The 72,089-nt window shown below is 35.0% G+C and overlaps 1 non-coding gene across 1 annotated transcript; it reads right to left on the reverse strand.

The window, feature by feature from the left end:
- Positions 1-1,259: 1,259 nt before the first annotated feature.
- On the reverse strand, positions 1,260-1,391 carry LOC120243759. Its single transcript, XR_005531391.1, has one exon. It is a non-coding gene; the product is annotated as a small nucleolar RNA SNORA72 (small nucleolar RNA).
- Positions 1,392-72,089: the final 70,698 nt, after the last annotated feature.

Below are 72,089 nucleotides of genomic sequence, written 5' to 3' on the forward strand. Positions count from 1 at the left end.
TTTGGGACTCTGGCAAATAGTAAAGATAAGTAGTCATTTGGAAATATACTCAGAGCATTCTATATAACAAGGCTTAATCTTTACTGGAAAATAATTTACCTATTGTTGTCTGAGGTGAAGGAAAGGAATTTCCCCAAATATAGGTTTCACTATCCCTTCACCTAAGCAGGGAAAACAAAACAAAACAAAGCAAAACAAACTAAGAAACACCTGTGAAGGTCACACATAGGCAAGGAATGCAGGCTCATTAAAAGCCTTAGATTTAATCATAAGATTATAAAATGCATCCCTTCTTCCACTCTTTATCACCACAACAAAAAAGCTCGAAATCAATAATGTGGATTATAGCTGAGAGATCTACAATGCACTGACTCTCAGGCTGAGTTCTTAGGAACGCTCAGAGACAACCCAGAGAAACAAAATTCAAAAATAATACAGGAACTTGAAGCATCCATTACCACAGATCCGGGAAGCTCAAAGAACCAAACATGATAATGACCAAAAATTCTATACCTGGGCATATCACATTCAAATTGCAGAGAAACAAAGATAAAAATGAAATCTGGTAAGAAGCTAAAAATAATGGGGCGCCTGGGTGGCTCAGTCGGTTAAGAAGCTAAAAATAAAACCAATTTAACTACAGAGAAAAGTGACAAGAATTACATAGACTTCTTGTCATAAATCATGCAGTAAAAAGAGAGTAGAGTGAAATGATTTAAGTATTGAAAGAAAATCACCAAAAACCTTGAATTCTATAATCTTTTAAAAGTGAAGGAGATACAAGACTTTATCAAAAAATTTTTTTTAAATAAAATTCACTGACAACACAACTACCCTATAATAAATGTTTAATGAAATTTTGAGGATGAAGGAATTTAATATGTCTAAAACTTGAATTTACATGAAGAATGGAATAGCACCAAAGAAAAAATAGTTGATGGTAAAATATGTGTATTTTTTAATTCCTGTATTTTTTTAAATTTATCTCTTATTTTATCAAGGTAAAAAGTATAGAAGCATCACTTGCAAGTGGTCAACAATCATTATTGAATGCAACTAAAAGGAGTGCACTCTACTTTTTTTTCTAAAAAAGAAAACAATAGTTTCTAATTCATTCAATGGCAACTGGTAATCATTAAATTAGCAATGATTACCTTCAAAAGTTATTACACAAGCTGTGCTGTCATTTCTTAAGGATGATCAGGTACCTAAAGTCACAGATATTTCCCACATAAGATGCATCATATAAATCAGACTTGGTTTATCACAGGAATTGATAAAACCAGACCTAGGGAAAGAATTAGGTCAGAAGACATATGTATGGTCTTAATATAGTGAATGTTTAGCCCACCATGATTATTACAAAATCAGAACAGCAAGAATATTTGCAGTAACTTTTCCTATTCTTAATTGATCCAAAAATAAAACTGTTAGTATTATTACTAATAGTACTAATTTAATGATTATACTATAGGGATAAGTGAAATGAATTATAGCAAGGTTAAAAGGGATGGAAGAAGGAAGAACATGCTCTTTTTCATGTTACTTGCACTACATGGGAAGCAATATAGTGTTAGTTGAAGGGGGATTTGGGTTACTTCAAGGAAAATCACTATTTTTTTAAGGAACCCTAACTGATATGAAATACAGCAGATAAAATGGAATCATATAAAATGTTCAGTTAAAACCCAAGGAAGGATAAAGGGGAGGCAGGAAAAAAAAGACAATCATGACAAAAAGGAAACAGTTACAAAAAGGTAGATATTAAATGCAAATACATCAAGAATCCACTTTAAATATGAATGGTTCACATATGCTAATTAAAGACAGAGACTGTCAGAGTGAGCTATCAAGCCACAAATAATATGGATGAACTTTAAATTCTTATTCCTAAGTGAAAGAAGCCAGTTGGAAAGGGCTACATACTGTATGATTCCAATCATATGTATTATATTATAGGAAAGACAAGACTACAGAGACAGTATAATGATCAATGGCTGGCATAGGATGGGACAAGAGAAGAGTGTTGAACAGGTTAAGCACAAGGAATTTTTTTAAGGTAGTGAAACTGTACTGTATGAGACCAAGATGGTGGATATATGACTATATAGTAATCAAAACCCATTGAACTTTACAGTAGCACAAAGGTTAATCCTTAATATACACAGTTAAAAAATTGTTAATGTTATCAAGGGTTCCCAGGAGGTAATGCAGACAGTAACAAAAGATTCTAACTCTATTAAAATTGAATGAACAACAGCACTTGAAGAGGTGGTGGAAAAGATGCTGACCTAAATACCTTGAAGTAAGGAAAGCCTATAAAACACAATGGGGGAAAAAAGTACATAAGTCCTGTAGTCTAGTTGATAATGTTGTTTCTAGTAGTGGTATAGGTCTTCAATTCTGATACTATGTATGCACACTGGAAAGGAACAATTAGGTAAGTCAATAATAGATGGTATGAACCAGGTTTCTTATCACTGGAGTGGGAATTTACAAACAAGGAAGGGGACAAAGACAGAAAGATTCATGTGGTAACAGATTAGAGTTGGAGACCTCCATATCAACTCATGTTTAGCTTAATATAGATAGAGCTGGTTATACAGAGAAATACTTACACACATATGTGCATACACTAGCTACTATACACACATGCATATTCCTTTGTTCTCTCAGCTGAGAGAGCATAGATGTAATGACACTTCAGTAGCAATGAGTATACCTACTGTCCAAGTCTTGGTTTCAGATCCCTTTCATTGTTTGACAAAAGGAACCAGGGATATTTAAGAAATGGCCAATTATAGCCAAGGGCTAATATAGAAGAAAATTTATAGTATCTTACAATGAAAGGAAGGAAAGGTTACAATGATGGGGGTATGTCATAGAACACAGGAGCCAAATGAAAGAGTTCTCAATGGTGGAGATGAAAATGTCTGCAAAATAAATAAATAAATAAAATAGTTTTGGCTTATAATCCAAAGTATGATATTACTATCCATGGGTTCATGCTCATATAGTAAATGAATGTAAAATAAATGAGAGAAAATATATAAATAACCTCATTCCAAATAGTTGATGTAGATATTCTAAGGAGGAAAAATATATTTCTTCAAATCTTAATGTCGGATTTTCACAGTAACTTCTTTCTAAAGAGTGTATCGTACAGAAAGGGAAGAAAAGACTAATTTTATAGTAGAGAAACTCAACAAATAAAACCAGGTGAGCAAGTTGTTTAAGGCTGATATCAATAGTGGTAAATTATATGAGTAACAGGCATTCTTAATGGAACAAAATAAAAATGGCACTTTACCTCTGTGATCATCCTACCAAAAATATATAAGCTCAATTTAATCATGAAAATATGAAAATATGATTAAATACCTGTGCAGTACTCCTCAAAACCATCAACTTGATCAAAAACAAGGAAAGTATGAGAAATTGTCACAGCCAAGAGGAGTCTAAGAAAATATGATAACTAAAGGTAATGTAGTATCCTGAATGGGATCATGAGCAGAAATAAGACAAAATTAAGGAAATGTGAAAATTTTCAGTAAATAATAATGTATCAATAATGATCTGTTATTTGTAACAAATGCACCAAATTAATGTAAGAAGTCAATTATAGGAGAAAATGGCTGCAGAGTATGAGAATTCTATACTATCTTCATAATTTATTATCAGTCAAAAACTATTCTAAAGGACAAAATCTTAATGAGAAATAAAGGTCAAAAAATGGTGTATTTCCATGAATTTCAACATAAGGAAATACACTTGCCTTTCTAAGGATATAAGATAAATGGGAACTCAATACAGCAACACTGTTAAACGATTACTTTTGGTCATCAAAAAGGGTGGGTTTGAGTCCCTGCTCTAATACTGAATTATCTTCAATGAATTATCTTCAATGCTTATAAATATTGGGTGTATGTGACACTAATATAATCACAACACTTTTTTGAGTACTCAGAAGAATTATGTACTGAAACCTCGAAGGGAAGAAATGCTTTCCAAAACAAGGTTAGATTACTTAATTTGAAGTTATAAACAGATCCAAATAGAGGCTGGTGGTGTGAATATCAGTCAGTGTATGTGTTTGCATTGCTTGTATTTGTGTGTGATTGCTTGAATTTGTAGAAATCTGTGGTTGGAAAGCAATGGAAGCCTAGAAATAGAGCACAGAGCATCTGGTTTCAACAGTGTTTCCAGTTTAGTTCTGGGAAGATGATGATCTGAAATAAACTAGTATTTCTACTGTGGTCACAGGTAGAGTTGGATTCATGAAGCTATGTTAGTCAGGTCAGGGACAATAAAATCATCTATTTGATTTCTCTCCTGCTATAAAGTTTAGCAGTTTAACATCTGACTATATTTAGGATTTCCATGTACATTTACACAAAAACAATGCACTCACCAGGAAAAAAAAATGGCATACCTTCACATCTTTATTCTAAAAATCTCTCCTTTAAAATGTAATTAGATGTCTGATTGGTATGCATCTATTCTGAGCTCATTTAACCTAAATCATCCATGGGGTTGATCAACTTATGATGTCCCAGGGATTTTCCAAATAATACTCAACATTTCTGCATATATTTTTCTTCCAAATGCAACTTCCTTCTTCCATCACTCAAACATGTTTTAACTCATTTAGATCTGAGGTTAAACTATTTATACTGTGAATTTTAACATCAGTATGAGTTACTAAATCAGTATAATATTAGGAAGTGGAAACATTAGTATTAGTGTCACTTCATTTATAATAGTCACACCATGTCATGTGGCCAATTTCCCAATTTACTCAAGAATATTAACATAAAATCATAAGAAACAAACACAGATTCAAAGGCATTTGAGAAAGAAACCTGGCATGCTATTTTAGAGACACTTCTTTAATGTATTTTCTAGGCTCTTAGTCCATCGTTTTCAGTTTAAATACAGAGAATGGAAAGTGTTCAGTGGCATTTAGTTTCATGATGATTTTAATGGGAAGGAGGAAGGCTGGACAAAAACACTTAAGTCGTGATTCTCCCAAGGAGTCTAATACAATAGTGATGACACAGGTTTTACAGCCAGATGGATGTGAAATGGAACTCCAAAAATCCTTACTGCTTGCTGAAATTAAGGAAGTTTTCTACTTTCTCAAGGCCTCTTTCTGTTTCTTATTAGGTAGAGACAATAATTCTATCTACTTTCATAATGGTAGCTTATCACACAACTAGTTCTCTGTAACTTTTAATATTCATTGTAATTTATTTTGTTAGTATCATCATTAGTGTGATAGTTATTATTTTACTGTACTACAAACACAAAATCTGGTTCACTGATGGGGGGGGAGAAACTCTAATAAAATATCAAACTAGGATTCTAAGTAGTATTAATGCCATCCAAACAGACCGTGACCCAATACACTAATAATAATAATAGTAGTAGTAATAATAATAAATTTAAAAAGTCAGTTCCCCGGTTTTCATCTCTCTTTATACATGGGCCAAAAATGATATGAAGGACTGTAAATATATATATATATATATTTATAAATATACTTATAAATATATATATTTTTTCTTTAAGTATAAAAAATAATTTAAGTCATCATAAAGAAATGGACACAGTATTTCATACAAAAATCCAAAAGGTTTGGACATAAAGATGTAATAACTGTAATAACTACAGTGATTAATAATATTTTTACTCTGTCAAAATGACATTTAGTATATTGTATAGAAAGGGGACAAACTGTTGTAGTTCATTTGGTGCTATATGAGTAGTTCTGGCCTATGGATAATGAATAGAAATGACGTGCTACTTTGAAACTGTGGAATTTGACATCCTTCCCATCTCTCTCTCAATAACACTGGAGACTAAGTTATCCACAATAAATAATGGATTTCCTGGAATCTGGATTTTCCGAGATACAGGTTAAGTATACAGTATATTTATTAAATACTGTCTTTGGGATCAGTAATAACTGTGGAAAGGAGAGGAAGGAAACAAGACTGCGCAGAGGAACAAATTTAAGCTGTGATGCTGGGACCTGACTTGCCCTCTCTGGGAGCTAGAAAAATTTAAAAAGAAAGAAAAGAAATAAAAAGAAAAAGAAAAGAAAAGGGCCTATTTAACATTGAATATTACATCGAAGAGTCATGCTTTCACATAAATGCCTTAATCAGTCTTTAGATGTAAGGAGTCAGTCTCTGAAGGAAGATAGGGCCAGTGCATCATCATGTCCACCACATTCCAACATGCACAATTTTAAGATGGAAAAATGCTGCCAAAAGCAGCATTCAACTGTGTCATTAAGATTAAGCCACTGAGTTTCAGGTCTTGTCTACTGCTTTGCTAGTGTTAGTTTTCCTAATATAAGAATATATTAAAATGTATCTACCTCTATACGATATCTTCTGTATGAATTCTAATATGCACTGTACTATTTTAAAACCAAGTCAGTTTTATTTAGATCTATACTTGTACAGGCATATTAAGAAAATATCGTTATGGGAAAAAAAGAAAACCTGTTAGCATCTAATTTCATCATACTTAAAATCCAACATTTACAACTGAAACCTTTCATAGATATGTATTTTCCCGGATTAGAACTTTCATTGGTTTGTCAAGAGAAACTTACTGCTTAAAAAAATAATAAATTAAAATAAAAACATGGTCATAAAATGACCAATGGACATTCATTTTGGTTGTGTGAGTAGTAATGTAGCTTCAAGTTTAAACAATGTAAGGTTAAAAGACTAAGAACTTTTATGCATTTTACAAATAGCTGAAATAAATATTGAAATGCAAATCCAATCCAACCCGGTATTGTTATATGATTTTTAATTTGCAGTAGTCAGATGCTGGTCTCAGAGAGTTAAACGCTAAGCAAAAGTACTCTAGATGATTTTAAGATCAAATGGCCACATAGCCAGGATGTGCACTTTGAATAACATTTCCTCAGTGATGAGAAAAGAAATGTTGGGTGCAGTGACTTTTAAACAATGGCCGAATAAGGTTACAATAAAATAAATCAGAGAAGTGAGATGGTTTAATGGCTTTTTAATGAGCCTAATGTTTTCCGTTTTAATGAGCCCTCTTACATCAGCTTTAATTATTTTATGAGAATGAGAAATGATTGAGAAATGGCTAGCATTAATTCAATTTTCTGTTCAGTCTTCCCACAAGCCATTATGGCACAGTGACTAATGGGAGTCAACTTGGATAAGTGGGAACTTGTATAATAAGACAAGTCTAGGCTAAATTTAGGTAGACACTTGATATGTTAACTGGTGATAAGGTTATACTTCCTCATTTTGCAAAGAGTGCACACCAAATGTCCACAAAGTATTTTAACACTATAGCACAAGCAAAAATTAATTAGAGCAGTTTAAATGAAGTATAATTTGTCCTAATTAATTCAACAAAATTGTGTTAAAAATCTCCCAGCTTTTTATTAGTGATATGTTGAGATTAGAAATGTACAAAAATAACTGATTTTTGAAATATAAATCTTTGACATAACCTGTGCTTAAAACCATGTTAACCTTTTTTATATAATGAATATAAGGACATAATTTTCCTGCTACCTAAAAGTAATATTAAGCAAATTGTTTAGTTATGAACCAAATAAGACATGTCAGATCCCAAATCTATGTCAAATTGTCACAAGAAACAGGTGATAATAAAATATAAAATTAAATTAAAAAATGATGCTGTTTCTCTTACATATTATTCAATGTATTTTACAATGAGTAACAAAAAGCAACTCTTAAGTAAGGCTAAAAAATCATTTAAAAGAACACACAACACAATGCAATAAAAAACTGTGTGGCTCATCAAATTGACAGGAAAATTTAAGAATTAGACTAAAAAGCATGAGTAGAAACAAAGTGGTCACACAGCAAATACAATCGATATACAATTCATATCCAATCCACATTAGTCCACTGATGACACCCCCGCCATATAAACTTGAACTCTAACAGTTCTCCAGCAGGACCGGTGTTAAGCACTGCTGCTAGAACCACAAATATGGCCAGCCCTAGGAACTGAATATGCTCTTCTTAGTGCTGTTCTCAGAGCCTGAATAAATTCTCTGCCTTTGTCTCAATACCAAATCTTTACCAGGTGTAAAACTGGCCAAAATTCATTCTGAAGCCTGTTTCCTAGTTGCAAAAAAACCTGCAAAAATGAGTATGTTACATTTTAGCCTGTCTCATGGGAGCTGGATTCACCTCCCACAAAAATTTTCAAAGTAGAGACTACCCCCAAAGGTAGCCAAAGAGGTTTGGAAGTTTGGAAAGAAAATGACAGCTAGCTATAAATTATATATAAAATTAAAAAGAGGTATAAACAGTAAATATTGATAGTTAATAATTTTAAGAAGCAAGCCAGTAGCAGTTCTAGTTCACTCTAGAGAAATATAACTTTATCAGTTCAATTCAAATGGAGTGTACCAGAACCTCTATGTGGTAGGTGCCATATTTAGATCTCCATAGGAATATACAACAGAAGTAAAGAGAAAAGGGCTAAGGGAACTAACATTTTCTAAAGACACCAAGGTGATAAATATTTAGCTAATCTTTTTCTTGTTTTTTTTAAATGTTTTTATTTATTTCTAGGAGAGAGAGAGAGATAGCATGAGCAGGGGAGGGTCAGAGAGAGAGGGAGTCACAGACTGAAACAGGCTCCAGGCTCTGAGCTGGCAGTCAGCACAGAGCCCGACGCGGGGCTCGAACCCACGAACCATGAGATCATGACCTAAGCATAAGTCGGACGCTTAACCGACTAAGCCACCCAGGCGCCCCTAGCTAATCTTTTTCAACAGGAGCTGGCCTTCAAGGATTTAATGATCTTGTAGGGAGAAAAGAGAAGCAAGTTAATAAAGAATAAACTATATATGTAATATGTTCTAAACTCTCCTACTCATTAAAAAAAGCGAGAAAGAAAAGAAAAAGAGGAATGACTGTATCCAAGGCATGAGATATTATATTCATCTGGGGACACATTAGAAAAGTTTCCTCCGGCCAATAATAAAATATGACAAAAAATAAAGATATTAATATTATCTTTTTTCCAAATGTTCCTATGTATGCATACCTATCATTATATGTACAATAGTGTTTATCCTAGCCTATTAGGATTCATGGGTCCTTGAACAACACAGGTTTGAATTGTATGGGTCCATTCTTACGCAGATGTTTTACAATGCTGTGCTGTAAAATGTATTTTCTCTTTCCCCTCTTCCAGTTTTCTTAATAACATTTTCTTTTCTCTAGCTTACTATAGTTTTAAAAATACAGTATTAAATATATAGGACACACATAATAGGTGTTAACTAACTGTTATTGGTAAGGCTTCAGGTCAACAGTAGACTATTAGTGGTTAAGTTTTGGGAGAGTTAAAAGTTATACGCTGAGGGACGCCTGGGTGGCTTAGTCGGTTAAGCGTCCGACTTTCCCTTAGGTCATGATCTCGCAGTACGCTGGTTAGAGCCCCGCGTCGGGCTCTGTGCTGACTGCCAGCTCAGAGCCTGGAGCCTGTTTCAGAGTCTGTGTCTCCCTCTCTCTCTGACCCTCTCCTGCTCATGCTGTCTCTCTCTCCTAGAAATAAAAATATTTAAATAAAAAAAAACAGTAATAAAACAAAAAGTTATATGCAGAGTTGTGACTGAGTCGTGGGCCAGTAATCCCTGTGTTGTTCAAGGGTCAGTTGTACGTGGAATTGCAGCAACATAAGATAAGGAAGGAGAAAGGAAGAAAAAACAAGAAGGAAAAAACTCCAACAACATATTGAAGACAGAATATCTAAATATATCACTAATTAAGGAAACTGCAAGAGACAAAGAATGATAGTAGAGAATATATTGCACTGGAATTAAAGTGCTTATTCTCCAACAAGTAAGTCACACCAGAACTCACCAGATGAGACATTCCCTTCCATTCATCTCAAAAAACATTCCCGAATCTTCATGATTATTTTTATACTCAACTTCCTAAGGCAGATCACAAACTCTGCCTCTTATAACATCAAGGAAAAAGTATTGTTTCTACAACTTTTCCTCTAACCTTCCAAGAATTCCCTTCTATATTCAATCTTATTTACCCACATGTGTTTTGAATCCCATCCCCTCCTGTTTTCCCTAGGATTTATGATTCTAGGGATTTATGTGCCGTCTTCCACTGCTTCTTCCCTTTTGTCTATAAACAAACTTAAGCATCACATTCTCCACTCCCCTTCCACACTTCACTGCCTCCAGTTGCTACAAAATCTTTCTCCTGTCCAAGCCATTTACAACTCTTGAAAGAATCATTTTAACTTCTTCTATTCCTGTTTTCTCCACAGTTCTTGAAATCTGACTTCTGCTACCAAAAGATTTTTCAAGTATTTTTATTAATTCCACTAATAAGCTCCCAAATGTCAAGTTTAGTAGCAATCACTTAATATTCTTCTGATTGGGGTTATTTGCTAAATTTTGGAATTGTCCGTCACTCCCTTCTTCCTGAAATCTCTAGCTGCTTGGTTACTATGACGTTGAACTGTTGTGGATTTCCTCATACAGACCTCTGTCTGTTTTATTTCTTCACTGGCTCCTCTTCAGCTCCCTTTTTTGTTCAACATGGCCTTTTAAAAATTTGTACTGCCTATGCTTTTGTATTCCACATTATGCTCCTGACTCAAGATTCTCTTCCTGAATGACCCTTACATTATTCCATACATTCAACTATGTCCTTTATGCTCATAATGCCTTACTTACTAGCTTTAGTCCCAACCTTTCCCTCAAACTTCTTACATATACTCAATAACTGTTGCACATCTCTTTTTGATTGTTACAGAAATAACTCAATCCCAAAGATAGTACTTCCCATGTCCCTGCTATATCTTCCCCCATCTTGTATGCAGTGCCACCAATGAACATCCTATCACAAGTAATTTCTCTTTGTCCCCACATTCATTTCAGTCACTAAGTCCTACTGAGTTATCAATTTTCCTTCTCCATCCCTACTACCTTTGTTTTAATTCACTCCCTTATTACTTGTCACTTATTCTACAAAAAGACTTCTAAAAGTGACATCATGAAGTTTCATATACAGTTAAGCCTATCACTATGTACAGAAAATAGAACATATGGAACATACTAAGTGTAAAATATAAATTGTTTGTTGTGTAAAGATTGTTTTATATAAGCTTATTTTTTATAAATTTCTGATCTTATATTCATGTATTTAAAAAGATTAGCATTTATTTTAAAAATCTGCTCATGTTATTAAGAAAGTTTACAAATAACATTGTGAAAATTGAGATTAATGAACATTGGTATCCTGAAATATTTTAATATAAGTTTCTGCCAAAATTTTCAAGATTATATATGCTTGAGAAATGTTCAGTTAAATGAATTAGAGATTTATATATCATAGGACTTATCAAAGCTTTTATTATGTTAACATGTGCCAAGAATTTTAAGAGAAATGTATCATCCTTAGTATTCCATGAGCATTTTTTACCATAGAGCCCCTTTATTAGAGTGTAGCTATTAGCATACTTAGAATAATCTTTTTTTTCTATAAACAGAATTCTTTTTTTTTTTATGTTTTTTTATTTATTTCTAGGAGAGAGAGAGAGAGAGCGTGAGCAGGGGAGGGTCAGAGAGAGAGGGAGTCACAGACTGAAACAGGCTCCAGGCTCTGAGCTGGCAGTCAGCACAGAGCCCGACGCGGGGCTCGAACCCACGAACTGCGAGATCATGACCTAAGCGAAAGTCGGACGCTTAACCGACTAAGCCACCCAGGTGCCCCCATACTTAGAATAATCTTAATAATATTATTTGAAAATGCCATTCTAAAGTATTTACAGAAATAATAAACTACATTTAGGTATAAATAATGTGATATTTTTAAGTGACTTGAAACAAAACTGTTTTCATATTATTAGTTAATTTGCTGAAAATTACTTGCTAGTCATTTCTAAATATATTGATTTATACAAAGCAAATTAAGACACTTGGAGTACAGAGAAAAGATGAGTTTGAAATCATTTTATATGTTAAGTGTGATTCCCAATGGAGTCTATTTAAATCCTTATGAGATACTCATCCTTAATATCACTAAGAAATACAGGATTAGGCTGGAATAAATTAGTGAGGCGATTAATTAAACTAGAAATATTTATCATTATTAAAATGTGGTATCTCAGGAAATCTAAAAAAAACCTATCTTTTCAAACTCATGCTTAATCTGGACAAAATTTAATACCAACCTACAGCTCCATGTATAATGTAGACGCTATGGTTAGCAGAAAAATGTGATGGATTTTAGAGAAACACAAGTGTGGACTTCTGAATTCATGCTTAATCTTACTTCATCTTGAATCTTACAGGAACAAAATGATTATCTGGAACCTTTATGAATCTTGGAATGGAACAGAAAATGCTAACGTAACTGAATCTGGTTTGCATAATGTTGCAACATACATGTATATATTCATGCATACTAAATGATATTCTGAATATATGTTTCCATCATTTTTATGGAAAAGGAGAATAGTGACAAGGATGACTATCTGCACATAATTTCTCTGTACTCAGACCTTTCGTTTTAAGGATGATGAATTACTTTTTTTTTTCTTTTGGGATAAAAGTTCATCTCAGAAACACATGTCAAAAAGTACAGCATTAGGGAGACTCCAGGGACAAAATTCATTAAAAATCATCCAAATCGACTACCTACTAGACCAAAGAGCCCTAGTGGGAAGAAGGGAAGGCTGTGGAGATCACTCCTAATGACTAGAGGGAAGGGTAGTGGAGAGATCCATTGTGGCCCTCAGATGAATTCATACCTATGCCCTAAAAAAGCAAACTAGAGGCCAGTCCACCCTAGCTAAAGAAGTAGAAACTGACAAGAGAAAATTGACCACATAGCAGTCAATTAGGTGAATATATTTTCCTCTCTTCCTTACCTACCCAGCACATTGCCATAGGGAGGACTTGAAGAGAAAGAGGAGGCAAGTTTTAGAGACAAAAAATGCCTCCCTCTCTCCCTACCTTATAACACTTCTGCAGTAGGCAGGCCCTCAGCTCAAGTTTACAGGGGGAGAAGATGATAATTAAGGTGAAAGAAAGTGGACTTTAATCAGAGCGACTGAAAATTATTTGCCAGAGATGTGAATAAAACTGTTTTGACAGACTACGGTTGAAAGAAGTAACTGTAGTAAAACAAACCCCATGTTTCCACCCCCAATGAGTTGAGACTAGTCAATAAACCAGTTTTATGTCATTTTCATCTTACATTGTCCCTACACAAGTCAATTCCTTCTGGGGCTTAACCAGAGAAAGAACAATCTATTGCATCTCTGGGACAAAAATTGGCAGTGTCAGACTTTGCTGAGAGAAAATATGCCTGTCTTCAACACAGATTCATCCTAAGGAATTTTCAGGAGCAATTTTGACCATCAGTAACTTTTTTCCTGCATGCTTTACTATACAAGTCATTTGTAAAATTCAACTTCTCTATGTACTACAACACAGATGCCCAGCAAGTGGGCTGGTTTCATCATTGTTTCATTCATGAGGACAGAGGCTGGCTAAACTACAATTTCAGACTATTGCAGATGACCAATATTCTCAATTTTCCTGGAGTTGAAGAGTTTCTAAGATGTGGGACTTCCAGTATTTCAATTGGGAAAGTCCTGGACAAATCTAAAATAACTGGTATTATTAAGAGAATTATTTTTAATGTTTTTTTTTTTTTTTGAGAGAGAGGTAAAGAGAGAGAGAGAGACAGAGAGACAGAGATATCGAGAGAGAAAGGCAGAGAAAGGTGGAGTCACAGAATCTGAGCTGTCAGCACAGAGCAGAAATGGGGCTCAAACTCATATACTGCAGATCTTGACCTGTGCCTAAGTCGGATGCTTAGCAGACTGATTCACTTAGGCATCTCACAGCTTTATGTATTATTAAAAGTAGAAAGGGGATGCTTGGGTGGCTCAGTCAGCTAAGCGTCACTTCATCTTAGGTCATGATCTTGTTAGTGACCTCAAGCCTCACGTTGGGCTCCTTGCTGTCAAACTGTCAGCGCAGAGCCTGCTTCAGATACTGTCCCCTTCTCTCTCTGACCCTCTCCTGTTCGTGGGTACTCTCTCTCTCTCTCAAAAATAAATAAAACATGGGGCGCCTGGGTGGCTTAGTCTGTTAAGCGTCCGACTTTCGCTCAGGTCATGATCTCGCGGTTCGTGGGTTCGAGCCCCGCGTCGGGCTCTGTGCTGACTGCCAGCTCAGAGCCTGGAGCCTGTTTCAGTCTGTGACTCCCTCTCTCTCTGACCCTCCCCTGCTCATGCTATCTCTCTCTCTCTCTCCTAGAAATAAATAAAACATTTAAAAATAAATAAATAAATAAAACGTTTTTTAAAGTAAAAAAAAAGTAACAGCTTAATTTTTCCTATACTTAAGTGTATCGGTTTCTTATTGCTAATGCAACAAATTAACACAAGCCTTAAAACAACACAAATTTGTTATATTACCTCTCTAAATTCAGAAGTCCAAAATGTATCTTCCTAGGCTAAAATCAAAGTGTTGCCAGGGCTGTTGTTCCTCCTGGATGTTCTAAAAGAGAATCCATTCTTTTGGCTTTTTTAGCATCCAGCAACTGCTGCATTCCCTGGCTAATGGCTCCACCTGGCTCCAACTTCTGCTTCCATCATCATAACTTCTCTGACTGACTCTTTTCTCTTCACTTTACAAGGACACTTTTGATTACAGTAGGCCAACCTGGATAATCCAGGATAATCTCTCTTATCAAGATCCTCACTTAATTACATCTGTAAAATCTCATTTAACATGCATAGTAATATTTTCAGGTTCCAAAATTATGACATCTTTGGGGACCATTATTCCACCTATAACATTAGGCATTAAGGAAGTACTTTTAAAATGATTAATTTAATGCACACATACACACAAACTGAAGCCACACTAACTTCCAACAATCCAAAATTTCTACAGGACTTTAACACACTATAAACACTACATTTGATATAACTTTTTGGATGAATTCAATTTGACCCATATTTTGTCATGTGTCCTTAACTTTTTGTTAGATGTCTATACCTTCACCTTATAATGAAAGGTGAAGATACTGTCCTTGATCATCAAAATTTCAAAAGAATCAAGTTTATAACACTTTAGCATTTTACTTGCTTGAGACATAGAACTTCTACAAAACTTTCCCACAAAATGCTCACAACTGGAACCAGCTTAAAGCAGAATATCAGAGTACCTAGGTGGCTCAGTTCGTTAAGCCTCAAACTTTTGGTTTCGGCTCAGGCCATGATCTTATGGTTCATGATGCCCTGTGTTAGGCTCTGTGCTGACAGTGTGAAGCCTCTTTGGGATTCTCTCTATCTCTTCCTCTCCCTCTCTCTCCCTCCCCCATGCTCGCTCTATCCCCCTCTCAGAATAAGTAAATAAACTTAAAGAACAAAAAGAGAGAACTTCATTTGATTCAGTGTTTCCACTGTGAATATTTTCAAGTTTTAACTCTACCTATGTGATAAATTCTGGTTATATGTTAAAAACATGATATCTTTTGGGGTGCCTGGGTGACTCAGTCAGTTAGGCGTCTGATTTTGGCTCAGGTCATGAGCTCACTGTTTTGAGTTCAAGCCCCATATCAGGTTCTGTGCTGACAGCTCAGAGCCTAGAGCCTGCTTTGGATTATGTGCCTCCCACTCTCTCTGCCCCTCCCCCACTCACTCACACATACTCTCTCTCTCTAAAAAATAAACATGAAAAAAAAATTTAAACAAGATATCTTTTTAAGAGATGCAGTATCACTATTAAATTAAAGATATTCTTCTTCCTTCTTACCAGCAAATGATAATTAGTCAAATTTAACATCTTGTTCCTCTGACTCAACTTCACATTTAGCATTGGGGAGGAGAAAATGGCTATCTTAAGGTAGGGTGCACTACTACTGTAACTATTCTAAAATCCTGTACAAATTACAAGGCCTTTATTCCAAGGAAAAGAAATTGTTATACTTATGTCTCTTCTTTCCCCTTCGTTCATTCATTTATTCACTAAATGAACATTTACTGATCTCTTAATATATATGTGATGTCTCAAAGGAAAAAAAAAATCCTCTGAAGGCAAGAGTGAGTAATGATTAGAGCACAGGCTTTGAAAATAGGTTTGTTTTCAAATTCCTGATTAACTGAGCAAGTAAACCCTTACCTTCGGTCTAACCCTCCTAATTCTTACAACTGTAATGAGGTCTCAATTAGCTAATACATTGAGAAAAACTTAGCTCAGGGCATTACATATCACTTAATTCTCTGCAGAAACTAACACAGTACTAAGGAAATAATTCATAAACCAAAATCCTTATTGTTTCATTAAATTATATCATATTGTCATTGTATCTGCCATAAAGGATCCTAATGCAACTAAGCTTTTATTTAGATTTTCATATAAATCTCTCAACAATTTACTAATTACTGAAAGTAATTTGTAAACTGAGACAATCTGGCTTTTTAGAGATATGCCTTCTTACATTTTAATGTTATCAAATATCTCAATATTTTATTTAGTTAATAAAGTCTGGGTATAGATTTCAAGCTTCTTTGTTGAATTTGCACAAGCTCCCATATTCAACAGTTCTTAGAGCATCTATGAGTTTTTCAGAATCTTCTTAGCTCCAAAATCAAGCAAAGCTTACTTGTTTTGGGGTTTTAGAGGTAGGGATAAAGCTAAGATGTACCTCATAATTTTAGATTTTAAAAGTGAACACTTGTTTAAGTATCAAAAATAGATCCCTACAACAGGCAAACACTAAGCTCCAAGAACATTATAACAGAAAACAAGACTAAAGGAACCAGAAGTGTGGGCCTAATATAGTCATAGAGAAGGTGATAGAACACCATCTTATAGGAGGCAATGAACAAAAACTTGGGTAGAATCAGCCGAAGAGGTGATGAAGAATGACTTTTGATATGCTTTGTGTTTCTGCTGGTTAGTTAATTGGCTTGATCATTTTTAAGTATGTGCTTCTAAGGCTCAGGGTTTGAGAATATCATCAGAACTACAGAATTTATGATTCTCTTTTTGTCTCCAGTCAAGCCAACATATATAATGTCTCATGAAGGTGCAAACCTACATGCTTGGCTTGGTCTTCTGGCTGGCATTGCTGCTTGGGGGAAATGGTGTACTGGAAGGCTGCAAAAGTGCAAAGACTCCTGATGCCAGGTTTGAGCACTTTACTACCCTTACTGTGCACTAGCGTGCTATACCCAACCAGAGGAAAAATACTCTCGTATTTTAGTACAGTCAACAGATTTATTAGGTAATAATTTTAGATAATTCTGCAATTTGATGTTTGTTATTAAAAGATGTGGCAACCAATAAGACTCTTCTGAATAGTTCTACTCTGTTCTATAAACTGGACAGAAGATACGAAATCTGTAAAATCATTCCTGACATACTATTTTAAGCTAAACTGGCATTTTTTGAGAAATATAAGGCTAATAATAAGCAAATCAAGTTACTTAGAGTAATTTATGACCTCTGTATACAGAATGCACATTGCTGAGTCACAACTACCAGAATGAAATATATATTGTAAAAGATAAATAACAGGTTTAATTCCTACATATAAAATGTGTCAAGTCAGTAAGATACACAGAAAAAAGGAAGAGGTGAGTAAGAGGAGGCTGTAAAGGGCCATGTTCTAAAGACACTGAGTTGGCATTCAATGAAAAGGAGCAGAGTGTCTGACCAAAGCTGATTAGATGGGCACTTGGCCTATCTCTGGGAAATAAAACCCTCTCTTGATATTAGTGATGTCATTATGAGAAAAGCCATATGTTAACAAAATAAACTAATCTGACCTAAGATGATATCACAGGGGGCTGGATTAGGACTGCAAATAAAAGAATCCAAAAGCTTTTTGAAAACTGAAGCTTTCTTAATTTTCCAGATGATGTTGTAATCTGCCTAGAGGTTTATAAACCATTTACTTCATGTTTGGGTTATATGGCATCATAAGAAGAAACTCTGGAGTTAAAAAGTGGTGGGATGAACGTTCTAGGAATGGTGACTTCTGTGATATGAAATTCCTTAATAAACACTCTGGGAATTATTTTGTTTACCTTGCCTGCCTAATAATGTCACTGAGAAATGTCAAGCCCCCTTCCTCCAGATAGCAATTAGAACCAATGCCCAACACATTGAAGTAAAATGATCATTCTTGAAATACCCAGCAAGGGAAGTATCTTAAGAGACCATTTCTTCTAAATGTCCAGGGTTGATATTTTGCCTGATTCCATAAATCTGCAATCAAGGGATAAACATAGAGTTGAACAAGAATATACAACTATTTGTACTCTCCTAATGTGCTTTGCCTTAATCTTCTGATTTACACTGCATCAGGGATCCTCATAACAAAGAGCAAGTAAGTAACAAGTTCAACTCCAAACTTAAATATGAGCAATCAATTTCTCTCAGAAAGGGTGAATTTTTATAGTAATTTGTTTCTGCCTTCCCCTTGCTCAAATAAAGTTTTCATGTGAAGTTTATAGAGGATCTTTTGTGGCAATAGTCAGATATTACAACAACACAAGCCTCTCATTTAACGGTACATACGTATGGCTAAAATGACTAGTGCTCAGAGAGACTCAGTTAATGGTTTGTGGCCTTAAAATTTATGAAACATAATCACTCCACTCATCATTTGCAAAAATGAAATTTTTATCTTCTATAACAGGAAATTAGGTAGCTAAAGCCTAGAAGTACAAATCCATCTTCTACTAAAAAGGTATTAAGAAGTACAAGCAAACAGTATACTAGCTTCTTCTAAACTAGAGACACAAAGAAATGGTAAGCTACATGAAATATTCACCATCAGGACTTTGGAGGTAGGCAGATTCACAACAACAGCACACAAGCTTTGTCAGGAATTGTTGAGAGATTGAAAGCATACTTAAAGGATTTATTAAAGCAATAGAGACAACCTCAACTCCAGTTACCATGATTGCAGGGATTTTTATGGCCATGTATTTAATCTTCCTGTGCTGTAACAGATAAGTTATGCTTTCAGCTGATTTGTGTACAAAGAGTTTTCTCCATCTTTTCTAGTACTATATAGTACTGAGGTATCATTTTTTGACTTGCTAAGCAAAGCATTAATAGGAATGTCCGCAGCAAGATAGAATAGGCAATAAATATAAAGGTTTAGTGTTACAATGATTTATGCTGTAGGGAATATTGGCTTAGATTATAAGGTATGATTATCTTTTATAACAAGAAATTATGAGAAATAGAATGTTGGCAAAAGTATTCTATAATGCTCTCTTATTGGCGGGATCTTTTTACATGAACATATTGAAGGTAAAATCTCAAGTTGCTGAACAGTTGAGGTAATTTAAATAGATGCTCAATAAAATATTGCTGTTATTAGAGAGGATTTTTTTAAAGGATTGACACTGTTTCTTTTAATATTTGACCATCTCACTCAGTCATAGTATTTCATTAGAAAAATAATTTATTTGGTGAATATTTTATGAATGGATTAAAAAAGCAGAAAATCCTTGCAGTAAGAGGAACCAGAATAAAAGACCATTAAACCCACTCACCTCTTATAAACACCAGATGATAACAGATTTATTTATAAAATCACATTAGTTCCTAGCATTCTAGGAATGCTACTACGTTGGCACACTGTATTAATTATCTTCTGCTGTGAAACAAATCATCCCCAAACTTTGTGGCTTTAAATAGCAAACACTTTTAGTCTCACAGTTTCTGTATGTCAGAATCCAAGTACAACTTAGTCAGGGGTCTCTGACTCAATATTTCTCAATGAGGGGTTGTAGTCAAGCTGTAGGCCATGGCTTTGCACTTCTGTGAAGGCTCAAGAGGCCTGTACTTTTTGGACTGCTCCACGGGGCTTCTTACCACACAGCAGTTTTCCTTGCCTAGTGTAAGACATCTGACAGAGAAGGAATGATACAGAAAGGTACACAGAGAAAGAAAGCACCCAAGGCTTTATATAACCTGATCTTGAAAGTGACATCCCATAACTTCTGTAGTCATCTATTAATCAGAGAAGAGTCATTAAGTACAATCTACACATATGAGGAGGCATGACATCAGGGTGTCAAGGAGATAGGGAATATTTGGGGCCATTCTCGAGTTTGCCTACCACACTGACATTCTTCATTCTGCCTCTTTATTTACCCTCAATATACTCAAGTTATTGAGCTTGTAATAAATGGACTATGAAGTCTTCTAAGATACTGCCTTACTCAACTATTCATTAAAATTATTTAAAACAATACACAAAAGCCTATATTAGAAAGATTCCTCGAGATTTGAGCCTAGTGTCTTCAGAACATTTTTTAATGTGTATTAGGTATATATAAATAAATGTTTCTGAATTTTCAATTAGTTATAATTCCAAACATATGGATCCATTGTTCCCATAAGCAGTAAGACTTGCAATCACCGGATCCCATTTGGGGTTTGAAATACATTCAGCACAGTTATACTGTAGATATGATATTCAAAACTATAATTGCATTAGAAGAATGAAGGTTCCTATAAGAAGTCTTAAAGGTTAGGGGTGCCTGGGTGGCTCTGTAGACTAAGCATCCGACTTCTGCTCATGTCATGATCTCGTGGTTCGTGGGTTTGAGCCCCCTGACAGCTAGCTCAGAGCATGGAGCCTGTTTCAGATTCTGTCTCCCTCTCTTTCTGACCCTCCCCTGCTCATGCTCTTTCTCTCTCAGAAAACAAAAACAAAACAAAAAACATTAAAGAAAAAGAAGTCTTAACATTTAATTTTTAGAGAAATACTCCAAAAGGCATATAATACAAGTGGAGGGAACAGCTGGTGTTTATGGCTGCAAGTATTCAATAAATGTGGTATCTCTTCTCTTCTGGAAGTGTTGTGTGACAAAGGAGAGTTATGACTTCTAATACAGCATTAAACAAGTTAGGAGAAAGCTTTAAGATAGGAAAACCAGTTCTTAGTGTTGCCTCTCAAATTATCATACAAATATCCCTAAATAACACAAATCTCTACCTACGAATCATTTTTTGTTTTTATGTGTATCTATTGCAGTCTTCTTTCAGCTATCACAAACATATACATCAACAATTAACACTAAATATACTGTATTAATTTAAGGAATTAGATGGTAAGCTAGATAACTTTCTTTGTTTTTAGATCACTAATGTAAAAGATACTGTGTTTTTTTAGTCAGTTTTTCTACTATAGCTCCCTTCAGTGCAACCTGGAGATAGATAAGAATATAGAATCTTTTCTGTTAAAAATAAACAAAATACTACATAGTTACAACTTTCATTACAGAGAACCCTCTATTTGCCTTGACTTGCTATGAATTTAGTGCATTTTTCTGAATGCATACACACACACAGATATATAGATATAGATATCTCTAACAGCACAGGCCTACACCGTTATTAGATATAAAATGGTAAAACTGCACTGAAAAACAAATGATACAGGTTTTGTGTGTACATCTTTTTAGATAACTGAACTTTCCCATCTTGTACTTGAAGCCATATGTTGATAAGTTTTACATCAAAGCAGAAATCCTGTACCTAGAAGAGAAACAGCCACATAAAAACACGTTTTCATGCTAAATGAATAATAAATTATAGGTTATGTGTTTCTTTAATTTTAGAAGATGCATAATTTAGAGTGATAAATAATTAACATATCAAAGCATTCTAATTTAACTGATGCACAAGAACAGCTAAGACATGAAGTATCCTGTTTGTGCTTAAAATACATCTTCATAGTAGAGAAATATAGCAGGTTTTTATTACTAACAATTATGCTTTCCAAAGGGTAATTTTAGTTTATCACTTTAAAATATTTGGAAATGTCAAAAAGTTCCATTTCTTATATGGGATGTGTAAGTACACAGTGGTGGAAGGCAGAAAGAAAAGCGTAATTAGCACTATATTATTAAATCCACCATCTAACTTGGCCTACTTTGCTAAGTATGATTTCTGAAGAGCATTTTCATTTTCATTTCTACACATGTTCCTCCTCTACTCTAACTCTACTCTGTAAACATGAAACAAACAAACAAAAAATCCTTGCTTTGTAATCATCAACTTTAGTAGATATTAAAACTGTGCTCTATAAATCTGGTGTGGACTCAGAACAATATATGTTCTTATATTTAAACTGGTGACAATCTAAAGAAAGCTTTCTGGTTTTTTTGCTGTTGTTGTGGTTTGTTTGCTTTTTACCCAGGGTTGAAGTTCAACTAGTTAGAAACCAACCAGCTTTTTGGACCACTTAGTTTTCACGTACAAATTAATACTGATGCATTTTGTATTCTTGAAAACAAACACCTCCATAGTGATCTGAAATATAAATTGCTGTCATTACTGCTTCGTATTATTTTTGTTTGTTTGTTTTTTAAATTAAAGCAATCGTTATGAAATAGTTTCTTTTACTTCTGCTGAAACACTATATGGTCTTCAAAATATATATATATGGTCTTCAAAAACAAAAAATAAGAATGGTAAATGGTAATTAGTTAATTTCAAGGAAACCTTATTGGAAACAATCATGTACATCATAGTCTGAATAAGAGTCAAAAGCAGAATAAGACAGAAATCAACAGATACCTTACATGTGTAAACACACTCTGTCTTTTGAGTGTAACAGAAGAAATTGGAGGACTGTTTTTCCTAGAACCTCTGTCACATCAGCAAAAATACAAGACTGTCTATAAATGTATCAGGAGCTAGCTCCCAAAAAGCATAGCAGGTCTTGTTGTAAGTAAGTACATGTTGGTTTAGACAGGAAGCACCAGGAATACATAACAGACCTAGCTTGTGAAATTTAATTGATTGCCAAACAACATCTAGAAAGAATGCCACTGTAAGTCAAGGAATTTCAAAATAAACTCTACTTTTAAAATAAAGACATTGCTCCTTTTCACATTTTAATGCCCTTTTAAGTTCAGGGGCCTTAATGAAATGGAAGAAAACTAGGTAAGGTGAATACTTTCAATATATTCATATGGAATGAGTCAATCCTAAAATTGTCATTCTTCCTTTTCAGGAAGTCAACTAGGCATTCAGGGACAACTAAGGCAACAGAAATATACTTTCTCTAATCAGAATTGATTAGAACTAGAAATCAATAACAAAATTTAGCAACTTAAAAAATAAATTAAATCACTTTATATCACTTAGGTAAAAAAAGATAATAACAAAGCTTGAAATTATAGACAGTTCCAAGAAGATAAAACTTTGAAAATACTGTATGCTGAAACTTATGAAATGTGGTCAGAATTTTGGTGGTTTAATATTTACAAATCAATGTGATATGTCACATCAACACTAAAAAGGTTAAAAACAATATGATGATTTCAATAGATGCAGGAAAATCATCAGACAAAATACAACAACCATTCATGATAAAGCCACTGTGCAAAGTAGGCCTAAGGTCTCATATGAAAATATAATACAGGTCTCATATGTAAAACTCACAGCCAACATTATACTCAATAATGAAACACTGAGAATTTTGCCCCTAAGGTCAAGAACAGGACAAAGATGTCCCCTCTCAACACTGTTACTCACAATAGTAGGAGAAGTTGTAGCTATGGCAATTAGACAATATAAAGAAACTTAAAAAAAAACACTCAAATTGTTAAGGAAGAAGTGAAACTCTCACTATTTGCAAATGACATGATACTATATATAGAAAACACCTAAGATGCCACCAAAAAAACTACTAGGACTGATAAATGAAATCAGTAAAGTTATAGGATACAAAGTCAATGTACAAAAATCTGTTGCATTTGAATACACTAATAAGAAAGCAGAAGACAGTGAAATTAAAAAAAAAATCATATAAGCAATTGCACTAAAAACAATACAATATGTAAGAATAAACTTAACCATGGGGCGCCTGGGTGGCTTAGTCGGTTAAGCGTCCGACTTTCGCTTAGGTCATGATCTCGCGGTTCGTGGGTTCGAGCCCCGCGTCGGGCTCTGTGCTGACTGCCAGCTCAGAGCCTGGAGCCTGTTTCAGTCTGTGACTCCCTCTCTCTCTGACCCTCCCCTGCTCACGCTGTTTCTCTCTCTCTCTCTCCTAGAAATAAATAAAATATTAAAAAAAAAAAAAGAATAAACTTAACCAAAGAGGTGAAAGATCTGTACTCCGAATACTATAAAACACTGTTGAAAAGAAATTCAAGACAGCACAAAGATATGGAAAGACATTCCATGCTCATGGATTGAAAGAACAAATATTGTTAAAATGCCTCTACTATCCAAAGCAGTTCTACAGATTTAATACAATGCCTCTCAAAATACCAACAATATATTTCACAGAACAAGAACAAGCAATCCTAATATTTGTCTGGAACAACAAAAGACCTTGAATAGCTAAAGGAATATTGAAAAACTATATATGTATAAACTGGAGATATCACAATTCCAGATTCCAACTTATTTCACAAAGCAGTAATTAAAACAATATAATATTGGCATAAAAATAGAAACACAGATCAATGAAATAGATCTCAGAAATAAACTCAAAAACTCAGAAATAAACCCACAGCTACATGGTCAATTTCTGACAAAGGAGGGATGAATATATAATGGGAAAAAGAGTTTATTCAACAAGTGGTATTGGAAAACTGGATGCCCTCACAAAAAAAGAATCAAACTGGACCACTTTATTTCACCATACACAAAAATATTATCGTCAAGGAGTTTTCTACTTTTGTATTTTACATTTAAATCTATGATGCATACTGTGTAAACTTTTGAAAGGATACAAAATCTGTGTATAGATTTAATTATTTGCATGTGGATGTCCAATTAGTTGTTCAAACAACATTTGTTGAAAAAACTGTTTCTCCATTATATTGCCTTTACTCCTTTGATGAAGTTCATTTGACTATATTTGCATTGGTCTATTTTGGCCTCTCTATTCTGTTCAATTGATCTATTTGTCTATTTCTTCACCAGCACTACACTATCTGATTACTCCAGCTTTAAAGTAAGTCTTGAAGTCAAATATGCCACTCCTCCAAATTTGTAAATCTTCAATATTTTCTGGGCTATGCTGGTGCTTTTGCCTCTCTACATAAACTGCAGAGGTTGGTTTGTTGATATTCATAAAATAACTTTTTGGGACTACAATAAATCTATAAGTTTTAGAAAAAAAGATATTGACAATATTGAGTTTTCCTATGTATGAACACAAAATAGCTCTCCATTTAATTTGCCTTTTCTTTCTTTTATCACACTTTTGTAATTTTGCTCTTACATATCTTGTGCATTTTTTAACTTATACCTAAGTGTTTTACTTTGGGGAGGAGTCTACTATAAAGGGTATTACATTTTTTATTTCAAATTCCATTTGTTCATTGATAGTGTACATGGGGACCAACTAACTTCCTGACATTAATTTTGTACTCAAACCCTTGCTATAATTGTTTATTAGTACCAGGATTTTTTTAACCAAACACTTTCATATTTTCTATATACACAATTAGATCATCTACAAAGACATGTAGATATTTTATTTCTCCCTTCCCAAGCTGTATTCCTTTTATTTACTTTTCTTTTCTTATTGTATTAACTAGCACTTCCAGTATGACACTGAAATGGAGTTATGAGAGAGGACATTCTTGCCATATTTCTGATATTTATGAGAAATTTTCCCATTAATAAGTATGATTTAAAAAGGTTTAAAGTATGTGTTAAAAAGGTTTAAGAACTGACATAAAGAAACAGAAAATAGTGCTGTGGGCATTAATAAGTATGTGTTAAAAAGGTGTAAAGAGCCTGGGTGGCTCAGTCAGTTAAGCATCTGACTTCAGCTCAGGTCAGGATCTCATGATGTGTGGATTTGAGCCCTGCATCAGGCTCTGTGCTGACAATTCAGGACCTGAAGCCTGTTTCAGAATCTATGTCTCCTTCTATCTCTCTGTCCCTCCTCCACTCATGCTCTCTGTCTCTCTCTCAAAATAAATAAATTTTTAAGAATATATTTAAAAATTTTTTTTCAAGTTTTGAAGAAGAGGATTTCTAGTGGCTCAGTGGGTTAAGTGTCCAACTCTTGATTTCAGCTCAGGTCATGATCACAGGGCCTGGGGATCCAGACCCATGTCAGGTTCTATGCTAAGCATGGAGACTGCTTAATATTCTCATTCTCTCTCCCTCTCCCCATCTGTATCTCTCTCCCATTTGTGCTCTCTTTCTAAAATAATAAATTTAGAAATTTATTATTTATAAATAAATAAATAAATAAATAAATAAATGTTTAAAGAAGAAATGCTGAAAAATCTTGTCACCTAAATAGATCTTGAAGGGAAGAATGCAAGTAGAAAATGGAAAGTAACTACATGAACTTTCTTTTCAAGAGATACAATTTATTTTCATATATTAAAAAAATCAATAAGTAATCTTTAAACCTTTGTTTATGGAGGCTACAGTAGCAAAGAATTCTAGAGCAGGAGGTGCCTAAAGTATGATCATAATGTTTGTCTTATATTGTAAACAACTGTGCTATTTGAATAACAGCTATTGAGTGTATACTCAGTGCTGAAGTAAGATCTGGAAAGATGAATAAAACAATTGCTAATCTCAAAGGACACAAAAATATATCTATATAGAATAACATATACAAATGTTGAATGAAAAACTAAGAATGCAACATAATGGCAGTAAGAGATTAGCGATATCTAGACTGAATGTCATAAGCAGATTTTTGCTTTTAAAATATGTTCAGTTTAGAAGCTCTCATTGCATAGTGTCACTTAAATCCCTGTTAGATCTGAGAGGAGGAGAATGGACCCAACTAAAGCAGTTCTAATAGCAGTTCTTAGGGCTATCTAGAGGAAAGCTCAGCCACCAATTCTGTTACCAACTCCTATTAGAAAAGAGTACACAGTATCTCCATATCCATAATGATGTGGATAGAAACTAAGAGTCACTTTTATAGTCTCTTTCTATACTAGCCCTTCAAATTTTTATTCATCCACCTATAAATTGCTGCATATTTCTGCCAGATTCTCTGCTCAGCTGCTCCTTTGATCTCCCATCTGTTCATTTCTTTCTCTCTGATTGAAGAAACAAGAAGTATTTGTGGCTATGTATTCCACTGAGAAGCCACAAGACAAAAGATGGATGTGGATGAATGAAAAGATTTTAGACTAAAGTGCCTTTTTCAGAAAATACTTGAAATCATGTTGATTTGATTTTCTGTGAAGAATAGAATGATCAGATGCCATATTTTAAAAGACTGTTTCATTTTTAACCATTCTGCTACAGCATTCTAAAACTTCATTACACCTTGAAAAGGACAGCAATATTTAGCAGATGAAAATGGTTTTTAATACTCTTCAATGGCCTCCTTTTGCACCTGGAATAAAATCTAAATTTTTTCTCATGGTCAAAACATTCTATGTGATCCATCATCACTTGCCTCTTGTTCACAATTCTCCAAACATACTGGCCTGCTTCAGTTTGCTGAACACATTGTGCCCATTCCCATCCAGAGATTCTCCAACATTTAGTTGATTTGCCTGAAACAATCTTTTCTCACGCTTCTCATAGATGACTTCTCATCCCTCAGGTCTCAGCTCAAGTGTCACCTTTACTTTTCCTCTCTCTCTCTCTCTCTCTCTAAAGTAAATCTCTTCTGTCTTGTCTTGTGAAAGAGATGTAGTGGCATGATTAGGATCTATATTAAAATAGCAGTTTTAACACCTACTCTGCCATCAATAACGTTGTGAGCAACCACAGTCTTTCTATGCTTCAGTTTTATAATTTACAAAATGGAGATGATGAAAATGCCCCATAGAGTTGTTAGGTTAAATAAACCAATAAAGTTAAGCACTTCAGTGTGTAGAACAAGAGAAACAATAAATATTTATTGTCATATCTTAGCAATCTGTTTGTTTCTTCCAAATTTCTTATAACAACATGGATTTATTTTCCATGTCTACCATGCTACCTTTTAAATTTTCTAAGGGCAAAGATTATATTAATCTTGTTTCATCCTTATTTCCCCAATCCAAAAAGTATCTGACATAATAGGATTCAATGACTGTTTATCTCATGATCAAATGGGTGACAGATTTCTATGAGAATTATTGTAATTCTCTGTCTATAAATGGGTTGATCTGGTGTGTATATCCTCTTCCTCTCTTTATTAATCAAGTTTTTCTCTTAAAAAGTGACATCATCACTTGGGGCACCCGAGTGACTCAGTCAGTTAAGTGTCTGACTCTTGACTTCTGCTCAGGTCATGATCTCACAATTTCTGAGATTGAGCCTAGTGTCAAGGTCTGCATTGAGAGTATGGAGCCTGCTCTGGATTCTCTCTCTCCCTGTCTGTCTGCCCCTCCCCTGCTCTGTCTCTCTTAAAGAAAAAAAAAAAGAACTGACATCATTACTCCTTAGAATTTGGGAACTTACTGCTGACTAGTGTGGTTTTTTGTATAATCAGGCCAAAGAATCTTTAGTCAGAATGGCATTACATTATATTATCTCTGAAGAGACGCAATTATTTTTGAACCTTCCAAAGAAGCTCTTTAAAGGGGCTACTTGAGCTGGAATTATACCATTAATATTCTCTTTCCTTGAGTCTACAACAGGGAAGGAATGGTAGGTGTTCTAATGACCAATCTATAACCCTTGTTACAAAGTGTCTTTGCAAGATATAGTTAGTTCACAAGTTATTTAGAAAATGAAATCAGCTGAACCACAAAAGTAAATGGTAAGACTGTTAGCATTTACTGGATCCCTTCTTGCCATTTCTAGCAAAGTCCTATAAGACAGAGATAAACTCAGAGTAGAGCAAGCTATTCTGCAAACAGACATAGAAGGAAAATTCTATCTGTCCCTATCCAATCTTTGTCAACGAAACAGGAACCTTCTAACACTGAGAATCCAACTGCTTTTTAATTCTATACTGAAATGGCTGTCTGTGGTGGGTTTAAAACTAAAGCTTTACCAGGAGATAAAGCTGGTACCCAATCTTCCAGTAAAGGCAGGAAGAAGTCATTGTCTTTCTGCTCAAGCCATTGTTTTCAGGATCAAAAGTCTAAGAAAGAAGCTTAGAAGTAAAGCTCTTGACATAATGGCTAATTCTTAGGAAACAGAAAGACAAAGACTGATCATGGTAATTAAAAGCAGAATTTACAAAAATGGAAGTAAATGACAAGAGTTTCCCAGGCTTATAACTATGTCAAAACAAGATTTTGGTTGTGGTTCCTCAACGAAGGAATTAACTGGAATCAGAGACTAGAAATCTACTAAACTTTTGGAAGAAAATTTATTGAAAAGAGTAAAAAAAAAAAAAAAAAGACAATAAAAACCTTGTTGATATGAACCTTTAAGAAACCATCCTTTGGCTTTAGAGCTCCAGGATTAGGAAGAGTGGTTCCTAATGCACATTCAAAGGGAGCTCCTACATGCGCATCCCTACCAATAGCTCCCCCCAATCAGACAAAACTTCTTGACTTGCTGTCTTGGAGGTGCAGAAATTTACTTCATTATATCTTCCTACCACATTTCCAGTACTTTTCCAAATATAAGTTTCTACCATGCACTAATAATTTTAAGAGGCATGATCTCTGATGATGGTTTTATTTATTTTTTTTAATATTTTATATTTATTTTTGAGAGGGAGAGAGACATACAGAGAGCAAGTGGGGGGAGAGGGTCAGAGAGAGAGGGAGACACAGAATCTGAAGGAGGCTCCAGGCTCTGAGTTGTCAGCACAGAGCCCAATGTGGGGCTCAAACTCACGAACTGTGAGATCATGACCTGAAGTTGGATGCTTAACCAACTAATCACCCAGACACCCCGTAATCATGGTTTTAGAATGAAACTTTGGTTTTCTAGCTTAATAGTTTAATAAATCAATATAGATCATGTACATGCGTGCTTAGTGTACACAAATGTGCATAGACATATACCTAGACAGAGATCAATATATGCAGCTCTGGATATGTTTGAGTGTAAATATAAATTTGACAATTTGTTATAACTCCATTTGTTTCAGCAGGAACATTTCTGAATCCCAAGAATGCAAATTAATTAAATATTTTAGGCTGTCGCAGCAAGTTTACTTTCTAAAGAAATGACAGGCTTGATTAGTAAGTATGCCCTTTATCTGTAAGGTTCTTATTTGTCTACCATTTCACAGCAAGCAATTCTGATGAATGGCACAATTAACCTTTCCATTATTAAAACAATTAATTGCAAAAATTAAAGACATGACAAGGACAAAATATTAATGCATAAATTATTAGGTTCAAAAATTATAATTATTAATCCATGTACAGTAATTGTGGCAAAAACAATGAACAAATAGGATGCTAAAATCTGTTATATACATATATGTATATGGGTTTTTTTGGCTTTTTCACTTCTTTCACATACTAAGGGATGAATATTTTATGTTAAACATGAGGTCTAAAAAAGAACTGGTATCAGCTAAATACTGTAAACATATAAGATTATAATAAAGAATTAAAACTGATTATCTAATAAATATAAGGAGCTGTGTTTTTTAAAATAACCATCTTGAGAATATATACAAATGATGTTATCCTGATATTTGCCAAAAACAGCCAAGATTTTTTTTTAAGACTTGCTTCTTACACTAGCTTATAGCTATAGAGATACAAAAGAGTCAGTAGAAACAGACAACTTATTATTTGGAATCAGAATATTTAAACTAAATTCACAACTCTGCCATTGATGGCCATATAGAATCCATTTCCTTGAACTTCTTGTTTGAGAGGGAAAAATAAAACTTTGAAATTCGCTTTTCATCTGTTTTGGTAAGTAGATAACATATGAAAAAGCACTTTAAATGCTCAAGTATTACATAAATGTTAATTGCTGTTAATATTTTATTAATAGGGTTTTGGGAATGGAGAAACTGGGTGGCTCAGTGGGTTAAGCAGCAGACTTCAGCTTAGGTCAGGGTCTCAAAGCTCATGAGTTTCAGGCCCACACCAGGCTCTGTGCCAACTGTTCAGAGCCTAGAGTCTACTTCAAATTCTGTGTCTCCCTCTCTCTCTCTGCCCTGCCGTTGCTCGTGCTCTGTCTCTCTCAAAAATAAGCAAACATAAAAAATTTTTTAAAAATCGTTTCAGGATTCAGTTCTGCCCTTTCCAGGACAGTTGCCACTACTGACATGTGGCTATTGGACACTTGGAATGTGGCTTGCTTAGTGGCTGAGGAATTGAACTTTTAACTTTAGTTAATTTTATATTTAAATTTAAATATCCTCATTTATTGAACTTCATATTCTATACACAGAAGTTACAAAGTCATTCACCAGTGTTGAGCCTCTGATTGGACAGTAATAACTATGAAGCCTGATCATCATGTTATTAGAAGGCATGTATTCCCAAAAGTGCTACTCCTCAGCATCATTTGTGATCCTTTTTCACCTATAGGATCATTGAGCCAAAGAAAATTTTGGCTTTTCCCAAGATTGCTGGTCATGATATCACTCATGTCATGGAAATTTCACCTCATATTCATTTGCATATGACAAAGACTTTTCCTCCCAGAACTACATTCTTAGATTTGAAAAGCTTTATAAAGATCATCTACATAAACTCCATTTGATATAGGAGCCACTGTATAGTTCAACCTAATTAAAGAAAAGAAATATTTGCTATAGTACTGTTCACATGCTATATAAGCCAGTCATGTCAAATTTTGATATTTTTCAAAATGGTATCATAATTTTGCAATAATAGCACTTGCTGATTTATTTGGTTAGAGGAAAATAGAATGAAAGAGTATTTTGATTTGAGTATGTGGTTGGAGATAAAAAAGCTAAAGTATTGCTGGTATATCCTTCAAGATGGATGAGAGATACATAGGTAGATACATAGCCAGCCAGCCAGATGATTGATTGATTGATAGATAGATAGATAATTGTTTCATTGATTCTCTAAAAGGAAAATTTTACATTGCATATGGAACAATCTACAAGCAAGAATCTGGTGATAAAAATATCTGAAAATTTAACTTAGCATTTTGTGCTAGTTACACAGTAGGCCCCCAACACATTTATATGGACTCAAATCATTATTTCTCTTTAGGGAAGATCTTCAAGTTTCTCATTTTTTGTTATTCTAACAGTAGCAGATGCATAAAACATACAGGTCAATTCATCAAGTACATCAAGGACACCTAAATTAATAAAAGAGAATATTCAACAGTCACCATGGGTTATATATGCAAATGATGGTATTTTGTTTCAGACAGAAATTATCAATTTACTTATAATGTCCTATTCTGATGTGTGATCAAAAGCAATTGTTATTCATTCATTTAATTTGGGTAAAGTTTTGGGGAAAAGACAAATAGGAACAGGTGGAATGTGTGGTTCCTGGAGAGTTTTGCTCTACAATGTGACTCCTAAATACAGAAAAACCTTGATGTGCCTGACTTGGTCGAAATGTAGGCTAAAAAAGAATGTTTGCTATTTCCTTTTAAGTAGGACAACTTAGCAATACATTTTTAAACTGGAAAGACCTTAAGAATGAATGAGTCAGGGAAACCCGGGGGTGGGAGGGGGGTGGAAGGGTGGGTGGCTTAGCAGGTTAAGCAAACTCCTGATTTCAGCTCCTGTCATAATTTCAAGGTTTGTGAGATCAAACCCTGCATTAGGGTCTGTACCAACAGCAGGGAATCTGCTTGGGATTCTTTCTCTCCCTCTCTCTCTATACACCCCTGCTGCTGACATGCTTGGTCACTCTCTGTCTCTTTCTCTCTCTCTCTTTCTCTGTCAAAATAAATAAACATTTAAAAAATAATGAATGAGTCATATAATATTTTTCTCCTAAAATATAACTAAAATTTTTAAAAAGTAAAACTTGTGGTGCATGTGTGGCTCAGTCAGTTAAGCATCCCGACTCCAGCTCAGGTCATGTGGATCCCCACATCAGCTCTCTGCTATCAGTGCAGAGCTTGCTTCAGACCCTCTGTCCCTCTCTCTCTGCCCCTCCCCTGCTTGGACTCTCTCTCTCTCTCTCTCAAAAATAAATAAACAATAAAAAAGTAAAACTCATATCTCTACTTACAAAAAAACATTATTTTTTCAACACACAGTTAAAGTTCTATTTAGATTAAGGCTTTATTCTAAATTTAGAAATAAGATTAAATCACCTGAAACCATCAAAAGTTTCCCCTTATCATAGATCATTCCTACCGGGATGCTTAACTGACTAACTTACCTGCTTCCATGCAGTGCAACTTTATAAATTTCACTATTTATATAAAAAAGAAACATAATTCCTTAGTGAAACTTTAAAAATTTTTCACAAATCACTCATATGTAAACTCTTAGCCTTTCTCAGTCCCCATACCACCACCCCTCCCTGACTTAAATGAACACATGAAGCAAAGTTTTCTAAATACAACTGTGGTTTCTCAATAGCATAATGTATTAGTCAAGGTACTCCAGAGAAACAAAATCAATAGGGTATATACATAGAAAGATAAAGACAGAGATTTTTAGGAACTGGCTGGTTGTGGAGGCTTGGCAAGTCTAAAATCTGCAGGACAGGTTGGCAGGCTGGAGACCCAAAGAAGAGCTGATGTTATGGTTCAAGTTCAAAGGTAGCGGCCTGTTTGAATTCCTTCTTTAACTGAATGGATTGGGCCCACCCACATTATGGAGGATAATCAGCTTTACTTGAAGCCTCCTAATTTAAATATTAATTTTATTTAATGAAAAATAAGATAAAAACAGAGAGGTAGGTAAATCATAAAAGACTCTTAAATACAGAGAACAAACAGGGTTGCTGGTGGGGTATGGGGTGAGGCGATGGGCTAAGTGGATCACGGGCATTAAGGAGGGCATTTGTTGATATGAGCACTGAGTGTTACATATGATGAATCACTAAATTCTACTCCTTAAATCATTATTACACTGTATGTTAACAATTTGGATTTAAATTAAAAAAAATATTTCTTTATAGAAACACCTAGAATAGTGTTTGATCAAATATCTGGGTACACTGACCCAGCCCCATTAACACATAAAATTAAACATCACAGATAGAACATTTAAATCTAAACAAAGAAGAACTTTGGTGGTCACTTTAAATTACTTTTGAAAATGCATGCTTTTAGTTAAGAAAAAATGTGAAGTTACTGAGTTATGATCAATTGATTATTTTAAGTACGGGAGGATTTTATTAATAGCTTTAGAATCTTCCCTTACATTCGGCATTGTTTCTGACATGTTCACTAAATGAATGAGGCAGTAAATAAACATTCCCAGCATGATTCCTATGTTTTCTATTTAATTTAATATGGCTAAATTCCAGGATAATTTCCCAAACTCATTCTACTCACTAAGTTTGTCATAGTTGATCAACTTCTGACTTTGATATACCCTATTTACATCTAAAAGAAAAGACAAGGTATTATCAAACTGAGATTGTTCTTACTATAATTCAATACTAAATAACTCAAACATTATCCAAGTTTCTTGTAAGATATTTTCTTAACTCTAAGCCTTACATCCTTGTTCTAATATTGCATCATCTATTTGCACAAAGCAAATGTCAATCCTATATATTTATCCATAAGATTTAGTTTCACTTATAGGAAAACACACACTAAAGATTTCAAAGAAGAATGTAACTCATTACAGGCAAAAGTTGAAAAGTACGCCATGGTTAGCATTCTACAAATATGTAATCTTGTTATATTGTGAAATGCTATAATACTATGACCTTTTCTAAAATACAGTTTACTAGAGCATGACAGGAGGAAGGCAGAAAGCCAAAAACTGGAACAGGCAATTATATAATGTAAGTTATTTTTCTCATTTTTAAAATAAAAATTTCTTTGACTTCTAATCCAATCTTTATCATAATATGTCATGCCTAACACCCCTATGGACATTGAAAATTTAATAGTCATGCTTTACTTCATCCATCTATTTAATTGTTTTTCCCTGAATGGTTTTAAAATTTTAATTTATATGATTTTTCTAACTGTTAAATGAAATGAATTGAAGTTTATTTCCTATATTTTTATTTTCTTTGTAACTTCTTAAACCTTTCTATGCACAATAGTTTTAGTAAATATTATGTAGCTGAAATTGTTTCCATGTTTACTATAGCTATTATATGTCATTCTAATTTGTTTGGAATTTTCAGGCAGGATTTGTGGGAATTATTTGTCTGATTTTATGAAAACATATGTTGTATATAGATATAGGATTTCCTTCTACAACTTTCCAAATTGAAATACTTGGGCATTGCAAACTCTAAAATGTCATTTGCAACAAGAGGCTTTTCAATATCTTATTATACTGTATCAGACATATCTGGAGATGAATTAATTCAAAAAGCAAGTTTTATTGAAACTAACTGTTCTGGGGCACCTGGGTCTCTCAGCTAGTTAAGCGTCTGACTCCTGATTTCAGCTCAGGTCAGGATCTCACAGTTCATGAGACAGAGCCTTGCATCTGCCTTTGTGCTGACAGTGTGGAGCCTGCTTAGAATTCTCTCTCTCTCTGCCCCTGCCCCATTCATGCACGTGCTCTCTAACTCAAATAAAATAAACATTAAAAAAAAAGAAAGACAGAAACTGTTGATTTATTAAATGTTGTCAAGTTTTTCCCCAAAGTTTCAAATGTGATTTTTTCCTTACATGTTTACGTACTTTAATATGTGAATTATATTGTTCTAATTTTCTCAAACTTTAGATCAATTTCTGTTTCATCCCAGAAAAAAAAAACTACACACGATTATATAAAAGGCAATAGCTGAATATATTATGATAACATTGATAGCTATGTCGTTAATAGACTATTCCTAATTAAATAATTTTCTGAAAAAAAAATTAGGTTCTACCTATGTCTTAGATGTTGATCTATACATTAAATCATTAATCAATATAATCAACCAACATTTATAGAATTATATATTATGTATTATAAGTACGTATTGTGTAAAGAATTGAGAGTTGGAAAATATATACTGCAATTTATTCATTTGTTCTTTCATTAATAAAATACAAATTAAACATCGATTATATGTTTAGTTAAGCTAATTATTAAAAGACCATATAGAATCCTCTTACATAATCCAACAATAATGTAATAAATATCCCTATAACTAAAGTTCTTAAAAAGATAAGGAAAACCACAGTACTTCCCCTTCATGTTTATTAGGTTTACCACTTTTTTCTTGAAATGTGTCTAAAATTTTATTATAAGGTCTCTCCTATGAATATATAATACAGCCTGCTAAGCAATAGTTCCCATCAGGCTGTTTTTTTGTTTTTGTGTTTGTTTCTTTGTTTCTTTGTTTTTGCAACTATTAACAGAAGTATTATCTTCATTTCTTTAGGTTACTTATGTTTTTTAACACTTTTGGTGAACTTCTCTGTTTATTGTAATGGTGAAGGGCTGTTCTATTATTAACTTGGTTACAGTGGAAACTACATTTCTCCATAATCTCCTTCCTTGTATGATTCCAGGTCTGAGATGGATGAAAAGTAAAGTTGCAAGCAACTTGCAAAGCAGAAATAAAGCATCAGCCATGATGCTTTCAAGGTTGGTGCTTGTTAGAGGCAGTAAGACACAAAAGTACCAGCAGACACTAGAATATCCTCAGTGTTTCCTGCTCTACACCCAGATTTCCTCAAATGTGGTCTCCACTGACCAAGAGCAAACACAGGCTCACCATTCCCAGAGCTTGGTTTTGAACTCAAGGGGCTGGTAGCCAGGAAGGCCAGCAACTTTCCCTAGACTTTCTGTAGTCTTTTTCAATTCTACTGCGCTTTGTGAAGAAGCAAAGGATACACTGATAAAAGGACACAGAAAATAGCTAAATTCCTGTAGGACCTTATTAAAACTGGGAAGAAAAAACCTTCATAAGATTATTAACCAAAATTTTAAGGTGAGTAGCTGAGAAATGCAAACCAGAACGCCGGGGCTATTATTTGAATTAGAAACTGCCTGAATGACAAGACCAGATTTGAGTTTATTATGAGCCTGAAGCCAAGGAGTCACAGTGCAATCCTACAAATGCAGAGAATACACCAAAGGATTAGTTAGATTCAGCTCACTAAGATTGGCCTTTACTTTTTCAAGGGAATAAACATCTTATTTTTAATGGAGCAAAGTTATTAATTAGAAACATAAGATTTAAGAATCTGAGAGTTCGTCTTAATTACGGGTAAGTTACCGGCCCCCAGCAACAGAAGAAAAATAGTGCAATCACTCAGTAAAACAGAAAGGCAGAAGGAGTTTTAAGAGCCTTCTGATGACTGGACATTTTTTAAACATCAATTCTGTTTCTCTGATGGGCAGAGAGTTAGTTCAGAAAAAGTGACTAAAAACAATGCCTCAGTTTTGTGCATAGGTCTTCATAATGCTTAAAAATCCAGTGTGCTAAAGTACAACAAGCAAAGGCACATAAAACATGCCAGCAACAAGGGAGGAGAACTTGGAGTAGAGAATTTTACATTTTGCATGGTTTGCATTTAATTTACCATGCACATATATAATTTTAACATTGAAAGGAAAAGAATGAAAAATCCCTCTATGGGACTTATTTAATGTTTTCATTAATTGAAAACAAGTTTTACATAACACTTAAAAGAATTAAGTTAATAGGGGTGCCTGGGTCATTCAGCTGCTTAAGCATCCAACTCTTGGTTTGGGCTCAGGTCTCACGATCTCGCAGTTTGTGAATTCAAGTCCTGCATTGTGCTGTACGCTAGCAGCGCTGAGCCTACTTGGAATTCTTTGCCTTCTTTTCTCTCTGGCCCTCTCTCCCCCCACTCTTTCTCTCTCAAAATAAATAAATAAACTTAAAAAAAAGATCCAAGTTAACCCTTCATAACTGTGTACTATTTTCTATACACTACTTTAGATATTAGAAATCTTAAAAAATCAAAAGTAATAGATGTTATAAAGAATGGTCACCATATGAAAGTTACTGGTTGCCATATCTACTTCATCAACCTTGGGACTATGCATAAAATCTCATTATGGAAAATTAAATATTGGCCATAATTCTTCAGTCTCCTACAGTAATGCTATGTATTCATACACTTGGCATGGTTCCATGATGGGTGAAGTATATCTACCTGTCCATAAATTCTGGGCATGGCCAGATGAATTTATATGGCTAATGGGCTAAGAGCAGACATGATACAACAGATGCCGTGGAGTGTGCCTCTATGACTGACCATATCTTCTTGTTGTTCTTCCATCATTACAGTAAGAAGATCCCCCAGCTTGCATGTACATCCAGGGACGATGAGAGATGTGGACCCATCTGTAGCTAAAACCAATGCTAGATAATTATAGCCTGGATCAGCCAAATAACAGCCATTCCAAACATGTTTGAGTAAGTAAGCATGTCACTGAATGCTGGGCTACTTAGTTAAACAGCATCATTGTGGCAATGTTTGAATGATGAAAATATCTGCACATGTACACATGCACACACACATACCCCCCCCACACACACAGCATAAAATAGATAGAACTAGTTTTCAAAACAAGCATAAAGTGATCAGTAACTATTATAAAAGATTAGGGAATTGGTTTAAAAAATTACTGTAGAAGGATGGAAAAACTGTCATACATATTGTATAGTGGCAAAATATTTAGTAAACCCATCAGCTGAGATAAGTGGGAAAAAACAAAGTATATCCAATGAATTTGTAGAGTTAAGGGAGATTCAAAACTAGTTACATTTGAGAAAGAACTATAAGAAAAAGATAAAAATAGAAAAAAATGATTGGTGTGCAAAAATATTCTTCTAGTAACTTGTAGAACTGGATATTAAGAGAGTTTCTTACCAAATTAAAGGTGTATTCATTGTCCAAATAATCGAACACCTTTATCCACCTATGGTGGAAGAGTGTTTGTGTGTGTGTGTGTGTGTGTGTGTGTGTGTGTGTGTGTCAAATCTGATAACTGAAATATGATACATTATTTGTGTTCATCCATTTCTGACTAACTGGCCTTAGAAAATTTATTTTATCTATACCTGCTTTCTCATTTCTATGCTGAGGATACAGAGGGTTGTTTTGAATTTACCAAATGAAATAATGCAAATAAATTTTTAAGTGCCTGGCACATAATAAGCACTAGATAATTTTTATATAATAACTATTATTATTAGCCATAGGTTTATATTAAAAATTTGAATACTGAGAGACAGAGGTTTTGGAATGTTTTCACTATATATCCACCTAGATTCTGATAATACATTAAAAAACTAATTACCCTGAGATATTCAGATAGATACCGAAAACACTGGAAAAAGACATTAGCTATATAATCACATTTGTTCCAATAAATGTCATCCATATTACAAATTAGAACATTCTGTATACTGTAGGCTCTATAAACAGCATGTGACTTAGGTGGTCTTCAACCTTGGGAATATAAAGTATAAAACAGAACTAAACATTTTCTGAATTCTTTTACTGTTTAAAGAATCATATTATTTTAAAAAATCATATTGTATCAATTATTGATTCTTTGCCTCTGGCCCTGTGAGTTTTTCACATCAACTTCATTCTTGTAAAACCAAACACTTCTTTTTTCTCATTTGAATGTTGTAACAGAAAAGTGTATTCCTTGTCTGTATGAATTTGACCCAAATTTATAATATCCAAGCTTACCTATAGCTTTACTCTTGCTAAGACCATTTCAGATATAGTAACTTTTTCCAAATTAGTCATCCAACCACTTTCACTGTCAACAGATGGTATCAATTAATTTTCTATTAAATTCACTCTCTCCCATTGACTTACAAATTTACAAATCTAAGGAGTAGTTTTTAGCCATTATTTAACACAGTTGACTGTCATTTTCCTCTATAAACTCTCCTCCCTAATATCTTTCAAAGCTACACTCTTTAATTTTGTCTCCAGGATCCATGCTGGCTTCTTTTTCTCATCTTCTGTTGTTCTTCATTCTTTCAAGTTTTACCATTAGATATTTTCCTGAGGTTTGCTTTGGGTTCTTATAATTCTTTTACTCTCTACTGATTCCTAAATAGTTTAACTTAGTTCTGTATGGTGACAAATTCCATATCTGTATCTACCACTCTGACCTCTTATGCTACATACCTAGATTTCCTGTTGCTCACAAAACCATCTTAAAACTCATTTTGTCCCCAATCCTAATTGTTTCCCTTGAAACTTATTCTTTTTGTCCATAGTATCATTGGTAACTTTTATTATTTTCCTTTAGATTTTCAAACCTAGAAGTGTGGATATTACCTATTTTCTGACCATGTATATCTAAACAGTAGTAGGACTCACTGACAAAATAAACTTTAAGCAGATATTTGACTAAATAAGGAAAGAAGCAATGCAGACAACTGGGGTAAAGTGTTTTAACCAGAGAGAGAGAAGAGGAAGAACAAAAGTTCTGAGGCATTAGTGAACTTGGTGTGTTTAAGGAATACCAAAGAAGTCAGTGTGTCCAGAGAAGTAGTGACAGATACATTTCTTAGAAAAGAGAAAATAAAATACAATTTTTCACACCTGTCCATTTTCTGCCTGAGGCTGAGAAACAGAATGGCTGCAAATGGGCATATATTTGCATAATAACTTCTCTTTCATTTGTGCCTTTCTTCCCAGGTGACTTAGAAAGCCTTTGTTTAAAAAAAACAAAACAAAAAAAACAAAACAAAAAACAAAAAAAAAAAACTCTTCAATACTATGTCTCTATTACAGCAACACTGTAAACAGTAGAATGTTAATAGTGAAGAGATTTTCCAGTCTTCAGATACAAACCAAATATAGAATTGAGAATATCTGAAGTTGAGTATGGCAGTGCCAAAGTGTGTGACATGATCTATATGCAACATTAATAGATGAAATATGATTACTCCTCATGAATTTCCATTTCTCCTGTGAAAGTGAATGAAGGAAACCTCACATAAAATTGGGTCAGGAGACCAGAGAGCAAGTTCACAATCCCTACCAACTCATCATCAGTTGTAGACCTCAACTAGAAGAGATAGTACTTTCTGAACAGGAAAAGTACTACTTTACTCCTCAAGAAGGAAGAATTTTTCCATGGCCAGCAACAAGGTCAGCCAATAAGAAAATACCACAACTGAGCTAACAAGAAACTCACCACTCTGAGTTCTCTCTTTCCTCCAATGGACTTTTGCTCGAAGAAGCCCTGTCCAACCTCTTTATATCTATAGATTAATATTCCTATTTGATCTCTGAACTTACCTATGGTTTGCCATAACTTGTGTGCCCCAAATTGCAATTCCTCTGCTCATACTGAATAAGCCTATTTTGCTGATAAAACAGTTGGCTGTTTTATTCTTCAGGTCAAGTAACACTTGGTATCCAAGAATTGGGATCCAGAGAAGATCTCAACAACTCTGAGGCTGGTGAACAAACAAGATGCCAGTATCCACTGAACCCACTGAGTTCATTGCTTTCCTACTGACCTGGGAGTTTGACGGTGAATTTTATCCTGGATTTGAGCTATGTGACCTTTGCATTTTGAGTTCTGTCTTTATTTAGGATCTGCTTAAATACTTTATCCTTTCTATTTTTGTGAAGGCTTAGTCCTTCCTGGTGAGTACTCCTCTGTTTTTCAGAACCTCCAATTTTGATTAATGGGATCCCAAGCTTCTAAATTCTCTCAGTAGAGTCCCATTTCAGTGACTCTGGCTAGTTTTATGTTTGAAAACTAAGGCTCCTCCTCATGCACATTTTTAACTCAATAGACCATTCTGCTTAAATAAAATTTAGAATGTCAATGGCCATTATGGGAAACTTGCAATCTCTAAAATTTGTTTTCCTTGAGACTAGATTACAAAGCTCCAGCTCCAAAATTAAAACCAACAAACAAAAATAGGCTTAATTGGCATGGAGAAACAACCAAAATGTTTCAAAATTCCAAAATAGTTTCATTGAAAGATTCCTTGGAAAAGGCTAATGAAAATGTAAAGGGATAAAAGGTACCTAAAACTAAAGACTCTAAGACTGATGTGTATGGCAGTAGTAACTCCTACTCTTCCCCTCCTTCTTCCTTTATTTGACTACTCCTTTGTCTGAATTACCTTTCCACTCTAAAGAGACTATTAAGGAGTTACCTTTTAAAGGAAACCTGAAGCTTCAGGCAATCTTGAGGTATCTTTTCTCTTTGTCAAAGGACAAACTAATGGTCATACTGAAAGAATCTCTTTAACCTAGGGAGGATCCTCAAAAGTTTTGGTAAGCAGATTATCTCCTGAGCCCAGTCAAGAAAGGGAATTAAAATTTCATACTGTCCCTTTCTTTCCAAATTTCTTTCCAAATAACCAATTGGTTATTGATCTTTTCTCCCTCAGGGATGGCTACTGCCTTCTTGTTTGTCACATTCAGCAAATTTGGCTTGGCTTTCTGTCTGCCTGGGACTTGCAGGTTATTCTTTTGGCTGTCTTTGGGAGTAACTCTAGATCTTATGAAGTTAATCTTTTGCATCCTCTTAAGAACGTCTTTTGAGTCGGTGGTGTTATTTAAGGTTGCCAAAAATATTAACAGTTTCTCCTGACTGAAACCTGACAAGATATTTAAAAATATTTAGCAACTTTATGATCAGAAATTTGGTCAGATTGTGATATGATATTCAGAGGCTGAGAGGAATGTATTTTAGGGCTTCTCCCCTAAATGTACCCATAGGGAAAGAAAAACATTTTAACATCAGCAGATGAGTGTGTCAATCCTTTATTATTAGTTAGATGGCAAAACCCACATTTTTGAGCAATTAAAAATAGCTGTCTTTGTTTTCCAAATGAAGTATTTTCAAGATCAGTGAGGTCTCCTGGAACAATTCAAAGCCCACCTATTTTTTTACCAATCCCAAAATCTCCCCTATTCATCTCAAGAGGCTTATAAATACTGTCCTTAGGGAACCCAAATCTTAAAGAAACTTGCATTTTTCCCCTGTGCTTTTAAGGTGTAAAAGGTCTATGTGGGGTGCTCTCCAGTACTCTTATCTGATCATCTCCTTGATATGCAAACTGCAGGGAGGTAATTCTTATCAGATGCAGAAATAAAGGAGGGAAGGTCACTTGAATAGATCCAATTTGTCCTATAACTAGTGAGTTGTATATTGTTATACCTAATTCATTGCAGTAATTTAAAATGGAAGTTATAAATTCTCTGCATCTGTATATATGTTCACCTGTGTGTGTGTGCGCACATGTCTTGCAGATGTTTGACATTTTCTACTTCTGGATGGCAATGCCAAAATTAATTTATAAAAGCTCTATTTAATTGGCTTAAAGAAAAATGCTTCTATAAATTAAATTCTCAGGCATATAATAGAAAATTAATCCAAGTGAATTTCAGGTTTCCTGATCTGGGAAAATATTTGATATTAAAAATGGTTTGGGTTTGTTGGTTTAATTAAAACAGACATGTCTTTAGAGTTATTGGCATTAAATATAATACTGTGATTCTACCTAGGCTTATTAAAGGTCAAATGAGTTCATGTCATCTCTTACTGAATTTGTCAGCCAAAAAGATGGTTAGCTGTTTGGCATCTCATGAAATTCACATGACTAATCTTGACATAATTACTAAGCACAAGAGAATTAAATAGACATAAGATAAAAGTTTATAAGTAAACTTTTCAACAATAACTGCCTATTTAAAGAGTTTCCCTAAATATTTTTGGTAACTTAAAACCACTTATTTACTAAGTAAATTAGATGGATAGTCATTAAATACCTAGTTCATTTCCAAATAAGATAAAACATTAATTACTGAACATGGGTTTACCTACTTTGAACTTATTACAGAGAAACTAAAACATATTTGGATTTCTTAATACTACATTGAAAAAATGGGGAAAAATACAAGTTATGAAATTTGCCAATCTAAAGAATTTTTGGTTTACAGTTAATTCTTAGTTTTCACTAGAAATTAAGGTATCTAAGAGGTAAAAATTCTAATAAATGGAATTGGGAAGAGGATGATAGCAGAGTAGGAGGATCCCAAGTTCACCTTATCCCATGGACACACTCAGATAATAACATGCATCAGTGCAACTAAGAAAACAACCTGAAGACTAACAGAACAGACTTTCCACAGTTAACTATAGAGAGGGAGCCATATCAGAAAGGGTAGGAAAGGCACAAAAGTGGTCTGAAACAAATTCACAGAAAGACTAACCACAAAAGGGAGGGATACCACAAGGAATACCACAAAAACAAGACTACTGTATATGCTACCTACAATAGACTCACTACAGACCTAAAGACACATGCAAATTTGAAGGGAAGGGACAGAAAAACATTTATCATGCAAATGAAGGTGTAAAGAAAGTAATAGTAGCAATACTTAAATCAAACTAAATACACTTTAAATCAAGACTAACAAGAGACAAAGAAGGGTATTATATAATAATTAAAGAACAAATCCAACAAGAGGATATAACAATTGTAGATATGTAAGCACCAAACAATAGAACCTAAATACATAAAGCAACAATTAACAAACATAAAGAAGAAATTGAGTGTAATATGATAATAATTGGGGACTTTAACATCTCACTTATATCATGAATACATCATCTAGACAGAAAATCAATAAGAAAACTGTGGCTTTGAATGACACTCTGGACCAAATGATCCTAAGAGATATATTCAGAACATTCTCCTAAAACAGGAGAACACATATTCTTTTCAAGAGCACATGGAGCATTTTCCAGAAAAGATCAGATGTGAGACCACAAAACAAGTCTCAAAATTCAAAAAGACTGAAATCTTATCATGCATCTTTTCCGATCACAACGATATGAAACTAGAAATCAATCACAAGAAAAATCTCAAAAGAATACAAATACAAGGATGCTAAATAACATGATAGTAAAAAAGAATGGGCCAACCTAAAAATAATATAGGAAATTTAAAAACAGATATACAAACAAATAAAAATGAATACACAAGATCCAAATCCTTGGGATGCAGCAAAAGTTGTTCTTAGAGAGATGTTTAGAGCAATGCAGGCCTATATGAAGAGACAAGAAAAAAGAGAGAAAGAGGACTCAAATAAATAAAATCAGAAATGAAGGAGGAGATATAGCAACTAACAACACAGAAATACAAAAGAGTATGAGAGAATATTGTGAAAAATTATATACCAACAAATTGGAACAACCCTGAGGAAATAGATAAATTCCTAGAAATATATAACCTCCCAAAACTGAATCAGGAAGAAATAGAAAATTTGAACAAACTAACACAGGCAGTGAAATTAAATCAGTAATCAAAAACTCCCAAACAAATAATGATACCTATTATTTTCAAACTATTCCAAAAAAACAGAAGAGAAAGCTTTCAAATTCACTGTATGAGGCCAGCCTTACCCTGATACCAAAACAAGAAAAAGATATCACAGAAAAATAGAGAGAGAGAGAATTTGGGGCACCTGGGTGGTTCAGTTGGTTAAGCATCTGATTTTGGCTCAGGTCATGATCTCACAATTCATGAGTACAAGATCGACACTGGGCTCTCTACTGTCAGTGTAGAACCCATATTGGATCCTTTGTCTCCCTCTCACTCTGCCCCTCCCTGCCTGTGCTCTCTCCCACTCAAAAATAAATAAATATTACAAATGAGAGAGGGAGAACTACAGACCAATATCTCTGATGAACATGCATGCAAAGATCATCAGGAAAAGATAAGCAAACCTAATCCAACAATGAAGAAAAAAATCATTTACCACACTCAAGTGCAAGGATGGTTCAATCAATGTGATATATCACATCAACAAGATAAAGGATAAAAATAATATGATGATTTCAATAAATGCAGAAAAAGCATCTGACGAAGTACAATGTACATATATGATGAACACCTTCAACAAAGTAGGTTTAGAGGAAACATACATTACCATTAAAAAAAAAAAAAAACTTTCATGAAGACCATACAGCTGACTTTATACTGAACAGGGAAAAACTGAGAGCTTCTCCTCTAAGATCAGGAGCAAGACAAGCATGTCTACTCTCACCACTTTTATACAACATAGCACTGGAAGTCCTATATGCAACGAGACAAGAAAAATAAAAACGGGACATCTCTACTGGTAAATGAAAAGTTAGGCTGTCACAATTTGCAGATGGCATAATACTATATATGTTAAAACCCTAATGTCTCTACCAAAAAACTACTAGCACTGATCAATAAATTCAGTAAAGTCAAAGGATGCAAAATTAACATATAGATATCTGTTGCATGTCTACACATTAAAAATGAAGTAGCAGAAATAAAAATAAAGAAAACAATTCCACTTATAACTATACTAAAAATAATGGCATACCTAGAAATAAACTTGACTAAAGATGTGAAAGGCCTATACTCTGGAAAGAATAAAATACTGATGAAAGGACTGAACAGGACACAAACAAATGGAAAAATATTCCATTCCCATATATTGGAAAAAAACAATATTGTTAAAATCTCCTTCCACCCAAGCCAATCTACAGATTGAATGCAATCACTCTGTATCAATCAAAATGCCAACAAAGTATTTCAAAGATCTTGAGGAAATATTCCTAAATGTTCAAGAAACCTCAAAGATGTCAAATAACCAAAGAAATATTGAAAAAGAACAAAGGTAGAGGTATCAAAATCCTAGATTTCAAGATATACTACAAAGATTTAGTATTCAAAACAGCATGGTACTGGCACACACAAATGGACACATAGATAGACATAGACACATAGAAAAGAACAGAGAATCCAGGAAAAAATCCATGCTTAAATTATCAATTAATCTCTGACAAAAGAGGCAAGAATATACAATGGGGAAAAACAGCCTCTGCAACAAACGATAATGGAAAAAGTGAACACCTACATACAGAAGAATGAAACTAGATTATCTTCTTATAGATTCACAAAAATTAACTCAAAGTGGATTAAAAGCTTAAATGTGGCATCTGAAACTATAAAACTCTTAAAAGTAAACAGGCAATAATTTCTTTGACAGCAGCTGTAGGAATATTTTTCTAAATATGTCTCCTCAGGTGAGGGGGGGAAAAAAGCAAAAGTAAACTATCAGGACTACAGCAAAATAAAAGCTTTTGTACAGCAAAGGAAAACATCAACAGAACAAAATGGCTACCTACTGAGTGGTGGAAGATATTTATAAATGATATATTTGGTAAGGGGTGAATATACAAAATATATAAATAGCTTATACAGCTGTACACCAAAACAGTCCAATTTAAAAAATGGGCAGAGGACTTGAATAGCCATTTTCTAAAGAAGACATACAGATGACCAACAGACATATGAAAAGATGTTCAACATCACTAATCATCAGAGAAATGCAAATTAAAACCATAATGAGGTATTTGCTTTATACTTGTCAGAATGGCTAAAATGAAAGCCACAAGAAATAACAAGTATTGGTGAGGATGTGGAATAAAATTAATCTTTATGCACTCTTGGTAGAAATGCAAACTGGTATAGCCACTGTGGAAAAGTTCCTTAAAGAATTATGATTCATTGATTAGACTACTGGATATTTACTCATAGAAAATACAAACACTAATCCAAAAAGATGAATGCACCTCTATGTTTATTGCAACATTATTTACAACACTCAAGATATGTAAGGAATCCAAATGCCCATTGAAATATGAAAAGAAAAAGAAGTAATATATTTGTATATGTGTGTGTGTGTAAATATACGTATATACACACATATACATAAGTATTTTTATGGTTGAGTAAGATTCCACTGTATATATGTATATACTCAGCTACACACAAACACACACACACACAAAAGAAATCTTGCCATTTGCAACAAAATGGATGTGTCTGAGGGTATAATGCTAAGTGAAATAGGTCAGTTAGTGAAAGAAAAATACCATATTATTTCAATCAAGTTAATGAAACAAAAATACAAAGATAGAAAGAAAAAAAGAAAGAGACAAACAAAGAACAACGACAGAAAAACAGACTTTTACATAATCTCGAGGTTCAAGAGATCAAGCCTCCCATTGGGCTCTGTACTGACAGCACAGAAACTGCTTAGGATTCTCTTTCTCTTTCTCTTTTTTTCCCCTTCCCATGCTCACTCTCTGTCTCTCTCAAAATAAATAAACATTAAAACAACAACAACAAAAACAACACATCAGACTTTTAAATACAGAGAATAAGCTGGTGATCACCAGAGGGGAAGTGGGAGGTGGGGATGGGTGAAATAGATAAAGGGAATTAAGACAATACTCATCTTGATAAGAACTGAGAAACGTATAGAATTGTTGAATCATTATATTGTACACCAAAATTAATATAAAGCTGTATGTTAATTACACTTCAATTAAAAAAGCTCTAATAAATGTAATTAAGACTAGGAAATAATATGGGAAATACTTCCATATGAAAAAAAAAGGATGTATGTTTTCAGTAAGAGGGGGTATGAAAAACAGAGATGGATTTTTGCTGAGGGAAAATGTCATTTTGTTCTAAAGTGAGGCTGGTTGTTTAAAAAGAAAAAAAAATTGGACAAAATCTAAATGTAATGAAGTTTGTAGAAAGGAATCTTGGGAAAGGAATTTTATGCATGTTAAAAGTAAATGAATGTAAAGTCTTCTTATTTTAATAAGCTTTAATATCAATCCTGTACTTATCTAAAACAATCTTAATTTTCTTTCATCTGCTAAAATGACAAGTTTTATAGATTATTCATCTATTCAAAACAAAAACAAAAAATGTCTTTCTTTAGCTTTTAAGTGATATTTTAATCAAAATAATTTCCTGTATTTGCTGGCTTTTTCAGGTGTTTGATTATTTATAAACCTAGTACTCTTCATATTAAAAGAGCTAAATATTGCTCAGAACCATCCAACCTTCTATATATTCTTATGGAGTCTTCAGTTGTCACTATGGTTAAATGAGTAACTACATATTGTTTCACAGTTAACCAGACTCCTATTTAACCAAGTGTTTTAAAACCTTTTGATATTTTTGACAAACTTCCCCAAATGAAATGCTAAATGAAGTCTTCTTTCACCTTGAACTAGTTTTGAGGTTTCCAAAGGGGTCTTGAGACATCCCCAAAAATAGATTTTCTCTTCTTACAAAAAGAGAGATGTTAAACTAATTAGGCTAATTTGATGTTAAATACATGGGAAGCACTGTAACATAAAAATACTAAGCCTTCTTTATACTGCATTTCTGTAGATATATGGTATAAGTGCTCTAAAAATTCTGTGAAACTCTCAGAAATCTGATATGCCCCAGCATAATGTTATCAGTCATAATTCTCATTATTATCTTAAAGTGTTGCATGTTCCAGAAATAACCAAATTTCCTCCTCGTCAATTCCATTATAATGAACTCTCATCAGATCTCTAACAATGAGCATCTTTAAGCCTTTTCACAGATCATTATTGTTTTATTCTGATGCTTTTACAAGGGTACTCCTGCAAAAATTATTCATCTTCAAGGAGATTCATGGAAAAGACTTTTAGCAAGCTCAGGTTTCTGATAACTTTAATATCATAAAAATTAACTGGATAAGAATTTCCTGAACTACTGGAAAAAGTGTATTCAAGCAAATCAAATATTACATGGGACTGAATGAACTAAGAAGGCTTAGTTCATTATTTTTATGACTCTTAGTTTGAACACTGCAGTTTTCTTTGATGCTTTGTTTTTTGGTTTTGGGGTTTTGGTTTGTTTTTGTTTTGTTTTGTTTTGTTTTTCAGATTTAAGGCATCCTTTCCTTAAGCTAATACTTATAGCAATTTTATAAATTATATTCTTATAAACAAAAATGAAAACATTTACTTTTTCTCTCTGATCCCTCCAGAATACTTTTGAGTATTCTTTCATGGCAATATAGTTAGTTATTTGTAGAAGATCAATTATTGCTTTCCTTGTAAAAGGACAGAATTGGAAATACTGACTGTATTGTCAAGGCTTTGACTAAAATGGTAATACAAGTAAATCTGATGATCAATCTTTGCCTTGGTTTTCTAACCTCAGAGACTATAAGTTTTCATCCTCAGACTCCTTACAAAAAGTTCCAACAAAGCAGTCTTAGAAAGGGTTTACATGGTCAGTAACTATTCTTGCTACACTTACGTGAATAATCAGGCCAAATTTAATGCAAACAAATTAGTTTTAATGGAATAGTCTTTGGTAAAAATTGGGTATCTGTGTAGAGAGAATTATGTTTACACTTAAGTTCATGGTAGATTTTAATCCTATGAATTGCCTTTGAGGTTGTGTTACATATTTGTAAACCAGACTGGATCTGGAATTCCAGTTTCTTTATCTATGATTTTCCAAACCAACATTTCCAATTTTGTCCCACCTTTCTGATTTGGAATCACTAAGATCAAAGACTCCCCTTGAATATCCCTGGAAGGGATGATACCAGGTCCTCCTCAATATTCACATGGCAGCCAAACTTTAGGGACTTGAGCCTTGAGTACTTATCTCACAGCTGAAGGAAGCTGTGCCTGACACATGGTCCTGTGCAAATTTATAAAGAAGAAATGTAGCTGACTTTGAGATAGACTGCCTCCTCCCAAAACAACGGATTGAGACTTCCTAATTTAGGGGCACCTGGATGGCTCAGGTGGTTAAACATCTGACTTCAGCTGAGGTCATGATCTAGTGGCTTGTGAGTTCAAGCCCCATGTTGGGCTTTGGGCTGATAGCTCAGAGCCTGGAGCCTGCTTTGGATTCTGTGTCTCTACCTCTTTCTGCCCCTCCCCTGCTCTCTCTCTCTCCCACTTAAAAATAAACATTAAAAAAATTTTAAGAAAAAGACTTCCCACTTTAAACATAAAATGCTTTCTTTTCTTCTTTCTTTTCCTCTAGCATTGGCTTAGAAAAATAAGGCTATGATCTGTATTTCCCAAGCTATTGTTAAAAGGGTAACATTTCTGTTTTATCTACAACCAGAAACTCCAATCTCTTCATGATGCTTTTTTTTTTTTTTTAACTCTGACCCATAATAAATTTTTCTCATGATCTATTCCCCTGCACTCAATCAAGGAAAATACAAACAGACTAACTCTTCATTGTAAGGCTTTTGGAAAAGACCACTTTAAAATGAGATAGTACCTCACAGAATGTCATCTCAATTCCTCTGATCCCTGGTTTGAAAAGGCCAACCAAGAAACTTCAGGTAATGGATCTATCAATAACCAGATCTTAGCTGGAGTCTCTGTGCTTCACCTGACTTCATTTTTATCCACAGTGATCTGTATTTTCAATAGGACATGTGAATGTTTAGATAGCTGTTGAATTGTAAGTCAATGCTTTTTGGGATGTTTAACTGTCCCTGTTACGATCCACGACAAATCAGAAGACTCCTATTGGTCTTCTCCATTAAACCTCCATTATGGCCTTAAATGGGAACTTCCGCAAAGCATACATGACTCCAGATTTGCCTCCATAGGGAGAGATTTTCTCTCCTGGGTCAAAATAATTGTCAATGAATGCATGATCAGAAATCTCTTCAGAACATTATGAGAGGTTGCAAATTCCACAACCAAAACAGTAGAAATCCAACAATAATCACGTGACTCTGGCTAAAGTAGTTTTGAGCAATCACATAGCTAATCTTTCAGATAAGGAAAGACTGAGGAGCCACAAGCACTTCTTTTTGTAAACTCTTGCCTTGTTAAGTGTCTCTTATAAAACTTGATCTTTAATCTATGTAATGTCTCCTAATCTCTGTTCATGACATGTTAGCAAAGAAGGAACCAGTCTAATACAAATCGTCATGTGTGAATCACAGACATATTTGTGAAAATTTCTATTGTTGGGTCAGAAATAATGCTAGATATTGGCTTGATTTCCATGAGATGAAGTAAAGTCATGAGGGTATTACCACTTTCTAAATTTCTAAACCAATTTATCTTTATCTTCTATACTTATATTCCTCCAGACACCTAGGGACTATAGTTATAGAACAATGGAGGTTTGGAGAGGAAGTCTCCCCAATGAGTGGTGTTAAATTCATTAAACAAGGAAGCCATTAGATCAGTATCTCTAATGCTGTGATGGCTTACATAAAAAACAAACAAACAAATAAAATCTAAGCCTATAAATGCTTCGAGGTCATAAAATTGAAACCTAAAGACAACCAATTACAGTCAATTAGGCTTTAAACTATTGCCAACCAATAATTTCCTTACTTTACTTCTATCTTCTCTGTATAACAATCTCTCCCAGAGCAGCTGTCCATGAAGAGCTCTTAATCATTTCCAGTTTGGCATGGCCCTTTGCAAATAGATTTTTGCCCAAATAAGTTCTTTAAAAATTTAACATGTCTTAGTTTATCTTTTTTTAACAATGTTTATTTATCTTGAGAGAGAGAGAGAGCATGCACAAGCATGCAAGTGTGGCATAGGGGAGAAAATCCCAAGCAGGCTCTGGACAGATAGTATAGACACCAGGAATGATCTCACGACCCATGAGATTGAGAACTGAGGTGAAATCAAGAGTTGGACACTTAACTAACAGAACCACCCACACAATTCATGCCTTAGTTTATCTTTTAGCAGTGGTAAATCTTTCATGTAAGCTTTCAGAGTGATATAAGCTAAGAGTGCTAAACTCTGATTCATCACACAATCACACTTAAGAATTATAGTTGCGAGAGAGTCAGAAATATAGAAAGAAAGAGAGGTATCAATGTAAAATAACAAAAACAAAAACAAAAAACAAAAAGCAGAGAAAGACAAATACTGTATGATCCCTTAGAAGCCAAATTTTAAAAAAATAAAAATTTAAAAATTAAAAAAAACCACAAGTTAGTAAATACAGAGGTCAGGTTAGTACTTAACAGAGTTGAGGGTTCAGGGGTAAGAGAAATTAATAAATTGTTGTGTTTTTAAGTTTAAATAAACTGAATAATAAATAATATATAATATAATATATAGTATGTATAATACTATATTATAATATATAGTATATAATACTACATACTGTATGTATGTATATATATTCTACTATAACTTCTATAATATTATGTATTATATATAACTTATACAAGTTATTTATAGTTGCATAAGAATAAGGTATATGGTAAAAGAGAAAGAATCTGAGGTAAAAGGAAATATCCCTTGATATTTCCAAGGATACTCTTTCTGCCATGTCCTAAGCCACATCAATTTGACAATACTTTATCTAGCTGACAATATAGCAGAAGGCTAAGCAAAGCCATCATTGAGAATCTCTTCATTTATATTGTTCAGCTGTCTTCATGTGCTGTTATTTGATGGCTACGAATGGAAAACATCCCTTGCTATGTTAGACCACAACAAATTCTTAGTTGTTATAGGGAGTGAGTTCAGCCTTTCAGCCCCCTACTGTACCGTGAATAACTTCATCTCAAAATGTTCTTTGTTGGCTACAGAAGAGATAATAAATTTAATTTCATTATTTGATAGCAAAACCTATAGTTATTTTCCACACTTCTTTCTGTAGTGTTTTATGTCCTCACAAAAAGACAATACTGTTCATATCATAAACAACCCACTGCGTAATATGTAATACACAAGATGATAAGCTACAGCAATACACATGTCCTTGTATATATACATTTCATTTCTAGAGGTAAGCGTGTCCCCAAGAGTTGCTTAAGGTAGAGATAAGGACATCCTAAAACTTTCAAACTTCACATTTGCGTAATGCAATAAAATGATCTTAAAATTGCTAACACTCTTCCCAGGATGTTCAATTACTGCTAACCTGCCTACAACTTAGTAAATTATGAATCTGAAGAGATTACAACTGTCATCTTCATCTCTTACACTGGCAAAAGATTCATATTTCAAATCTGGCTATCTTTGCATATGATTTGGTGTTATATTGTCCTGCCACCAACTAATCATGATTTGGAAAGATGATGAGTTATCCAAAGGCAAACATGCATTTTCCTCTTATCACAGCAGCACAGTTCACTTTGACAGAGTTAAAGGAACATCAGCATTTCCATTATAAACTCCTGATTTCAAGAGGTTATGTATGTTGTGAAAGTTCACAGTAAGAAGAAATCTGTCACATGCAATATGTTCTGGAATACTTGATAATAAAACTATACTAAAAATCTTAAACCTGAAATTATGTCTTTTAAATATATTTTTGAGACTGAAAATTCAGTAGATTATTATTTTCATCTTACAAATGGTATTGCTTTCTCTCATCACAAACATAAAGTCATGTATAAAAAGAGGCCTTGGGATAAACTAGCAAATGAAAGTTAAACACTCGACTCTTCTATCTTATTTTCACATGACCCAGATGTGAACAATCAAAAGCAACAGTGAATGCTCTGGGATGAGTCCCTGACCTACACTGGCCAATCAGAATAAAGCCTATGAATTTGGAAGTGAGTCTAGCAAGGTATCCATTTTTATTGCTAGACATGAACTTTAGAAAATTGATGTTGGGGATTCTTTAGGCATCTTTCCACCAAGACAGTAAAGTATGGAACTGACAGATATGACTATGTGGAGCTGTTGATGTAGGCCAGCACAGGGGAGATACATACCAGAGAAAATTTAGTTCTAATGACATCATGTGAGCCCCTAACAGTTATTTTCAGAAATCAGTCCTATCCATGGATGTTTTAGTTTTACAATCTGATGAATTGTTTCTCTCTCTCTTTCTCTTACATTTCACTAAGCCACTGCAGTTAGGTTTTTCTGTGACTTAAAACTAAATGTCTCTAAATTGATACAGTCTCCTATTCCATCTGGGCTCTAGGCTCTTTAATCAATCCAGTGCTTTCTTACCAGACTAATCATCCTAGAAGCACACTTCACCATGTCATTGTTTAAAAACAAGTGGGGGAGAAATGTGCCACTCCTAGAAATGCACATCACATCAAGTCTAACACCAAAATCTGAAATCTGAATGCTTCCTTTGTATCTCACAAAATACACAAGTTCACCCACAATATATATATTCCAATTAAACCTGTTAAACACTGCTTCTTCCTCTCCTGCTGTATTTTAACTCTATGTCCCTATTCATGATATTTCCTGCTTCTGGAATGATCTTCTTTATCCTCCTGACATAGGGAAATCTTTCTTAAATTTCAAGGAGCTTATTATCTTCCAAACCTTTCTTAGATACTGTCTACTTTCAACTGTCTACATATAGTCTGTATCTTGGCACTATCTCCATACCTTCCAGATAATGGCTTTCCTGAATTCAGTGAAAGTTTTAATAATTAATTTAAATCCCTATATTAGGGAGGACTCACTGGCTATGGGTAATAGGACGGACCTAAAGTAAGAGAGGAAAACATTTTAGGAAGGTTGCAGGATGTTTCAAGGAAACCAAGGAATGTGTGAGAACCAAGATAAAGGCATCCCTCAAATCTCTAATACTCTTTGTGTAACTATTTAATACCATCTGTGGACTCTTTGTCCCTCCTTCTTTCCTCTCCATCCTTTCTTTGTCTTCTGTTCTATTCCATTATATTCTCTTCTCTTCCCCCACTCTCACATACATCTTTCTGTCTCCACACTAACATTCTGAACTGTTGTGGTTGCCTGACTACAGTCCACCCATAAGATGAATAATTGATTACTAGTGAACCCAAAAATCCAAATTCCTGAGATATAATCAGTGTTGCTGTTTTTGAGTCAAATACCATTGGTTTAGTCAAACATAGTTGTGGGAGATCTTGTAAAAACAGCCACACTTTTGCAAGTTACAGAAGTGACATTTGAAAAGAAAACTAATGAAGTAGACATGCCCATAGATGTCTACTACAACTTAACACAAGCATATTATTTTAATACATACTTATTGATAGGTGTTTCACAAAAGATACAGGGGATGATTTAAAACCTAAAGAATTAGATTCATAAAAACAGATAGAAAAATCTAGACAAAGGGATGAGAAACTTGATTTATTCGAAGAAGGCATATGAGTCTTTCAAATAATTAACACTAGCATTGATGACTTTAGGGTCAAAATGAAATATACAGTTAAAAATGGAACACTTTCTATATTTGTAAATTTAAAAATGCTTTGATGTCTTTCTTTTTTTAAAAAAAATAATCTGTTTGCCTTTTATTTTATTTTATTTTTTTACAAATTGTTTATTGTCAAATTAGTTTCCACATAACACCCAGTGCTCATCCCCACAAGTGCCCTCCTCCATGCCCATCCCCCCGCTCCCCTCCACATCCATCAGTCCTCAGTTTTTGTCAGCATTCAAGAGTCTCTCATGGTTTGCCTCTCTCCCTTTCGCCCACCATTTCCCCCCTTCTTTTCCCCCTTGTTCCTCCGTCAAGTTCCTCCTAATCCTCCTATACGTGCAAACATATGATATTTGTCCTTCTCTGCCTGACTTATTTCGCTCAGCATAACACCCTCAAGGTCCAGCCATGTTTCTACACATGGCAAGATTTCATTCTTTCTCATTGCCATGTAGCATTCTGTCATATAGATAAACCACATCTTTTTGATCCATTAAAAATGCTTTCATGTCTTTCAATCAAGATGGAGTAACAGAACCTGGACAGGGACTCTCCATCCTGAAACAAACAACAATGTTAGACAAAATGTATTTTAAGATTATTTTGAAGATAGGGAGAGGAGGCAAGATGATGGAGAAGTAGGGAACTCCATACATTGCACTCACCCCCATCTCTCAAACGGAGAGGCCTGAAGCCATAGGAACCCTTACAGAATCCAGGAGTTTGGGAGAAAAAGGAGACAGAGTCCACTGAGAAAACCTTATAGCGTGAGTGTGAACTGGGGAAGTTAAAACCGAGCCAGGACCGAGAACACAGAGGGAAGGGGGGATCCCCCTTTGCGGGGAGCCTGGTGAGTCTGGGGGTGGGGGAGGAAGAGTGGCTGAAACTGCTGAAGACACTGTCCCTGTCGCTGGAGAAGAGCAAAACCTCTGCTTGGGACACAGAGGGATCCAGTTTCCTGCTCTCCAGCTGACCCTAGGCGGGACGCACTCTTCCCAGGCGACCCCCAGGGAAACTGCTCCTCACTTGCCAGCTCGACCTGAAGGGGACACAAGGAGAGGCTTCCAGCTCAATCCCCAGTGGAGAGGCAAGAGGCTTGAAACTGCTCTGAGGGACCTGCCTGCGACTTTATATTTTGGGCAATATAAATGGGACACCCAGACTAAGATCTGGAAACGAGGCTTGGCTTGGGATATAGAGCACAGCCCACCTTGATGACGCCCCCGGCACAGGGAGATAACACCGAAAAGGGTGAGTTGCAATGCTTGGTTCCAGAAGGGACTGGGGCGCCATCACTTTTCTCCCCACAACCACCAAGGCAGGACCCCCGTGAGATACACTGGACCAAACTATGGCCATCCCCGTCTGAGAGTTGCTTTTTTTTTTTTTTTTTACCAGAGCTGGGGCAAGACCAACATGGATGCACTGCCCTGATTACTGAGGCAAGACCAACATGGATGCACTGCCCTGATTAATTCTTGTCACTGGCTTGCTTAACAGTCGCATTTAACCCATTTTCTAGATGTAAATTCTACACCTCCACCACTACCTTTTTATCTCTTTCTCTCTGGAGTAAGCAGACTATATAGTTTCTCTGAGTAGCATTATCATCATTTCTTTCACCTCCTCTCCTTCTCTCTCTGAATTAAGCCTCTTAGACTTTCTGCCTGCTCATTTCATTTCCATTTTCACTTTCTCCCCATCCTGTCATTTCTCTCTTTGTATACGCTCTTCCATCAGCACTGCATACTCCTGGCTATTTATTTGTAGCTGAGAATTCTGGTTCTGTGCTTTAAACTGTCCTTTGTCTATTGGGTTTGTTCTTTTTCCTTTTCTTTTTTATACATTTTTTTTTTTTATTATTCATCTTCCCTCCTGCCTCTATTCTTTTTTTTTATTGTGTCCCTTCCTTTTTTTCTTTTTCCTTTTCCCTTTCGGTTTGTGTGTTTGTTGGATTTGTTTGTGCGTTTTTGTGCCTTTGTTACCTGTGTGTTTGTCTGTTTTCCCCCCCCCCCCCTCAGGGCTACCTCAAGAAACAAGCCAAAGTACACATGGTGGAGTCTCAAATACCACTATGAGAAGAAAAATTAAATAAACAAGGTCTCAACAAGAGAGACCAATAGATAACTACTCACAGAACACTTTCTGAATGGACAGGCTCTGGATAGTCAAAGAGCCTACCTTGGGACAGCAGCACTCACTGGTGCAAAGTGCATAACGAGCTTTTAAAACTAACAAGAGATAGAAAGCTAACCAAAAGGATGAAACAGAAGAACTCTACTACAAAGAAATTCCAGGAAGAACTGAGAGCTAAAGAACTGCTCAAAACAGATATAAGCAACATAAGTGAACAAGAATTTAGAACAAGAGTCATAAAATTAACTGCTGGGCTTGAAAAAGGCATGGAAGACAACAGAAAAACTATTGCTACAAAGACTATGGAGCTTAAAAACAGTTGTGATGACTTAGAAAATGCTATAAATGAGATGCAAAACAAAATGGAGGTGTCCAATGCACGGATTGAAGAGGCAGAAATGAAAATAAGTGATTTAGAAGACACAATTATAGAAAAAGAAGCATCTGAGAAAAAGAGACATAAACTGATACAGGGACACAAAAGGAGAGTTCAAGAGCTCAGAGATACAATCAAATGGAACAAAATCTGTGTCAGAAATTCCATAAGAGGAAGAGAGAAAGAAAGGCGCTGAAGGAGTCCTTGTACAAATTATAGCACAGAACTTCCCCAATCTGGGGAAGGAAATAGACGTTGAAATCCAAGAGGAACAGAGAACTCCCCTCAGATGTAACTTGAATCGATCTTCTGCACGACATATCATAGTGACACTGGCAAAATATAAGGACAAAGAGAGAATTCTGAAGGAGCTAGGGATAAAATGGCCCTAACATACAAAGGTAAACCCATCAGAGTGGTGACAGACCTACCTACTGAAACTTGGCAGGCCAGAAAGGAATGGCAGGAAATTTTCAATGTGATGAACAGGAAAAATATGTAGCCAGGAATCCTCTATCCAGCAAGCCTGTCATTCAGAATAGGAGGAGAGATAAAAATCTTTCCAAATAAAAATTGAAAGAATTCATCACCACTAAACCAGCTCTACAAGGAATCCTGAGGGGAACTCTATGAGGGAAATGTTGCAAGGAAAGCAAGAAACCAGAGACACCACCACAAATATAAATCCCACAAAGGACACGATGACTCTAAACCCATATTTTTCAATAATAACACTGAATATAAATGGACTAAATGCTCCAATCAAAAGACATAGGGTAGCAGAATAGATAAAAAACAAAATCCATCTATTTGGTGTCTAAAAGAAACTCATTTTAGACAGGAGGATATCTTCAGAGTGAAAGGAAGGGGATGGAGAAATGTATATCATGCTACTGGAAGTCAAAAGAAAGCTGGAGTAGCTATAATTATATCAGACAAGCTGGACTTTAAAGTAAAGATAGTAACAAGGGATGAAGATGGGCATTATATAATAATTAAAGTGTCTATCCATAAGGAAGAACTACCAATTATTAAATGTCTATGCACTGAATATGGGAGCACCTACATATATAAAACAATTAATCACAAACTACAATCTTATGGATAAGAATGTGCTAATAGCAGGGGACTTTAATATTGCACTTTATAGCAATGGATACATCAACTAGACAGAAAATCACTAAAAACACAATGCACTCAAATGACACATTGGACCAGATGGATTTGACAGATATATTTAGAACTCTACATCCTGAGGCCATGGAATTCACTTTCTTCTCAAGTGCACATGGCACATTCTCCAAGGTAGGTCACATACTGGGACTTAAAACAGCCCTCAATAAATATAAATGAATTGAGATCATACCATGCACACTTTGAGATCACAATACTATGAAACTTGAAATCAATCACAGGAAGAAGTATGGAGGTTAAAACCATAAAAACATGGAGGTTATAGAACATCCTACTAAAGAACGGATGGGCCAATTAGGCAATTACAGAAGAAACTTAAAAAAAAATATGGAAACAAATGAAAATACAATAATCCAAACTCTATGGAATGCAGGAAAGGCAGTCCTAAGAGGAAAGTATACTGCACCCCAGGCCTATTTCAAGAAATTAGAAAAAGCACAAGTGCAAAATCTAACAGCACACCTAAAGGAACTAGAGGGAGAGCAACATGAGCACCTTAAACTGTGTAGAAGAGAAATAACAAAAGTCAGGGCAGAAATAAACAATATAGAAACCAAAGATACAGTTGGACAGATCAATGAAACCAAGAGTTGGTTTTTTGAAAACATAAACAAAATTGACAAACTTCTAGCCAGGCTTCTCAAAAAGAAAAGAGAGAGCACTCAAATGCACACAATCATGAATGCAAATGGACTTATTACAACCAACTCCCCCGAAATGCAAGAAATTATGAGGGAATATTATGAAAAATTATATGCCAACAAATTGGACAACTTAGAAGAAATGACAAATTCCTAAACACAACCACACACTACCAAAATTCACATACTACCAAAATTCACACGAGAAGAAATAGAAAACCTGAACAGACCCATAACTAGTGAGGAAATCAAGTCAGTTATTAAAAATCTTCCAACAAATAAGAGCCCAGAGCCAGATGGCTTCCCTGGGGAATCCTAGCAGACATTTAAAACAGAATTAATACCCATTCTTCTCAAGCTCTTCCAAAAAATAGAAATCAAAGGAAAACTTCCAGACTCCTTTTATGAACCAGCATCACTTTGATTCCCAAGGCAGACAGAAACCCAGCAAAAAACGAGAACTACAGGCCAATATCCTTGATGAATAAGGATGCAAAAATCCTCAACAAGATACTTGCAAATCAAATCCAACAGCACATAAAAAGAATAATCCACCAAGATCAAGTGGGATTCATTCCTGGGTTACAGGGCTGGTCAATATTCACAAATCAATCCATGTGATACATCACATCAACAAAAGAAAATATAAAAGCCATATGATCCTATCGATAGATGCAGAAAATGCATTTGACAAAATACAGCATCATTCTTCAGAAAGACCCTCGAGAAAGCAGGGATAGAACAAACATACTTAAACATCAAAAAGCCATCTATGAGAAGCCCTCAGCTAACATCATCCTCAATGAGGATAAATGGAGAGCTTTCCTCCCCAAATCAGGAGACAGGGATGTTCACTCTCACCACTGTTGTTTAACATAGTGCTGGAAGTCTTGGCATCAGCAATCAGACAACAACAGGAAATAAAAGGCATCAGAATTGGCAAAGAAGAAGTCACACTTTCACTTTTCGCAGACAACGTGATACTCTACATAGAAAACCTGACAGACTCAACCAGAAGCCCACTAGATAGAACAGATCCATGAATTCAGCAAAGTTGCAGGGTACAAAATCAATGTACAGTAATCGGTTGCATTTTTATACACCAATAATGAAGCAACAGAAAGAGAAATCAAGAAACGGATCCCATTCACAATTGCACAAAAAAACATAAAATACCAAGGAATAAACCTAACCAAAGATAAAGGAGATCTGTATGATGAAAACTATAGAAAACTTATGAAGGAAATTGAAGGAGACACAAAGAAATGGAAAAACATTCCATGCTCCTGGATCGGAAGAATAAATATTGTTAAAATGTCATTACTGGGGCGCCTGGGTGGCTTGGTCGGTTGGGCGTCCGACTTTCGCTTGGATCATGATCTCGCGGTTCGTGGGTTCGAGCCCCACGTTGGGCTCTGTGCTGACTGCCAGCTCAGAGTCTGGAGCCTGTTTCAGTCTGTGACTCCCTCTCTCTCTGACCCTCCCTTGCTCACGCTGTCTCTCTGTCTCCTAGAAATAAATAAAACATTTAAAAAAAAATGTCATTACTGCCCAAAGCAATCTTTGTATGGAACCACAAAAGACCCCAAATAGCCAAAGTAATACTGAAGAAGAAAACCAAAACGGGAGGCATCACCATCCCAGACTTTAGCCTCTACTACAAAGCTGTCATCATCAAGACACTATTGTATTGGCACAAAAACAGACACATAGACCAATGGAATAGAATTGAGAACTCAGAAGTGGACCCAAAAGTATACAGCCAACTGATCTTTGACAAAGCAGGAAAGAATATCCAATGGAAAAAAGACAGCCTTTTTAACAGATGGTGTTGGGAGAACTGGACAGCAACATGCAGAAGAATGAAACTAGATCATTTTCTCACACCATGCACAAAAATCAACTCAAAATGGATAAAGGACCTGAACGTGAGACAGGAAACTATCAACACCCTAGAGGAGAAAGCAGGAAACAACCTCCTTGACCTCCACCGCAGCAACTTCTTACTTGACACATCCCCAAAAGCAAGGGAATCAAGAGCAAAAATAAACTGTTGGGACCTCATCAAGATTAAAAGCTTCTGCACAGCCAAGGAAACAACCCAGAAAATTAATAGGCAACCAACGGAATGGGAAAAGATAGTTGCAAATGACATATCAGATAAAGGGTTAATATCCAGAATCTATAAGGAACTCACCAAACTACACGCCCGAAAAACAAACAACCCAGTGAAGAAATGGGCAGAAGACATGAACAGACACTTCTCCAAAGAGGACATCCAGATGGCCAACAGACACATGAAACGATGCTCAGCATCCCTCCTCATCAGGGAAATACAAATCAAAACCACACTGAGATACCACCTCACGCCAGTCAGAGTGGCTAAAATGAGCAAATCAGAGAACTCTAGATGCTGGCGAGGATGTGGAGAAACGGGCACCCTCCTACACTGTTGGTGGGAATGTAAACTGGTACAGCCCCTCTGGAAAACAGTGTGGAGGTTCCTCAGGAAACTAACAATAGAACTCCCTTATGACCCAGCAATAGCACTGCTAGGAATTTACCCAAGGGATACAGAAATGCTGATGCATAGGAGCACATGTACCCCAATGTTCATAGCAGCACTCTCAACAATAGCCAAAACATGGAAAGAGCCTAAGTGTCCATCAACGGACGAATGGATCAAGAAGATGTGGTTTATCTATACAATGGAATACTACATGGCAATGAGAAAGAATGAAATCTGGCCATGTGTAGCAACATGGATGGAACTTGAGGGTGTTATGCTGAGTGAAATAAGTTAGGCAGAGAAGGACAGATACCATATGTTTGCACATATACGAGGATTAGGAGGAAGTTAACGGAGGACCATGGGGGAGAAGGGGAAAAATAGTGGGGAGAGGGAGGCTGGCAAACCATGAGAGACTCTTGAATGCCGAGAACAAACTGAGGGCTGATGGGGGTTGGGGGGAGGGGAAGGAGGGAGATGGGCATGGAGGAGGGCACTTGTTGGGATGAGCAGTGGGTGTTATATGGAAACCAACTTGAGAATAAACTATTAAAAAAAGATTATTTTGAAGATACTGGACAGCAAGAAACAGAACACTGTAAAATCTGAATCCCCCCCCGGACCCCTGATGAGGAAGATGGGTATGAGGCCCTTACCTGGGTACTACTCATACTTCGTTGCTTCTATGTAGCTATAATGTTTCTCCTACTTCAGATACATTCTGCCCTCCAATGTCCTTTTTTTTTTTTTCATCAATACTAACCACTAATAATGTGGCAATGAAATTGTTCAGTCATCAGGAAAAATATATATTGGTTTGATATTTTCAAAGCAGAGTTAAAAAAATAACTACCCATTTTCTCTCTCTGAAACTTACTATTTTCTTAAGAAAATGCCAGCATGGCTACTAACTTTCTTCAAAATTTGTTGCTATTTGACCCTTTTGCACCATTTCAAGGCTTTGAACTTTCAAAACTTCTCATTTGGCTATTAATGGCTTAATATACCTGAAGGAGATCCTCTCTAATCTCCATACTCCCTACTCCATGTTTGAAGTTTTAGTACCTTCCTTGTCATAGAAGAACTAACTTTTCATAGCTAATTTCCACTTGCTTGCTTGATTCTGCTTTATGTCTGGTACAGTACTTCCTTGTGTCCTTTGCTCATGTGGCAAGATGTGCCTAGAATGGGCTTGTGGCTGACTGTGGTGATTCTGCTGAGTCAGCCTTGGTCCTGGGGAAGCAGGGAAAGTTTACTTATCTCCTACCTAAATTGTTGAATTTACTGGCATTGAGATACTGATTATCTTCCCTTGTTCCTTTAATATCTGTAGAATCTGTGGTGATGCCATTCTTCCTATTGCTGGTACTACTAAGCAGTATTCTCTTCCGTTTTCCTTGATTATTCTGACTGGAGAGTTATTAATTTTGTGGATCTTTCAAAGAACTGGATTTTGGTTTTATTGATTTCTCTATATACTCTTCTGATTTCTATTTTATTGTTTTCTCATTTAATCTTCATTCATTTTTGGGGAGGAGATGATTTTTCTTCTTTTTTTTAGTTTCTTAAGTTAGAAATCAGTATTTTCTGGGGCACCTGGGTGGCTCAGATTGTTGAGCCTCGAACTTGGGCTCAGGTCATGATCTCACGGTTTGTGAGTTCGAGCCCCGCGTCAGGCTCTGTGGTGACAGCTCCAAGCCTGCAGCCTGCTTTGGATTCTGTCTCCGCCTCTCTGCCCCTCCCCTGATCACACACTCTTTCTCTCTCTCTCTCTCTCTCTCTCTCTCAAATATAAAAAATAAAACATAAAAAAAAGAAATCAGTATTTTCTGAGAACATTCTTTTATTCTCCTACCACAGGTGGTTACTCTTATCAGTTTTCTTCTAAAAACTGTTTTACCTGTATTGCATATAATTTAATATGCTCTGTTTTTATTTTCGTTCAAATTATTTTCATTTCTTCTTTGATGGATTTCTTCTTTATATGAAAGTATACTATTTAATTTTGACATATTTGGGGATTATGTAAATATCTTTTTAATTATCAATTTCTAGTTGAATTCTGTAGTAGTCAGTGTATATACTTTATCGTTTTTCAAATCCTTTTAAATTTATTACCCAGGACTGAGGCAAGACTTCTGGAACTAAGCTTAGTGCCTCCTAAATTATGAGGTTTTCCACTATGGCTGGAAAACACAGACATTCTTCCTAACTCGTGAGATTGCCAGTGTTCACTCTTTGTGTAATTCCGGTACTCTGCCTTGTAAACTTTAGGTATCTTGGTCTTCACAAACACTCAGCTTCATCTCTTGTATATAGACAATCAGAGTTAGAAAGAACAGAAGATTATTGAATAACTCTAGTGTCTCAACTTCCTTACCCATCCTGGTATCATGGCCTGAGAACTCCAAGTAGTACAAACTGGTACAATTGTATGGCTAAGTTCTTTTGCTTTTTGGTCTTCAGAGATTACAGTGTTCTGTTTCTTGCTGTCCAGTATCTTCAAAATAATCTTTTTTTAATAGTTTATTCTCAAGTTGGTTTCCATATAACACCCACTGCTCATCCCAACAAGTGCCCTCCTCCATGCCCATCTCCCTCCTTCCCCTCCCCCCAACCCCCATCAGCCCTCAGTTTGTTCTCGGCATTCAAGAGTCTCTCATGGTTTGCCAGCCTCCCTCTCCCCACTATTTTTCCCCTTCTCCCCCATGGTCCTCCGTTAACTTCCTCCTAATCCTCGTATATGTGCAAACATATGGTATCTGTCCTTCTCTGCCTAACTTATTTCACTCAGCATAACACCGTCAAGTTCCATCCGTGTTGCTATGGCCAGATTTCATTCTTTCTCAGTGCCATGTAGTATTCCATCTTATAGATAAACCACACCTTCTTGATCCATTCGCCCGTTGATGGACACTTAGGCTCTTTCCATGTTTTGGCTATTGTGGAGAGTGCTGCTATGAACATTGGGGTATATATGCCTGTATGCATCAGCACTCCTGTATCCCTTGGGTAAATTCCTAGCAGTGCTATTGCTGGGTCATAGGGGAGTTCTATTGTTAACTTTTTGAGGAACCTCCACACCGTTTTCCAGAGGAGCTGCACCAGTTTGCATTCCCACCAACAGTGTAGGAGGGTGCCTGTTTTTCCACATCCTTGCCAGCATCTAGAGTCCTCTGGTTTGCTCATTTTAGCCATGCTGACAGGCGTGAGATGGTATCTCAGTGTGGTTTTGACCTGTATTTCCCTGATGAGAAGGGATGCTGAGCATCGTTTCATGTGTCTGTTGGGCATCTGGATGTCCTCTTTGGAGAAGTGTCTGTTCATGTCTTCAACCCATGAGGGCAGTTTTGTTCCACAGTGGATACTTGGGCCTGCCTGGAGATACTTTTGGTTGCCATGTACCACGGATGTACTGGCATCTAGGGATGCTGTTAAACATCCTATAATGCACAGATACCACACCACCAAAATAATTATCTGGACCAAATTGTTGATACTGCCAAGGCTGAGTATCCTCAAGCTCCATATACCAGGCATCTTTAGAGAGAGAGGGAAAGGGAAAGGGAGAGGGAGAGGGAGAGGGAGGGAGGGAGAGAGAGAGAAGTCATTGTTGGGAAAGGTCATTTAAAAGGCATCTCTGCCAGTTGACCATGAACTGGCCCTGGGCACTCAGAGACTTCTCACACCTACCCACTCCTTGGAATATGGGTTCCACTTGCCTCTCCTACCCCCAGAGGCTTCATCAGGCATAAAGCCTTGAGATACTGATGTGGTGATAGGAACACCTGCATGATACACAGGAATGAACTTTGGTGAGTTTGTGCACATATCTACTCACCTTGCCCAAGATAACCATTGTATGGAGCTTTGTGCTTATTTGGAAAATACAATCATCCTCAAGATAACTATTCCGTCAATTGTAAACTTGTATAACATGTTTTATCTGCTTTTTAAACAAAAGATAAAATCATTTAATAATATCCTCTGCCAATATTTTCTCATCGTGTATGAAGTATGGTGATGCTATTGTGTACCATATGCTTGCACACCTCGTCAGGGGGCCCTGATGGTGAACACCGGGGCTCCAGATTAAAGAGTCAAATCCAAAAGATCTGGTCAAACTGTTGTTTTCTGATGGTGACAGTGCAATTCCATGGAGCCAAGGGTTACTCACTTGACAGATGTGTACTGGCAATTATTCTCACTGCTTATTTATTTTGTTTTCTACATATCCCAATAGATTCGTAGTGAATGAAATAACTGGAAGGAAATACAGAAATAAGCTTTAACAAAATGAAATTTTATATTTTGATTATCATCAGAGTCAATAATAATGAGGAACAATGGCTAATTTGACATGAGCAGATGAATGAGGTAGATTAGGGACGGGATCACTGGACTGCTAGTAAGGAAAGAGAGAATGCCTACTGTCTTGAAATAAAGGCTATGCATTTGAACAGTATATAAGTATATAAGTTAAAGTTATGAATAAAAGCACTGTTATAGAGACATAGCTCAGAAAAAAGTGAGCAGAATGATGGAAAAGTGTTAGAGGTAATAATATCTTGAGCTTAAACTTATACTGCATTTATGAGGAAAGAAAAATAAAAGTAACCATAACATATAAATCACTTAATTAGACTGTACAATATGGAGAGAAATGAAAAAAGAAAATGACTTATAAAACTACAGAAGCAGTTTCCTTTTTGCCAAAAATTTCAGTCTTCTCCATGTTTACAAAATAAATAAGATTGTAAATGGCTGAGGGCAGGTGAGTTACAGCTATTAAACACAAACAAACAATATAGTTAACCCATTAAAAAAAGGAGAATAAAGCTTAAGATTACTTGCAGTCCTTTTTCTGAGGAAATAACCTAGCAAGTTTTAGGGAAATAAGTATTTATTTAGGGAATGAACCAGGAGTGTAAGAAAAGCCCAGAAAGTAGAAGAGAAGAAAGGTTGTCTGAAAAGCAGCAGCAATAAAAGGCTCTGCATAGTGTAAACATGTGTAAAAAATACAATTAAGAAAAGAGACAAGGTGCAAGAGAATGTAGTGAAATACCAAAGAGGGCAAAACAAAGAAGGAATCTCAGAGATTAAAAAAAAAAAAAAAAAAGTAAGTTCATAAAATAACCACATCACTGTAATAAATAGTAATAATTGATCTTTGAGAGATATTTGCCATATTCATGAAGAAGGAAGAGGGAGAGTGGGAGAGAGGGATGGAGAAGATGATCAAAATACCAGTCCTGAAAAATGGCCTCACTAGAAAATATGTCTCCATCTCCTCCCTCTGTGAAGAAGGCCTCCTGGTCAGAGCAAATCTTACAATTCAATAGTATGATGGTAATTAGTTGAAATGTTTAATTTAACGGTTTAGTAAATTCAGCTAATAGTTCATCTCAAGTGTGTGATTAAGTTATTCTCGAGGAAATTCCTTTTTTCTGTTTTTCCAAATCTCAATTAGGATTTCTAACATGGTATTCATTGTTTCAAAAATATCCTAATTCAGAAAAAGAAATAAGATGGATCTATATATCAATCTTGTTTGAAAATAAACCATAGATGAGTCATAATCTAAATGCACAAAGTACAAAGCAGAGAAGTACCAAGAACAGCAAAACTTGTTTTTTTAGAAAATCTCTGACCAAGAAAGGCTTAATAATACATAAACCCAGGAGCCCTAAAAAGGATTAATTTGTGTACTTAAAATATATTAAAATTTCTATTCAGAAGAAAGTCTTTAAGTAAACAGATAAATGAAAATTGGAGGGAAATATGTATAACAAGTGTGATACACAGTAGCCTAACTTCTTAATACTTAAAGAGCTCTGTATAATCAGTTAAAAAATTAGAAAAACTCAGGAAGATAAAAATAGACAATTTCATAGAAAAGTATATATATACAGCTACTAAGTACTTGGATTAATATTTAGATGGCTTCACTGTGAAATATGAATACACTGAGATAGTAAAATTAAAATAAAAATGCAGTGATATTAAAATTAAAAATATGCTAAGACAGCATTTTCATTTAGCAAATTGCCAAGTATCAAAACATGGGTAACAATTTGTTAGTGAGATTAGAGAAAGAGAAACAAGTGCTCTCATATATGTTAATATTAATATAATTATTAAAATGTATTTATAGTCCATACAAACTTTGGCACCACTATTCCAATAGGAAATTATCCTACAGATTATTATGAACTATGAAGAGTCTGAGATTTTCTCCTACTTTAGAAGTAACAATTAGCCTGTCAGAGTTTCACAGATGTTGGCAGAAGACTGGAGACTCCTGAGCCAGAAATGAACTTTATCACTTATGGGATAGCAAGCATCCTGAGCTATACGTTTTCGTTGGTTCTCTTCGCCCTTTAAGTCCCACAAAGATGACAGGGAGGGGGCAAGATGGATGTTGTCTGCATTAAGGGTTTGTAACACAGCTGAGGAACCATGAGCTTAGGAATCTGAATTTTTATGCTAACAAATAACTAAACATGCTTTCCTTCCAGAAAGAGATACCTTCTCTCTCTGCCATGGTTATTTGCCATACAGACCTCTTTGATGAGATAGTCCAAAACAAAATAGCAGCTAGTGCCTTTGTTCACAAGATATACAGCAACTAATCAACCCTTGGAATATAGCTTCCAAACACAGATATCTCATGCAAAGTTTGAAGCTGGAGTATTTTCACTGTAGCTCTGTAAAATAACAAACCATTAGAAATATATAAAATACCCATTAACTAGTAAATGTACTAGTAAGCTTATATATGCTGATGTATGAATGTATAATAAAGGCAGGAAAGCAGTGTATCTCTTTTTCAAGTTGTATCTTCTAGAAGCTAAATTCACTCATATAATGAATGAAAAAAATGGTAATAGTATTGTGTCTAGGGGGAAAAACTGCATAGTATGGGGGTATGTTGAAAGAAAATTAATTTTTATGTTATATTTTTATGCCTTTTGAATTGTATCACATTTATCTATTCAGAAAATATATTATTCTTTTAGAAATATATTCAAATTTATTAGTCCATTCTTGATCCTGAACTCCATCTCAGGTAGGGCCCCACTTTGCCATACTTTAATTCCTAACTGTTAGAGAGCAAAAGGAAGAATGTTCCTAAACCACTCAGTATAAATCAGAATCCCTACCAGCATTATTTTCAATATCACTACCCCAGTTTTCTTCCTAGGAAACAACACAAATGTAAATATACTATTTGTGTGGTATATATGTTTTTTTTTTTATTTTGCTCCATAATAAAGAACACTGTAATCTCTACTATCTAGCCTATGGTAAAAATCCTTCATAAAAATTATCTAGCCTATAGTAAAAGTCCACTATAAAAATTAGAGAAACTTAATTTTACTATGACTAGAAACTAAACATTAAAGTCTAACATATAACTGCTATTATTAATGTACAGACATGAATTAGAACAATAGATTCTCATTACTTAGATGTCTCTTGCTATGGAGCAGAAAACAGCTGACTACAGCCCAGAGGTCAAATATGGCCCATTATCTATTCAGTAAATAGCCACACTCATGTATTTACATATTGTCTTATGACTGCGTCATGTTACAAAAGCAGAGCTGAGTAGTTGCAACAGAGATCACAAAGCCACAAATATTTACTATCTGGCCCTTTACAGAAATTAAAAAAAAAAAATGCTGACTGCTATTCTAGATATTCTTTGTGGAGTTCCAAATAAAGGGGAGAGCAGATGCTGCCACCAACATTACAAAGAAATGGAATAACCATCAGCATCGGGACAAAAATTATTCAAAGTCTTTTGTCTGGAGAGGAAAAGAATATAATCTTCATATGAAAATTCTCTTAAAATATTCCTTGAAAAGAATGACAGCTTATTATCACAAAGAGACATAGCAAGAAAAATGGGCAATGAGAAACTTCCATTATCTTTTCAGATGTCGTCTCCTAAGGTAATACCATTCTAATTGTTTACTCAAGAGGTCACCTTGTATTCAGATACAGGTCAAACTCTAAAAATGGAAGGTAAGTACTATTTCCATGCTTTCAATTACTGTGGAAGAGCTTAACAGTCATATCTTCCTTAACAGCATTTCCACTACTGAAGTGTTGGCGTTATACAAGTAGTTTAAACCAACAGGTCAGCCTAAATACGCAAAGAAGCATGGCTGCTCATTCCACACTCTGCAGGCTCCATTCTGATTAAGGTGAACTGACACTCTAAAATAGATATATCTGGTCACTATCAACAAAGGTGCTACTTTGGTAATGTGTTATGAGTATGTACATGTCTACCAATTAAAATCAGAACCCAGATTTTCAGCTCACTATTTGGGTTAATCCTGGAAGAACTCGTAAAGAAAACTCTTAATAACAACTTAGATTACACACACACATGCATATGTATGTGTATTTGTGTGTGTGTGTGTATGTGTGTGTACACACACACATATATTTTTTAATAACCCAGAGAAAAATGGTTCTTTTGAAGTGTATATTACTTAAGCCATGTATCTCCTCAGCTTGACCATAACTCACACATTCACTGTTTATATTTTATAAAATAATAATGCTCCAGACAGTAGCTAAGAAATGATTATTTGCCCATGGGTCACACATCGGAGCTTATATGCACATTGATGGATAGGGGAGGGAGCTTCAATTTGCTTTTTAAAAATGAGATAAAAAGAGATAAAGGATGAAAATAGCATTCTCAGTTCATCAGTTTGATCACTTCTATAGATTGCTTGTCAGAGGGAGAAAAAAAAGTCACAGATATCACTTCAAGTTTTCAAAAGATTAGCATTGGACTAAGTTCTTCCCTAAACCCCTTCTTACCATTATGCCTCAATTATTTGACTTTTCTGTTAGCAAATGCCAATCACTCCCAGGTGTCCTTCATTATCAAGTCAAAGCATTTTCCTTCCTAAAACTCCGATTGCAGCATTTCCCAAGGCTTACTGATGATTTTAAGAGGAACCAAACTTTCCAGATAAGATATTTTATACTTTGAAAATCCTCTTAAGAATAGCATGCTATAAGTGTGTGAGGTTAATTCTTTCTCCATCACATGCAGATAGAGTTGGGTTGGTTTTTCTACTATAATCAGAACTTTCTGTTACAGTAAGTAACCCTTTCTGATTATGATCCAACATCTGCGTGTTTGCAAATTAAAGAAAAAAAAAGTGAGCCTCAAAGCTGCAAGTCAAAACTATTGTAT

The sequence above is a fragment of the Hyaena hyaena genome, unplaced genomic scaffold (assembly GCF_003009895.1).
Source record: "Hyaena hyaena isolate Hyena2069 unplaced genomic scaffold, ASM300989v1 scaffold_354, whole genome shotgun sequence".
In the NCBI taxonomy this organism is placed as follows: Eukaryota; Metazoa; Chordata; class Mammalia; order Carnivora; family Hyaenidae; genus Hyaena; species Hyaena hyaena.